At 42.6% G+C, this 72,089-nt stretch overlaps 1 long non-coding RNA gene across 2 annotated transcripts; it reads right to left on the bottom strand.

Annotated features, from left to right (window-relative positions):
• Window positions 1–38,668: 38,668 nt before the first annotated feature.
• Window positions 38,669–69,278, bottom strand: LOC131192366 (uncharacterized). Of its 2 annotated transcripts, XR_009153721.1 has the most exons (4): window positions 69,178–69,278; window positions 60,104–60,215; window positions 42,288–42,441; window positions 38,669–38,845 (listed from the first exon to the last, which is right to left on the bottom strand). It is a non-coding gene; the product is annotated as an uncharacterized LOC131192366 (long non-coding RNA). The 2 variants fall into 2 exon arrangements; XR_009153722.1 differs by lacking the exon at window positions 42,288–42,441.
• Window positions 69,279–72,089: the final 2,811 nt, after the last annotated feature.

Here is a 72,089-nt window from a genome sequence, read left to right as displayed (position 1 = left end):
AGAAAAGCAAGGTTACAGTTTCAAAACCCTCTGTTAATGAAGTGTTATTGTAATTAACTCAAAGAACATTTATCATGGTATCTTATCTATCCCAAATCATCTCAAGATTTAAGAGTAATTTTTCCTGGATCAAATATCCACATTTGTTGCTTAATACCATCGCTTATCAGTTGTTCTCTGGTTAAATATAATAAATTCAGTCTCCCCAATTGGTCAATCTTCCCAACAAAGTCCAGATGAAAATGGTTTCTGATTAACTCTGATAAATCCACTCCCCAACCTTCTTCAATCCCCTTCTCAGGCTTTTACTGTTGTAAAGGAATGCAGGCTTGAACTTCAGAAAGGTAATGGAACTCAGTTCTAAGTCTGTATAGTCCATATTTCTTTCCAATGGGTTTGCAACCTTCAAATCACATTCCTTTTGTGAATCTAATTTATCCAGAGCTACATGTATCTGAATATTTTTCACAGCCATCATCATTTCATCAAACTTTTTAAAAAAACTTTCAACAAAAATTGCAAATGGTCTTTTTCCAGATATCAGCCATTCTTGCTTGTCTGTAATCTAATACATTATTGCACTGCATAACTTATCCAGGAAACAAAGAACACTGAAGCAAACTGAAGAAATATATCAAAAAAAAAAAACCAAGGAAGAAATTTTCTTGGTGTTTTGATCCAAGACTAAAAGAAAAAAAATTAAAAAAATAAGTTCCAAATATTTTTCAAATTAATAAAATGCAAAATCCCTCCAGTGAGAGTCCAATATTAATGTAAATCAAATGAAATGACTTTTATCATCCAAGAACATGCCATGTTTCCTAAAGTAAAAGTATTGAAAACAACATAAATCAAAAGGGAAAAGGGAAAAGAACAGCTAGAGCCCAGCAGGTAGTTTAAATAAATTGTCATAAACTGGTCAACTTTTAAAAATAAAAAGCAGAATAAAACAAAAGATTCAAAAAGTGAAGTTAAAACTCATGTGTGCTTAAAAAACTGAACTACCAAAAGGAATGTGGGTGACTGTGTGACTTTCCAATCACGCCCACAGAGAAATAAATCTTCAAGACTCCTCTTCCCAGGTGGGTCCATGGGAGACTGAAAGTCATCTATGTGCTCCTATTTAAATCCAGGAAGCAGCATTAACAGAGAACCAGCTTTGGTAGCAAAAACAGCAGAATGCCGTCAAAAGAGGGGGGGTGGAATCTGACCATTCAGCAGCTATATATTTGTTTGCAAGTGTGGAAGGGTAAAAAATTAATCACTTTAATTATTTTATTTATTTTTTATTTGATTTTATTTGATTTTTATACCGCCCTTCTCCTGAAGGATTCAGGGCGGTTTACAGCCAACATAAAACAATTTTATAAACAGAATTTAAAAAATCTTTAAAATCTTATTCAATTTGGCCAACCCCATTTAAAACTATAATAAGAAATGATAAAACCCAATTAAAAATCGTAGTGTATTAGGCCAGCCCTGCGCGGTGAAATTACACAGAGAATCAATAGATTATCATAGAATAGAATAGAATTTTATTGGCCAAGTGTGATTGGACACACAAGGAATTTGTCTTGGTGCATATGCTCTCAGTGTACATAAAAGAAAAGATACATTCATCAAGGTACAACATTTACAACACAATTGATGGTCAATATATCAATATAAATCATAAAGATTGCCAGCAACAAGTTATAGTCATACAGTCATAAGTGGAAAGAGATTGGTGATGGGAACTATGAAACGATTAATAGTAGTGCAGATTCAGTAAATAGTCTGACAGTGTTGAGGAAATTATTTGTTTAGCAGAGTGATGACCTTCGGGAAAAAACTGTTCTTGTGTCTAGTTGTTCTGTTGTGCAGTGCTCTATAGCGTCGCTTTGAGGGTAGGAGTTGAAACAGTTTATGTCCAGGATGCGAGGGATCTGCAAATATTTTCACGGCCCTCTTCTTGATTCGTGCAGTATACAGGTCCTCAATGGAAGGCAGGTTGGTAGCAATTATTTTTCCTTCAGTTCTAATTATCCTCTGAAGTCTGTGTTTTTCTTGTTGGGTTGCAGAACTGAACCAGACAGTTATAGAGGTGCAGATGACAGACTCAATAATTCCTCTGTAGAACTGAATCAGCAGCTCCTTGGACAGTTTGAGCTTACTGAGTTGGCGCAGAAAGAACATTCTTTGTTGTCCTTTTTTAATGATGTTTTTGATGTTGGCTGTCCATTTTAGATCTTGCGATATGATAGAACCTAGAAATTTGAAGGTTTCTACTGTTGATACTGTGTTGTCAAGTATTGTGAGAGGTGGAAGTATGGAAGGGTTTCTCCTAAAGTCTACCACCATTTCTACGGTTTTGAGTGTGTTCAGTTCCAGATTGGTTTGGTTGCACCACAAGGCTAGTCGTTCGACCTCTCGTCTATATGCGGATTCGTCATTGTCTCGAATCATGATGACGATGTTCTTGGGAATGAAAGAAAGTAATACATACCATTCTCATAAATCTTTGTGCTTGAATTTTTAGAAGATGTAAAAAAAAATGAACAATTGTTCTCTCTGGAAGTGGTTATTTCTGTTGTTCCAGTTTCTTTTACTTCTAACAGCCTGCCTAGTGTTCTTACATTGGTGTAAGGACTCCGCACTCCCTGCTCAATCTGACAGGGTTCCTTGTGTTTGTTTTAAAACTTTAAAATATTACTCCTCTTGCATCTTTGTAGTCTGGGTTTAACCCTTGTCAATCAACCATTGGAGCCAGAGCACAGGAATCCCAATTTTAAAAGCAAGTTTAAAAGATTAATAGATTATTAGAACAATAAAACATAATATAAAGACAGTAAAAAGCCTGTAGGGGTTTTCAATTAAGATTCCATTCATGGCAGAAATGACACACAAACGCACCCATCCCCATTCTGCTTTGCAGTCTTCTGATCCCAAATTTCAAAAGATACAGGAAAAAAAATAGTCAATGCCAGGGCCAAAATCAAGTGAAGAGCATCACGTGTACACTTTGATCTGAAGCTACTTTGTTCAGCAAGTCTTTGAAGCAGATGCATTAATAAATATGGAGTGTGGAAGTGAAGCAGATAGAAGAGGCACATAATGAAGTCCCAGTTCCATAGCTAAACATATACCACTGCAGGTGTTACAAACCAAACTTCTCCATCTTGCTGTTTGTCCCAAAGATGCTTTTTTTCAAGAGGCAATTGAACTTTTTGGCTTTTCTTTGAAGACGTTTCGCTTCTCATCCAAGAAGCTTCTTCAGCTCTGACTGGCCGGTGGGGTCAGAGCTGAAGAAACTTCTTGGATGAGAAGCGAAATGTCTTTGAAGAAAAAGCAGAAAGTCCAGTTGCCCTTGAAAAAAGCACCTTTGCGACAACCAGGACCTAGATGACTGAGAATCTCCATAGACATTTTGCTGTTTGGTTAACAGCGAACATCAGTTCATAATGCAGAAGGCCTGCAGTTTGCAGTCTTCAGGGTTTAAGATATGGTAGCTAATTCCCCATCCCAATTCCACGTCTGCCAGAACCTCATCTTGTCCTTCTCAAAATGCTTGCTTTTGACTCCCCTCTTTTGCCTTCAACTTCACCATCCTCTCTGATTCTTCTGTGAATTTTCTCCATGTGCATTCCAGGCTATGTTTTTCCGTGCCTGAATCTGTTGCCTCAGCCTTCTGTTTCCCCATTGATCTGTCTCAGATTTCCTTATGTTATATAGCACTAGGTCAACAGAGAGTTTGCCAGATCTTTTCCATTTTCCTGGAAGGTAGCAGATCATAAGGGTTAGATGCATCATGATAGTTGCCTTCAGATGCAGAAAGACATACCTCAATCATATAATGTTAAATCTCTTTATATTAAAGTTGGAAGCTGGCCTTATAAATTTTCATCCTTAATATAATAAACTTCCTATTTCAAAGCCAGATAATATGCCACACTCTTTGCTGAGCTATTACCACCATTGAAGTAAGTGTGTATGCATGTTTGGTTAGTGTAACTCACTCTTAAAAGGTTCCTCATGTCAGCTAATAATAGAGGGCATTTTTAAAAAAATAACCATCTTGATGTAACCCTTTGATGTGAAATCAGTATAATAGCCTAATTATCTCTCATTTGCAGAAGGTATGTTGAATTTACATTTTCTTTCAAAAAGGGAAGGGGGTGGAAATCACGCCTGTTCTTTGAAAAAGTGTGAAGGTTCAAAGAGTAGGACAGGTTTATGGTTTTACAGATTATCTGAACTTTAACACAGTCTATTCGTAATGCAGATCAAAGTGGCATTATTTTTCCCTGAGTCACTGTATGTGTTTTGGAACCTACTTCTATTATACAAGACAATTTCCCAGGAAGATTTACCAGATGCAGATTGGGGGTGGGGTGGGGAACCTGAGGTTTGGAGGAAATTTTTTTTCTGGATCAAATGCCTCTGAATTGAAAAGAACAGACTGTAAGCGGAACTTTTGCATAAATCAGACTCTTAATTTTGGTAAGAGACTTTGCAGATCTCATATTTTTTTTAAACAGACTTGTTAAAATAGTGGTCTTTGCCTTAAAATAATGTCACTAGTATTATAAGAGTATATCATACACTATTAAGTCTTATGCGTTAATCATTTACATAATTATTTCACATCGTCACACATGTTGTGCAAATGCATAATTGTACATTCTACAAGCTCCATATCATTTTAATTTTCATATTAGGACTCTTTTTATGATCAAGTCAGACAGTACACCCTGTTCATCAACGTTTTTGAAAGTCTTTTCAGGTAGATGCATGCTTCAAGTCATAAACTCAGGTTTACAAAAAACTAAAGCTTGAATTTTATACTGTCGCTCTGCCTATTTAACTTATATGCAGAGCACATCATGAGAAAGGCAGGGCTAGATGAATCAAAAGTTGGAATTAAGGTTGCCAGGAGAAATATCAACAACCTCAGATATGCAGATGATACCACTCTAATGGCAGAAAGCAGAGAGAGCTAAAGAGACTCTTGATACCAGTGAAGAAGGAGAGTGCAAAAGTTGGCTTGAAACTCAACATTAAGAAAACTAAGATCATGGCATCTGGCCCCCTCAATTCCTGGCAAATAGATGGGGAAGAAATGGAGGTAGTGACAGATTTTATTTTCCTGGGCTCCAAGATCACCGCAGATGGAAACTGCAGCCAAGAAATTAAAAGACGCTTGCTCCTGGGGAAGAAAGCTATGGCAAATCTAGACAGCATACTAAAAAGCGGAGACATAACCCTGCCAACAAAAGTGGGTATAGTCAAGGCTTGGTTTTCCCAGTTGCAATGCATGGCTGTGGAAGGCTGAGCTCCAAAGAATTGAGGCCTTTGAACTCTGGTGCTGGAGAAGACTCCTGCGAGTCCCTTGGACTGCAAGACGATCAAACCAGTCAGTCCTAGAGGAGATCAATCCTGACTGCTCTTAAGAAGGCCAGATCCTGAAGATGAAACTCAAATACTTTGGCCACCTAATGAGAAGGAAGGACTCACTGGAAAAGCACCTAATGCTGGGAAAGATTGAGGGCAAAAGAAAAAGGGAACGACAGAGAATGAGGTGGCTGGATGAGTCACTGAAGCAGTAAGCATGAGCTTAGATGGACTCCGGGGCATAGTGGACGACAGGAAGGCCTGGAGGAATGTTGTCCAGGGGTCACAATGGGTTGGACACGACTTCACAACTAACAACAGTAACAAAGCTTGAATAACAGAATAACAGAGTTGGAAGGGACCTTGAAGTTCTTCTAGTTCAATTCCCTGCTCAGGCAGGAGACCTTATACCATTTCAGACAAATGGCTGCCCAATCTCTTCTTAAAAACCTCCAGTGTTGGAGCATTCACAACTTCTGGAGGCAAGTCATTCTCCTGATTAATTGTTCTCACCGTCAGGAAATTTCTCCTTAGTTCTCAGCTTGCTTTAAAGATGCACTGTATTAGAATCAAATAATCATATTGTGAATCCCTCTTTTCATGAGCATACTAAGATAGTTTATACTATTTCAATGGTATTCTTAAAGTTTCTGTTCAGTGAAATAGGGCGCAGGGAATAAAATGCATGACATTTCTGTGCATCCTCTGCAAGCTAATTATAGAGTCTTGCCCAATATTGTATTTTTTTGGAAGGCCCTTCTTCTGATACTCCAAGGTATCAGAGTTATATAGCAGGGGAATGTTGTCAGATACATGAATGAATGTATTTCACTCCCTACCAAACTCCTATGCACTGACCAACTGTCTCAGAACATATGCCTGTTATTATAATTAGAAATAAACAAGGTTTCATCCTCCCACTCAATGTCATAGTAAATCACCTTTTAAGATCCTTATACATCCAGCATCAAATGCATTATTAAGCCAAATCCCAAGCCATTGACTCTATTCCATGATCTTGCTGTAAGACCTTTTAATTTAAAAATATGATGATATTTATTTATCAGTAAAGAGAAATATGCATGTATGTAATGATTGAACCAGTTCTAACCGAATGCAAGCACAGTAATTTGCTCATAAATGGCACCACATTATCCAATCCTCAAAGCAGAAGTTCTTCCCCACGAATGCATACTCAGAATAAGACCGTAGTTTGAAGTTACAAGTACACCAAAAAAGTGTCTTACGACTGTTTTTCACACTTACAACCGTTGCGGTGTTCTCATGGTTACCTGATCAAAATTTGGATGCTTGACAACTGACTCATATTTATAAGAGTTGCAATGTCCTGGGCTCATGTGATTGCCTTTTGTGACATTCTGACAAGCAAAACCAATGGGGAAGCTAGATTAATTTAACAACCGTATTACTAATTTAACAGCTGTAGTGATTGCAGTCCTCGTTGATGACAGATTAAACATGTGCCAGTAGCATGTTGCAGCTGCTTAAAAGGGAAATAGTATTTTGGGATGTATTAAAAGGAACATAGGGATATTCATCCTCTTAAAGTATCCCAAGGTTACATTAATTGTTCCACTCAGTTCTGCCCTGATCCAGCCCCATTTATATTATATTATCTGTCCACCCAGTGAAACCGCCTGTTACAGATTTCTCCTTCTCTAGATAGCTTCAAATAGGCGAACGAGTATCTATCAGAGATGCTTTAAAAGATTATGCTTTGATAGTAACCAAGATAACCTCTAAAGTCCTTTCCAGCTCATTAATTTTATACAATTTAAACAGGATGATGCCACTGAAATGGAAGTGGAACAGAATCCGTTCAGCTCCATTGATGTTATCAAGAAAACTGACCTTAATTCTGTAAAATTGATAAAACAAAACTTTACAACCTTTCAAAACTCTGCGGTAGATTACCATGTCTGAATTTGAATTTTGAATTCAACTGAATTCCTTAAATTTAAGTTTTGGCCTTGAATTTAAGCTTTGAGAACTGACTTTAAAATTTGGCTTTCATTAGAGAAAAATACAGACAAAGTGAAAATGTATGAAACTTTTTTGCAAGTCACTTACCAGTTGGCCCTGCTGTGTGTTCATTGACATACACTATTAAATATTGATGGTTGCCTTATCAAACATTGTTATCACTTGCATCTCTAAATATTCCAATACATGTCAAACATTCACAGATAATTGTGAAGCAATTATTCAAGCAATTGTTTGAAAACCTGCTACAGTGCTGCTAATTTGCTTTCAAATGCTGACTGCTTTGACATGCTACCTTTTACATATACCGTATTTTTCAGAGTGTAAGACGCACCTTTTTTCTCCAAAAAAAGAGGATGAAAATCTGGGTGTGTCTTATACTTCGAATGTAACCCTGCCCAGCTTCAGGTTTCAGAGGCTGAAAAAAGCATCAGAAACAGAGCTTCAGAAAAAAAGCCTCCAAACAGAGCTTCAGAAAAGAAGCCTCCAAACAGAGCTTCAGAAAAAAAGCCCTCAAAGAGAGCTTCAGAAAAGAAGCCCCCAAACAGAGATTCAGTGGGTTTTTTTCTGAAGCTGTTTCAGAGGCTTTCAGAGGCAGAAAAAACAAAGGAAAAAAAAAGCACGGCACAGAGCTCACAACCAAGGAACCTGTCGTTAAAATTCACCTCTGGGAACAGCTGATTCGGGGGTATTCTGCGAGGCCAATCCATCTGCCAATCAGCTTTTTTCTTATTTTCCTCCACAAAAATTAAGGTGTGTCTTATACTCTCCTGCGTCTTATACTTTGAAAAATGTGGTATTTCTATATATAGAAAAGAGGAATTATATTTGATAATATGGTATATTTGTATCTTTAGGTAGAGATAAAATAGATGAATATAGGTCAACAGTAACGAGAAGCAATCTAATCCTTACTCTTTTTAGCAAATGAGACCTATATTTCATTCTAAGCACATTGAAGGTTCGATGAAGATGAAGATAAATCACTTCCTTCCCCACATAACAGCAGCTATTCGGTTTCTGTGAACTAGGATGGGGAACTGAGATGGATTGGAGAAAGCATGGCTTCCCACTGTGTTGCTAGATTTTATGAGACGTTTCTTTGCAAATGGTACATGCATGCTCTTGTATTCGGGTATGAACTGGGTTGAAGAGGGTTTTCCATCACCCGTTTGCCACACAGGAGGCGCTTACAAGCTCTTAACAAGTTTGCCTACACTTCTGATTCACTCCTGACTCACCTATTCAATCTGCCAAGAACATTCAGTCTTCTCTGCAGTGAAAGAGCAAATCCAGTGATTTACACAACAAGATTAACTGAGAATAAAGGTAGGGTAGTGTGTTTGTGCCAGACTAGCCTGCCAGGTTATTAAAACACCTCTGCCTAGCAATGGCTATCTTTTTTTTTTCTCCACTTGGAAAAACAGCAAAGTTCAAAGGGGGTAGAAAGAGGAGCTGAAGGAAGATTAGAATGTACTGGCAGATCACCATTTGCGGCTGAACTTTCCCATGGTTTATCACAATTCCAAAACATTTGGGAACATCTTTATGAAACATAATCAGTCTTAACAGTGCTTATTGTTCCATTACTTCAAAAGCAGTTAAATATTGTTAACTCTTTTCTGTATGTTTTCCTTACATTGGTTAGAGGTACCCCTTGTTGTTCCAAGAAATATCAGTTAAATTCATCATTATTTTGGAATAGAACCATGACTATGAATTAAACATACCTTTTAGAAGGCAAAGAAAAATAAATGGTTGTTTCTATCCATGCTGATTTCTTTGTTAAAGATTTGACCAATCCACAAGCTAAACACATCCAATCCCCTCTATTTCTTAATCTAAATTTTTAGGACTACCATACCCAAACTGGGGCTATGTTTGCTTATGTCCAAAACATTGTACTTCTTTTTGTTTGCAATGCGCTTAAAGTTCAGTGTATTTTTACATTTATGAATGAATTAGAGAGGAACATTGGCTGGTAATTATATCCTTAAACTGAATGTTATAATTAATTAAGACATTTAAATCCAACTCTCAGCGCTGGTATGATAGGTTTTCCCACACAACTGGGACACTTCGACTAGATAATCCTTGTGAAATTCTTTCATACTATGTAATTTGGTGATTCTATTATTCTATCACCCTATTCTATTTTAGGGGTGCAATGGCTAGCCATTATGCTGGGCTTAATGCTACCAGAAGGTTGGCAGTTCGATCATGAGTGCTGCGCAATGGGGTGAGTTCCCATTACTTGCCCCAGCTTCCACCAACCTAGCAGTTCATAAGCATTCAAATGCAAGTAGGTAAATAGGTACTATTTTGATGGGAAAGTAACAGTGTTCTGTGTGTCTTAGTGTATAGTCATGTCAGCCATATGACCACCAACCATTTTCCGGCAACGCTGGCTCCCTTGGCTAGGAAATGGAGATGAACACTGCCCCGTAGAGTTGGACATAACTGGGCAGGAGAAATCTTTACCTTTTTATTATTCTATTTTTTAAAAATTAGGTTCCAAAGAATAGGAAATAATTATTATTTAATTAAAAATGAATTCATAATACCGTATTTCATTTCTATGCTGCTGCTTACATCTACTTCTTTGAATGAATGCTAAAATGTTGCTTGCTCCTGGATTATATTTGCTCCTTTGATTGCTATTTGCATTGTAGTAGAAAAGTATAGGAAAAATTAGCAAAAGCACTAGCATTAGACAAGCCCCACAGAGGGCTTGTCTGCCTGAGTAGCGATATGATATGATATATGATACCACATGATATTATATATCACAGAAGATAAAATATCCATAAGAGCTCAGCTTACTGTTTAGAATGCTCTTTTGTGTTTGGTGTTTTGAGATTTGTTTGTTTGTTTGTTTGTTGTTTGTTTATTTATTTGAGTTTGAAACAGCTATAGACCATGTCCATTCAGACCAAACGTACCAGCCTTTTGAATCAGAAAGTTTGATGTGAAAATGTTTGAAAAGTACATAAAACATTATATAAAGTTTTTCAGCCTATTACATGCATGTTACTTTCTAATAACCAGAGGATTGAAAAGTGAGAAGAAAATGGGTAATTAATATTCATACAGTTCAGGAAAAATGATTCTGCTTTCCTGAAACTTCCCTAAATTGTCAAATAAAAAAAGATTTTTGTTCAAAAAAAAAAGTCTGTCTATTCCCTTTTTAGAATTCTGTTGATTTAAATGAACCCATGCTAGAAATAGTTTTATGTATGATTTATATAACAGTGTTGGTAATATCTATTGCCACACGACAGATCATCAATCAATAGACCTATGGAATGAACATGTAGCATTATAACTTAATAATTTAATGTCCCTGGCCAATGAGTTACCTAACCTAATTAAAGGTAAATATATTGCTGAGGGCTAATTTAATCAGGGTATAAATAAAAGGTGTCACATTATTTGAGTTAAACTGCTGTCATTGCAGAAGTTATATTGCAGAGTTCCTTGGCATTCAGAGACTCCCCATGGACTGGTAGCAAGACACGGTCCTTTTGCAGATTTTCAAATCTCCACAAGCTGGGTTTTTTTAGGACTTCAAGATACCTGGATGAGAAGAATGTTAATTTAATCTAAACCCTCATCTTTCCATTTCTTTTCAATACATCCTATTCAATGTTTCTATTTTTGAATCAACTGAAGTAAACCGTTCGGTATCAGGGAGTATGTTGGAAATCACAAAATGCTGAAATAATTTTGGGAATGGATTTTAACTGTTTACAAGTATTGCTTAGAATGAAATGTATTGATCTATCAGATCATTTCAAATACTGGACCATATTTTTGATGGAATCTCTTCCATGTTTAATCTGAGAATTCGACCCCTTTTAACACTCTAAAATCTATGCCCACCTCTGTCTGCACTGTCTGAATGTACTTCCATATGCTTTAGCATTGAGAAAAAGCCACCAGTGAGGATATGAAAGAGCCAGAAAGAGCGTTTGTAAGTCAGCTGCCTGTTTAGTCAGTAGCCTGGGATTCCCTTAGAACACATCAGATGAGTGAAACCTATCTCAAGATGGCCCTGGTGGGACATAGCTGATTTGTCCAGACAAATTAATTGCTTCATTTCTTAAAAGAAAGCTCACCTCCATATGGCAAGGCTGCATCAGCCCTGTCAAATCTTCTTAACCCCTTCGTAATCTTCTTGAGGGAACTGTTTCAAGACTTCCAAATTCAGGCTTTAATGCAGATTAAATGGATATATATAGTTTATAGACAGATATAGCTATACAAACATAGATACCTAGACAGAGATTTGCCCACACACATACTTAACAAGCTGTGACTAGGAAATACGAAAGTCCTGTCCCAACCCATCCTTTCTTCTTGAGTCATAGCAAGGTCCATAATTAGAGCTAGGGAACCCAAGGATCATTCTAAATTTGGGTTTCGAGGATTATGCCGCTATTTTCAATGGACCAGCAACCAGTGTTTTAGGCTAATCTGTTTAGAGCTTTATGCAAATCAACACAAGCAATTTATAAATATGCTGCCATTACACTTACTTAAGAAGGAGGGGAAAAACCCTGTCCTGAAAAGATGCTTTGAAGTACGGGAACTGTGAGCCTTTTTATTCCCCAGCTTTCTTTTTTTCACTTCCTGTTTATACCATACACTTTTTCCTGCGACAGGATACTTCAAGTCCCATGAGATCTAATTAATATTCATCCATAAAGCATTCCACATTTACCTGGGAAAATAAACTCATTGTGACAGAGATTCCAGAAACATTTCTGTGTACTTATGGGGATTTTTCTGTCTTCATTGAATGCCAAGAAAAATACAAACTTTAACTCATAGTTTCTAAAAAGGCTTTTCATGGGTTAAGATGCTTCCAAGCTGAATTGTCATAAATATGAACCAGTTGTCAAGCCTTTGAATTTCGATCACGTGATCATGGATGTGCTGCAACAGTCGTAAGTTTGAAAAATGGTCATAAGTCACTTTTTTCAGTGCCCTTGTAACTTTGAATGGTCACTAAATGAACTGTTGTCAGTCGAGAACTACCTGTACTATACTTATCCTAAACAGTTTGGCACTGTGTATTCAATGAACACAGAGGCTAAAACAGCACAGTACTATTATGTGAGTAACATGAATGTGTTTAGTAAAACCATTCATAATGCAAATGACCCAATACACACATCAAAAGAAAAGGCACCTTGGACTAAAGAGGATTATTTGAACCATCTGAAAGGACCATCCTTGTCAATATGAGCAAAGAAATTCATTCCAGGCCTTTTAAAGTGGGTTGGCAAAGTTGGAGGAGGAAATTGGCATGCTACTTCCCAAACCCATAGTTAAATATTAAGACCTCCAAATGTTTTGAAGCAGCTTGCAGGATTAAATAATGCAAACATTCATAGGCTACATGAAAATGTGATTAGTTTAAAAATGTATCTGCAATGAAACCAAACTAAAATGCTTGGGGAATAAATGCTTGTGGTCTCAGTGAAGACACTTCAGGTTTCATCTAGCAAAGCCCAGTTTCAGTCCTCAGCATCTCAAGGAAAGGATAGAAGGAATTCTTCCTAAAAAAAAATAGTAATTTCTGTAGTCACATTTACTATATTAGGCTGGGTAGAGCAATTGGTCTGATTTACTACAGGTAGTCCAGTGGTGAAATCCAATTTTTTTTACTACCAGTTCTGTGGGTGTGACTTGGTTGGTGTGGTATGGCTTGGTGGGCATGGCTTGGTGGACGTAGCAGGGGAAGGATACTGCAAAATATCCATTCCCAACCCACTCCAGGGGAAGAACACTGCAAAATCCCCACTCCTGAGGGAACAATATTGTAAAATCTCCATTCCCACTCCACTCTGGGGCCAGCCAGATGTGGCATTTGCCTGTTCTCTCAACTACTCAAAATTTCTGCTACCAGTTCTCTGAACTGTTCAAAATTTCCGCTACCGGTTCTGCAGAACCTGTCCGAACCTGCTGGATTTCACCCCTGTCCTCGACTTACGACCACAATTGAGCTCAAAAGTTCTGTTGCTAAGTGAGACATTTGTTAAGTCAGTTTTGCCCCATTTTAGGACCTTTTCTTGCCATAGTTGTTAAGTGAATCACCGCAGTCATTAAGTTAGGGACATGGTTGTTAAGTGAATCTGGCTTCCTTCATTGACTTTGCTTGTGAGAAGGCCATAAAAGGGGATCACAGGACCTCAGGACATTGGTAACCGTCATAAATGTGAGTTAGTTGTGAAGCATCTAAATTTTGATCACCCAACCATGGGGATGCTGGAATGGTCCTAAGTGTGAAAAATGGTCATAAGTCACTTTTTTCAGTGCCATTGTAACTTTGAACGGTCGCTAAACAAACTGTTGTAAGTCAAGGACTACCTGTATAAGTCTAGTTCTTAAATACATATCTAGAAATAAGCACACAAACGTTTGTACACAGGTTCTACTCCTTCTTCTGACAAAGTGAACTTTACTGAGGACACAAAAACTTCAGTGCAGGCAACAGACTATTTCTTTTTATAAATGTAACGAAGCACAAACCCCACAAAGAAACAACATCCGAGAAGCAATATTTGTGCCCTGCTATCTGTAGTTTAATGTTCTTAGACCAGACAGCTTTTGCAATATTTTTGTTTTGTGAAGAACATTTGGAAAAAAAGTATTCTGTATGATGACTTGTGCTCTTAGAAGAAGACAAAATATAAGCTAACAAATATCTAAGAAATAATTGTCTATGTGGCCCTAAGTACGGATTCCTAAAGGCATTACTCATTTCAGAATTTAGTTGTTATGAAACATGTTTTCTGTCTTGCTTTTAATTGAATTAAACATACTGTACAGCTATTTATAAAAATGATATGTTTGGGCCTGGAAAATAATAGCTGCTGAATTGCAGAAACCAATAACACATAGTTTTATTAATGGAGGAATGTTAGCCTTAATTGAAACCTCGGGGAGCATTTGAGATAGAAAGAATGTAAAGAACTGAGCTGAGGAATTTCATTAAAGGATTCAACCACAACATAACAGGATACCGTTTTCTTCTGAATTGTTTACAAGGTTAACTGAAGAGGAGCGTTAACCAGAGAAATGGAGGGAAAGGTGAAAGGCTTCCTTTGTGATTCACCCACCCTCATAAACACTGACAAACACATTCACCTTTGTTATTTTCCTCCAACTTTGGTCAGGAAATGCATTTAAACAAGTTTCCTTATCAGCCTTTAGTGCTATATAGTTAGCAATGTACAGAACATTGGAGAGTTCCATGTTTCAAGAGCCATAACATAAAGTAAATAATAAAAACGTGTATTAGGTTTGGCTTCCACATGTTAGTCTAATGATTGGTTATCACAAACTATGCTGGATTATCCTTGGAAACTGGTCATTGTTTTTTCTCTATATGGCCTAACTACTTGAGGAGTAACTTGTCCCCATATGTTTCCACCAATCCAGGAAGGTCAATCTAAGTAGGTATGCTTCTAGTTCCTTCACTCAGACAATGTCATTTTGGTATGACCCAGGAAGTGTCAAACTGCTTGGTGAGGAAGAAAGTGTTTGCAAAAATCTGTGAATAGGTCTGTTTACCAAAAACAAAAACAGAAAATGAAGACAAAAGAAGCATCATGTATATAATATTCATGTGCTAATTGTGTAATTGCATAGTAAGTTTCTAATTATGCAGATTAAAAAAAATAATTGTTTCTGGAAGCTGAAATGCAAAGTTTATTTGTTAATTTATTTGTTTTTTTTAATATTTCATATTTCTTAACCGCCCATCTCCCTCCAAAAAATTGAACCCCTTATAAGTTTTCTTGTTGTTTATTAAATGACCACTTTCCTGGAGTGCTAAATATATATACAGGAATGACCAAATGGAAGATTTTGAGTCAGCCACTAGGCCAATTTAGCACCTCAGCTTTCAGTTTTCAGTATGTTTATTCCAAGACTAGATGCAAGAGAAGATTAGTGTTTAGAATTTTGGAAATCCAGAAGCTATGTCTAAAAGCTATTAAAAGCTTTATTCTTAAACCTTCGGATAACAGAGGATTCTAATTATTCTGGCTTAAGTTTGCCATCAAATTAGAATTCAGCAGAATTCAGTTTGTCAAATACAGGTCCAAGTAGGTGGTCTTAGGCAATGATGTATATTTTACTAATTGTTTAAAAAAGAATAATTCAGACCACCTACTTGTCAATGGTTAGCAATGGTTAACTCTGGGTTAAGGCACTCTATGTGAAAGCACAATCCTGGAGTGATGGCAGTGCTATTCTTGTATTAGCCATGGTAACACAGTGATTAGAATGCAGTAAAGTAAAGATAAAAGTTCCCCTCGCACATACGTGCTAGTCGTTGCCGACTCTAGGGGGAGGTGCTCATCTCCGTTTCAAAGCCAAAGAGCCAGTGTTGTCGAAAGACGTTTCTGTGGTCATGTGGCCGGCATGACTCAACGCGGTCCCTATTTTTTCTACTTGCATTTTTACGTGCTTTCGAAACTGCTAGGTTGGCAGAAGCTGGGACAAGTAACGGGAGCTCACCCCGTTGCACAGCAGCACTAGGGATTCGAACCGCTGAGCTGCTGACCTTTCGATCGACAAGCTCAACATCCTAGCCCCTGAGCCACCACGTCCCACTGCCAGCATTTTGACAGTTCGACTCTCATCTGCTCAAGGTGCCTTCCATCCTTCTGAGGTCAATAAAATGAGGATCCAGATTGTTGGGGACAATATGCTGACTCTGTAAAACTGCTTAGAGGGGGCTGAAGAGCACTGTGAAGTGGTATATAAGTCTAAGTGCTGTTGCTATTAGTAAAAACTCACAAGTACTCATTCAGCACCATTACAAAACCACTATCAACAACAGCAACAATTTAGTCAAGCAGACAAAACAAATACTAAATTAAAAGTGAACCTAAAAAACAGAATTGTTTGTAGCCGCAATGAATAAGCCTGAATGGCCTGGAAAACCTACTAAAAATAAGGTTAGAAAACATAGTTGTGTACATTTTGAAAAAAGGAGCAATAAAAATAAACATGGGCTACTAACAAAAAGCCAATTTAATAAAATTTAGAAGTACCTGATTGGAACTGCCAGCATCTGGACGACCCCTAAGTGGCATTAAAGCAGGGGTGAAATCCAGCAGGTTCTGACAGGTTCTGGAGAACCGGTAGTGGAAATTTTGAGCAGTTTGGAGAACCGGCAAATACCACCTCTGGCTGGCCCCAGAGTGGGGTGGGAATGAAGATTTTGCAATATCCTTCCCCCAGGAATGGGGAGGGAATGGGGATTTTGCAGTATCCTTCCCCTGCCACGCCCACCAAGCCATACCACTCCCACCAAGCCACACCCACAAAACCAGTAGTAAAAAAATTTGGATTTCACCACTGCATTAAAGTCTTTGAGTTCTGTCTCTCTTGGCTGTCATATAGCGGCCATCCAGATATCTGCATCTGGTAAAGCTGAAAAAAGACACAAGAAGAATGCAAATCAAGCATGCAAAGGTTATCACAGGAAAAAACCAGCTGACATGCTGTATAACTTTTCTAGCACTGCATGCGTTTCTCTCCAGTCTACCTCAATGTTTGTGCCATTCGTCTCTCTATTTCATGTGCCAGCCTCACATGTTACCTAAGCACCAATTTACAATCATTCACCTGTTACTAATCCCCATTGTATTTTATGGAAATGTTTTCTGGGGGTGGGGGTGGACATCATACCAGATTGTCCTACTAACAAGTTGACTTGCCTTCTGCTGAGGAGAGAGCACATTTAGGGGGAAAGATTCCAGGGTTTCAGCCCTATATCTGCATTGCATTACTCAGTGTTGAATTTCTGGCATCTGGGAAAACAGCTATTTCATGGCTGAAGATGTGTGAGCATGCAGACACTAATTCACTAATTTGGGTAGCAAAAATGAAGAAATCGATTAAATAAATTGTTCACTTCGTGTTGCGTCTCTTTGATTAATGAATGGGCACCGCTTTTGATAGGATCGCTTGCTTGGAAATGTCTAGTATAATTATCAGAGTCGATTTTAACAGCAGCAGGGTCATTTTTCCTGGTTCGGCACTGGGAGCAATTGTACACAGCAGCAAATGTCACCAAGAGAATAGACTCCGATTATTGCCATGCCATGCCTGGCTTTCCATTCCACTTCAATTCTCCACTATTGTTCGGAAGGGTTTTAATTCAGGGGTGAAATCCAGCAGGTTCTGACAGGTTCTGGAGAACCGGCAGCGGAAATTTTGAGTAGTTCAGAGAACTGGCAAATACCACCTCTGGCTGGGCCCAGAGTGGGGTGGGAATGGAGATTTTGCAGTATCCTTCCCCTGGAGTGGGGTGGGAATGAGATTTTGCAGTATCCTTCCCCTGCCGTGCCCACTAAGCCATACCACGTCCACCAAGCCATGCCCACAGAACCGGTAGTAAAAGAATTTGGATTTCACCACTGGTTTAATTTTATTATTAATTATCTTAAATTGTATTTGGTTTTCATAAACAGAAGGCATGTCTACCTCCCCACCTCTCTCAGGAAGGTCTCTGCAGTCCTCAAAAGGGCCTGCTACTGAAGGTAAGAGTCAAGTTTTTCTTCTGCAATTGGGATCTAAAATAAGGATTGATGCTAGCATAAGAAAGGTAATAGGGCAAGGCATCAATCCTGATACAATTCTTGAATGTGGTAGTGTTAGTGGAAGACCAAAAGCCATGTTTTCAAATGCTTCACAGGAATCAGCATGGCAACAATATAATTTTATTTACAATCCTCCTTTTTTTGCGGTATCAGGTTCTGTAGTGATTTGCATTTTACAGTTTGTACTTTATCCTGTTATCACGTTTAGTCTTTCTATGACTTAGGTGTTTTTGATATGATTAGAACCAACAGGTTAGTTTTGCTGACTGATATTTGTGCCAATATATCAGAACGAGGCGACTGAGTAAGGGAAAATTCAGCTCTCTGCGTCAATTTAAAACTTTGTGGTATAGGATTGTAGCCAGTTTTCCATAAGGCTAACATTGACTTTCAGGAATCAGATATGAAACACAAGATTAATCATCTTGATTTCTTTAAGGGGTACAAATTTTAACAAGGCTTTTGCACAAATTTTGACTATATTTATCATTTCTCCCAAACTTGCCAACATTGCATCTTAAAGCTGTATATGTACTATTTTAACTCTTGTTAAAAATACTGGGACTTCCGCACAGCATTGTATTGTCAAGATGCACATGCATTTATGGGAAAAGGAAAAGAAATAATCCCAATAGAAAGAGTTAGACTTCCTTCCTTACCACCAATCTCTTCTCTGGCAAATGTTCTTGACTTAACAAAAGAGTCAGAGAAAATGTCCATATGCTTGGGGTGGAGTCTGATCTGGTTATCAAAGTGCAAAGGTATTGGCATGGGTGAAATGGAAGGTTTAATTTGGAAAATTCTTCACTGTTAAACGGTTGGATTTTTTTTTCTTAACGTCACTTGTCAAAGTTCTTTGGAACAAATATTCCAAACAATAAACATTGACTTGTGTTATTGTACAAAGTGCATGATATTGTCTGAATTTCAAAGGTGCATGTGAACAAGCCACATAATTACCCTTTCTATATGTGATTCTTTCCTTGTTTCTCATGAAGCCCTTTAAATACACACACACACACACACACACACACACACACACACACACACACACACTGTATATTTACCTTGCTGCACTCAGACTTATTCCCTCCCTACAGGGTAATCCTCGCCTCATGACCATTTATTCAATCAGGGATTGACTGGGAGCTGTCCAGAGTTGGTATTAAGATGGTATTAAAATATATAAATGTTTTAAATAAGTCATTTCTTGAAAGCTGAAGTATGAACTTGTATCAGTTTTTTTAAGAATTCACAGAAATGTGAATACCTTTTAAAAACATGAATCTGATATAATTGATTTGAACATCATTGTTATTTATGGGCTGTGAGTTGTTTTTTCTTCATGACATGCGCTGTGTGAAGTCACTTTGTGTGAGAAGGGTGGCTATATAAATTTGACAAAATAAATAAAATATGTGAGGGCAAGAGGGGATTTCTTTTTTTCTGATCACTTTTTTAAATTGGGAAAAAATATATTGCCATAGCATATACTCTGAAAATATGCACTCGTTCCAATATTACTGATAGGCAGCAGAATTGAGGCTTGCCACATTACTTGATCATCTTTGATACAAGTAGTTGTTTGCAAATAAAGACATTCAAAGTGCTCCTGTGAAAATGTAGTAAAGGGAAGAACTAAAAATTACTTTGAGAATTTCCAATTAAGGTCTCTTAACATGGGTAGTTGCTGTGTGCTACATGCCCACTCTAGCTCACCTAACATCACTCTCAAGAGTCTTGCTCTTAATCAAACGCTTCCGTTCTGGGAATGCTAAGTGACTGCATGGTTGCTCCTGCTTAATTAGGCTACAGTGTTGAAATATTCATGTCTCGACTCCTGCTTGAGAATTGAAGAGGTAGTTTTCATACTATTTTGGTGTAAAGCTTCTCCGTGCAAATTGACACTGTTTTATCCTGAGTTAGCCCCTGTGTTTTTCTAACCCATGGCTAAAGAAATCCATGCTGTTTCATATATTGATTGATTTTGAGCCATCAAGTTGTAGATGACTCCTGGAAACTGCACAGATAGATTTGCTTTATGACAATCTAACCTGGTCTTTCAAGTCTTCCAATGATACACTCACTGAGTCTATCCAACTTACTGTTGGTCATCTATCTTCTTCTTTCTTTCCTTCCATCTTTCCCAGAATTAAAGACTTCCCCAAAAAGCTACATCTTCATATAATATGTCTGAAATATGATCATTTGACCCTAGTCATTAGTGTCATGAGTGAGAACTCTGGGTTGATTTGTTCACTGATCCATTTGTTTGTTTTCTTGGCTGTATTCTCAGGAATCTTCTCCAACACAAAGTTCAGAAGTGTCAATAATTGTCCTGCTTCTAACTCCTAGCATTTCCCAGAGCTACTCAGAGTAAGTATGCCATGCCAGCTGAAAAGACTCAAACCCCCCTTTCTGTCCTATTTTGTAACTTAATTACATTGCCACTTTGTCTCTCCTTTGCAGAACATCCTAGGAGTATGTTCATTGAATTTATGCCTGGTGAATTCCTACAAATCATCTTTGTGAAGATTCTGAACCCTTTCATTACATGACTGTTTTGTTGATCGTGCATCTTGAGACCTCACCTTCATTGGCTGCACTCTGTACAAGAAGCTTTAAAATTTGGAGTGCACACCTTTGAGTACAGGGCTTCAGAATGTGGAACAGAACATCTTTCTTAAGAAAACAGAGCAGAGAAGAAAATAGAAAATAGCACTGAGTAATAAAGCTGTATTATTAAACCTACTGAAGTAGATCGAAAGGTAAAACTTTCTTACAAATTATTTTTTATTAATTATTGCATGTGTATGATTAAAGAAAAGCCATCTGACAAACTAAGAATTTTAATTTGGTATAATACAATCTTTTCCAGATACGTTGGCCATTTTAACTGTACTGTTGTGTCTGCGGCCCCTGAGCCGGGCTCCCTGCCAGAAAGTGACTTGGAAAGTGAGGGGGAAGGGCCATCAGGACTTACCTTGGGAGCACTGGCTTCCCTGGCTCAGCTCCAGGAGCCAGAGGCAGGCCAGATGGAGGAAATAACGAGGCCTCCATCCCCTGACTCTTTACCCCCCAGGCCATGCCTCCAGACCCAGCTGATGGCAATCAGGCCTGGCTGGACCCTAGGTTTCGTAGGCAGGAGAGGCAGGAACAACAGAAGCAGGGGTGGGGCAGGCCTAGGAAGTGCTGAGTCATGGAGCCACACCCCACAGGATATAAAAGCAGCAAGGGCTGCTATGCCTCTTCATAGCAGGCAAATCAACTGCTTAACTAGAGCTGAAGTACTGTTTGTTGACTCATCGGCATCAAGGGAGATAACAGAGACACTTGGCAGACGCTCGCTAGTTTGCTGCCAGAGCTGATAGTGCCGGCTAATTAAGTCATCGCTCGGACGGAGGCAAGGGGGACAGAACATGTAAATTCCGGAGGTGAAAGGCTATCAAACTGGAGAAGAACAATAGATAGTTGTCTAGATAACCCATGATCTGTTGGCTCATCATTTCAGAGATCCATGCACATACACACACACACACACACACACACAGAGAGAGAGAGAGAGAGAGAGCTTCAAGTCAGCTTTTGGCTTCTGATGATTGCCTGGACAAATCCTTGCAGTTTTTTCAGCAAGGTTTTCAGAAGTAGTTTGCCCTTGCTTTCTTCCCAGAGCTAAGAGAGAGAGACTAGTGCTCTAAGGCCACCAGCTGGTTTTGTGCCTTGGGCAAGACGAGAATTCAGTCTCCTGGTTTCTAGCCTGGTGCTTCAACCACTAGCACCAACAAAGCTCTAACTGAATTGAAAATAGAGTATCCATAAACTGTTTGATTTGGGGTCCTTTTTCACAGTATCTTTGAATGCATAGAACCTAATACAGAAACTAAGCTGTCTCAGTTCAGACTATAGACACCTCTTTGAGGAAAGAGTCAAACTATATTCAGGGTGAATATGCCAAATTTGGCAATTGTTTTTTTTGGTTAAATTATTTTTCAATATCAATTGAAGTGCAATAGCTAGGAATTTATTGAAATATTTGAAATTATCTCATAAGGACGGAGTTTTTTTTAAGAAGTCTGCTTTGTGGAAGACTTTAAGTATGTTTTAAATGTGTCATGGATCTTGGCACTTCTTCCTTCGGGAAAGTAAGAGAAAGAGAAACAGAACCTTATCATGAAATATTAACAGAGTTTAAATAATTTACATTCTATGACTGAAATATGATCTCCTTTCTCCCATTGTACATGGTTTATCCTATTGCCATCCATGCTGCAAATTTGCCTATCTGTGTAATTAATTTTCTTCTCTGTTTCTTTTCTTTAGGCAAATCCCTTCTAAGAAAACTATGTGGATATACAGTATCATTTATCTCCTAGTGATTTATAGTATCTTTATAGCATTACCTGGCCATCATTGTTGCATCCTGTTCTCATTACCATTATTTTGGCACAATTATGGTTTGATGACTCTAAAAGACACTATAAGTCACTAGTGGGGAAATATCCATAATCATCAGGTATTGGCTTGATTGGAGGTTTTACTTTTACCTTTTTGTTTTCTCATAAGAGGAAATAATCTCTTGAGATTTATCCATGATGGACTGAAAAATTGTCTCACAATAAATAAGAGCTACTGAAGTATCTATGTATTGCGCATTGCACTTGATGTAAACCACTGAGTGCTACAACAAAGCAGTAACTTTGATTGCACTACACACAATAGTAACCACGATCCTTTTGTGTTGTTAGTTCAATTTGTAGTCAATGAGCAATCACAGCAAATCTGTATGTTCCTCGTATCTCCAATCCTTGCTAGCTTTTTCTCAAAGCGGAGAGACTGTGTATTGCACAATATCTGAATTTGCCTGCTATTGCTCTGTTCTTCTCTTTCTCCTTTCTTCCCTCTTTCTCAAACTTCTTTAGCTATCCATATTATTTCAGGAATTTTATCTGATAAAAGCAGAATTTTTAGGAGGGGGGAATAAAGGAGCATACAACTTAGTCTAGATTGGAAGCATATCAGAGATTTCTTGCTTTCTCTATGAAATAAAAGGGGCTATTCTATCTGTTTGTTAAAAATATTATTTAAAAGATTAAGATCCTTCAAGAAAACATTCTGTGTGTGTTATCCAGGGCCAAAGTCAGATGTGTGCTAAGAATGGCACATAGGATTCATGCTGGATTTAGCTTGGGGATGGCATGAGGTGAGTCTCTGAATTCTTTCAAAGTCGTTGTAACTGAAGGTTGGAGGCAGCAGCAAAAGCCAGAGCTGAATAATTTTTGGGCAACTGAGAAGGAGGATCTGTTTGGCAACCAGTGCTTAGCCCAAATCAGGACTGCTCTGTAGAGCTGTCTAAACCAGACTGCCAGTTGATGATGGTGGAACAGCATCAGTTGATTTCTTGCACTAGCAGTATATTTATTTATTTATTTTATTTATTATTTAAATTTGTATACCGCCCTTCTCCCGAAGGACTCAGGGCGGTTCACAGCCAGGTAAAAAATACACAATACACTATAAATACGATTAAAATACAATTAAAAAACTTATTAAATTGGCCACAATTAAAAATTTAAGATAAAAACCCATTAAAAACCCATAGACTTAAAAAACTAACCCAGTCCAGCGCAGATGAATGAGTTTTAAGCTCGCGGCGAAAGGTTCGGAGGTCCGGAAGTTGACGGAGTCCTCGGGGGAGTTCGTTCCAGAGGGCGGGAGCCCCCACAGAGAAGGCCCTTCCCCTGGGCGTCGCCAGACGACACTGTCGCGCTGACGGCACCCTGAGGAGTCCCTCTGTGAGAGCGCACGGGTCGGTGAGAGGTATTCGCAGCAGCAGGCGGTCCCGTAAATAACCCGGCCCTATGCCATGGAGCGCTTTAAAGACGTTCACCAACACCTTGAAGCGCACCCGGAAGGCCACAGGTAGCCAGTGCAGCCTGCGCAGGATAGGTGTCACTCGGGAGCCACGAGGGGCTCCCTCTATCACCCGCGCAGCTGCATTCTGGACTAACTGTAGCCTCCGGATGCCCCTCAAGGGGAGCCCCATGTAGAGAGCATTGCAGTAGTCCAGACGAGACGTCACAAGGGCGTGAGTGACTGTGCACAAGGCATCCCGGTTCAGAAAGGGCGAACTGGCGCACCAGGCGAACCTGGTGGAAAGCTCTCCTGGAGACGGCCGTCAAATGGTCTTCAAAAGACAGCCGCTCATCCAGGAGAACGCCCAAGTTGCGCACCCTCTCCATCGGGCCAATGACTCGCTCCCAACAGTCAGCCGTGGACTCAGCTGACTGTACCGGGATGCCGCATCCACAGCCACTCCGCCTTGGAGGGATTGAGCTTGAGCCTGTTTCTCCCCATCCAGACCCGCACGGCTTCCAAACACCGGGACAGCACTGATAGCTTCATTGGGGTGGCCCGTGTGAAAAGTACAGCTGGGTGTCATCAGCGACAGCTGGTACCTCACACCGAAGCCACTGATGATCTCACCCAGCGGCTTCATATAGATGTTGAACAGAAGGCGAGAGAATCGACCCCGCGGCACCCCACAAGTGAGGCGCCGCGGGTCGACCTCTGCCCCCGTCAACACCGTCTGCGACGGTCGGAGAGATAGGAGGAGAACCACCGATAAACGGTGCCTCTCACTCCCAATCCTCCAACCGCGCAGCAGGATACCATGGTCGATGGTATCAAAGCCGCTGAGAGGTCTAATAGGACCAGGGCAGAGGAACAACCCTCATCCCTGGCCCTCCAGAGATCATCCACCAACGCGACCAAAGCCGCTCAGTGCTGTAACCGGCCGGAAGCCGGACTGAACGGGTCCAGATAGACAGTTTCCTCCAGGTGCAGGGGAAACTGATATGCCACCATACTCTCTACAACCTTCGCCGCGAAGCGAAGGTTGGAGACCGGACGATAATTATCTAAAACAGCCAGGTCCAGGGAAGGCTTCTTGAGGAGGGGCCTCACCACCGCCTCTTTCAAGGCGGCCGGAAAGACTCCCTTCAACAAGGAAGTGCTCAGAATCCCTGAGCCAGCCTCGTGCCACCACCTGAGTGGCCAGCACCAGCCAGGAGGGGCACGGGTCCAGTAAACACGTGGTGGCATTCAATCTACCCAGCAACCTGTCCATGTCCTCGGGAGTCACAGGGTCAAACTCATCCCAGACAACATCATCAAGACCGCCCTCAGATGCCCCGTCCGAATCGCCACAATTTTGGTCCAGACCGTCCCTAAGCTGAACGATTTTATCGTATAGATAACCGTTAAACTCCTCAGCACGTCCCTGCAACGGGTCATCCCGCCCCTGGTGAAGGAGGGAGCGGTCACCCAAACAGGGCAGCTGGGCGGTTATCTGCCGACGCAATGAGGGAGGAGGCGAGCAACGCCCGCCTCAGTGCCACTAGGAAGGTCCTAGTATAAGATCTAACTAGTGTCCGATCAGCCTCTGAACGGCTGGACCTCCAGGAACTCTCTAGGCGTCTTCTCCGGCGTTTCATCCCCCTCAGCTCCTCGGAGAACCAAGGAGCCGGTTGGGATCTGCGCCGGGTCAGAGGCCGCAGAGGCACGACATGGTCTAAAGCCCCAGCCGCAGCCCGTTGCCAGGCTGCGGCTAGTTCCTCTGCCGTGCCGTGAGCCAGACCCTCAGGAAGTGGCCCAAGCTCCGTCCGAAACCTCTCTGGGTCCATCAGGCGCCTGGGACGGTACCAACGTAATGGTTCCATCTCCCTGCGGTGTTGGGTAGCGGTCAGAAAGTCCAGGCGAAGGAGAGAGTGATCTGACCATGACAAAGGTTCTGTGACTATATCTCTCAAGTCCAGATCCTTCAACCACTGACCAGAGATGAAAATCAGGTCCAGTGTGCCTCCCCCGATGTGAGTGGGGCCATCCACTACTTGAGTCAGGTCCAAGGCCGTCATGGAGGCCAAGAACTCCCGAGCTACTGTCGATGATGAGCCGGCAGATGGCAAGTTAAAGTCCCCCATGACTAAAAGTCTGGGGGTCTCCACTGCCACCCCGGCAAGCACCTCCAGGAGCTCGGGCAGGGCGGCTGTCATGCAGCAAGGAGCCAGGTACGCGACCAGCAAGCCCATCTGACATCTATGACCCCACCTCACAAAGAGGGATTCACACCCGGCAATCTGAGGTACAGTGGTCTCCCTCGGCTCTAGACTCTCTTTAATAACAACCGCCACCCCTCCACCCCTACCCTGGGCCCTCGGCTGATGGAATGCACGGAAACCTGGTGGGCACATCTCGACCAGGGGCACACCCCCTTCAGTGCCCAACCAGGTCTCCGTAACGCCTATAATATCCGCGGCACCCCCCTGAATCAGATCATGTATTAGGGGGGCCTTATTGGCCACGGACCGTGCGTTGCATAACATCAGACGAAGGCCCAGGCTCTGAGGGTCTTGACCATCCGGGGAACGGGAAAAGTCAGGGGGATCGGGGCACGCGATCGCCTGCATACATCGAACGCGTGACCCCCTACGTCGATACGATCCCCCCCTTCTGCCATATCTGCCCCTCCCACTTACCGTGCAAATAGACTCACCCTCACACAAAGGAACACCCCCCCCATAACCTCCGAACCCATTTGATAGTCGCCACGAGCATGTGCTGGAACTGGTTTCCCTCCCGACGGGCTACCCCCATCACCCGCCCTAACCCTCCCACCCCTTAAAAATACCCTGTCTAAAAACCCCCAAAGGCTCTTTCTTCTCGCATGCCACCTCTGTGGGTCCCAAGACCCGTCATTGAGGCCGGCCCTTGGTAGCGACGTGGGCCATTCCTGCGAGGCGGGGGCACCTCGCAGGCGCAAGAGTTCATGTACAGTATAGCGCATAGAAAAGCGTATATGGCATTGAGCTGAAGATACTACTGGTCAACTGATGAAGATAATTCTGCACTGGTGGCAGTGATGGGGCTAGCTATATTTTTCCTCCAGATGATGCTGGCTGGACAAGTTTCTTTTCCACTGAGTAGCAGTGATGGTGACCCAGAGATTCCTGCCTCTCTGCATGTGTTGGACATGTTTTGAGGGTCAGAAACTGCAAGTGCGCTTCCAGTATCTTGGATCAGCACAGCCCAGGGAAAAGTTCCCTGTGGCACAGTCAGTTACCAAAGATAAAATGCCTGACCTATACCTATACCTAATGGAGAGCAAATTGTTAAAATTCTCAAAACCTTTCAGACCATGGTAACCTCACAGTTTCTGAATAGTGTAGAAATTTGGGAGTAACAATAGCAATAGCACTTAGACCAGTGGTGGGTTTCAAAAAATTTTTACTACTGGTTCTGTAGGTGTGGCTTGGTGGGCATGGCATGGCTTAGTGGGTGTGGCTTGCTGGGCATGGCAGGGGAAGGATACTGTAAAATCTCCATTCCCTAACCAATCCAGGAGAAGGTTACTGCAAAATCTCCATTTCCTCCCGATCAGCTGGGACTCGGGAGGCAGAGAATAGATGGGGGCAGGGCCAGTCAGAATTTTTACTAATGGTTCTCCGAACTACTCAAAATTTCCGCTACCGGTTCTCCAAAACTGGTCAGAACTTGCTGAAACCCACCTCTGACTTAGACTTATATAACGCTTCACAGTGCTTTACAGCCCTCTCTAAGCTGTTTGCAGAATGAGAATATTGCCCCCAACAATCTGGGTCCTCATTTTACTGACCTTGGAAGGATGGAAGGCTAAGTCAACCTTGAACCATGGCTCTGTAGAACACTTAAGTGGTAGCCCAACTGAAGATATGCCAACCTATATTCCTGGATTGAATATGTTGAGCCCCCTTTAGAATACCGCAACTGCCTACCTAAGGTTTGCCCTCCTCTGCCTATGTCCAGCTGTCACTGGCAAAGTTGGCAGACTACTCAAGGATCATGTCATTCTAACCTGCCACTAGTTTTACTGGGAAGGAAAGTGGCAGGCTAATATGTCATGTTATGCGATGTTAAGGAATTTCTTGCCTTAGGCTGGGGGTGTGGTGAGAACGGATGGCACGATGTAACAGATCTGTAGAAAGTAACAATAGGAAACCAACTGTGACGCTCATTTTTAAATGCTTGCAATTTGTCACCTGGCATTCTCACTTTAAGAAAAGCAAATCCTTTTCTCATCATCTACCCACACGCATGTGCCTCTCAGAAAGATGTTTATTATTCTGAGTTTCAGAGCATTCCACCCACCCCCCAATGTATTTGGAAGGTACGTTTCCTAAAGTTCTATAGAACAGACTGTTTGTCCCTTTGAACAGGACAAGTGAGGGGAGCATATACAAACTGGCCTTCACAATGCCTTCTATTATCCAATTAGTGGAAGAAATGTAGAGGCTGAACACATAATTTACTTGCTGACAAACACAAGTGTTCTCATCTGCTGCCAGCTGGCTATGGTATTTTTACCCTTTTGTCCATCAAAGTAAGGGAGAGTCGTGCTTTGGCTAAAACTGAGGTGTCTGTCTCAGTGTTGCCTTTGTACCGTTAAGAGATTGTGATAAGGCTGCTGTTTGCTTTATGATTTAAGAGGATTTCTATATATTTCTCTCTATACTTTTTTGTTAACTCAGGTGATTTTATTCTGACCTTACAACATATATTTTGTAATATATTTATTATATTATTGATTCAGTAATTATAACTATTGCCCAGATACACAGAAGAGGTTTTTTTCTTTCAGTACATGTAATCTTCAGTACATGTAAATCCTCAATTTACGATCACAATTTACATTGTTAAGTGAGACATCTGTTAAGCATTGCCCCATTTTACGACCTTTCCTGCCACAGTTGTTAAGTGAATCACTGCAAGTGATAAGCTAGTAACCTGGTTGTTAAGAGAATCTGGCTTCCCCATTGACTTTGCTTGTCAGAAATTGCAAAAGAAGATCACATGACCTTGGGATACAGCAATGGTCATAAGTATGAATCAATTGCCAAGCATCTGAATTTTGATCACATGATCAAGGGGATGCTTCAAAGGTCGTAACTGTGGAAAATGGCCGTAAGTCACTTTTTTCAGTGCCGTTGTAACTTTGAACGGTCACTAAATGAACTGTTCTAAGTCAAGGACTAGCTGTACAATATATAGTTCAGTAACACAACATGTATGCAAGGAAAATGGTCTGCAGAGAATCTTTTCTGATTAGAACTGGTACGAGCTCAGCTTCATCTACAGAATTATACTTTATGCCTCCATACGTTACTCTAGAATCATTGATCTGATCTCGTGTCAATCCTAGTGTTAAAGGAATACTTCAGTGGTGGGATTATACCAGTTTGGACCGGTTCGGGTGAACTGTTAGCTCCGACTTTCAGCTGTGAGTGAACGAAGCGGTTCTCTCTTTCTTTGAAGTGGGTCCACCCACCCACCCACCCCTGCGTTATACTCACTTATATTTCTGCTTCCAAAGCCCAGCTGATCGGGGCAGCAGAGTGGATTGCTGCTCCTCAGCTGTTTTCCTTGCTCTCAGCAACACAGAAGTTCAATTTTCTGCAAACGGTGCACACGCGCAAAGCACGCTCTCAGCGAACTTGTTGTTAAACCGGTAGGATCCCACCACTGGAGTACTTGTACAACATTTTCTCTGCGCAGTACAGCTCCCCATTATATGGACCACCTTGATTTATTTCTTTTTAAACTTATGGAGGACCAGTAGAACAAAAGTATCTCTTGTACTACATCTCTAGAACAGATTGTATGTGATTTACGAATCACTATGAATCTCTATGAAACTCAAGCTTTCCAGAGAGTAACGAGAAAGATAGGAAGCAGGATGAAAGGAAATTATATACCTAGGCTTGTGGGCAGGTGATTCGGAAGTACAATGGAATTAAGTGGGATTGGCTTCCAGAAAGTATACATGGGACTGCAGCCCAAGAAAACCAAATAAACCAACAGCTACTGAATCTAGGTCAAATCACTCAACAGTGTTTTCGGTATAGACTTTATTAAAATGAGCTGGCCATGAAGGGAAGCAAAGAGCTATGCTCTTTGTCTATTATGTAACTCGTCCAATTTTTAAGCAAAATGCCAGCAGATTATAGAATAAAATGGTCAAAGAAAGTCTCTGTCAGTTCTTTCCTGTTATCTGTCCCCTCCCCTTGCTTCCCTCGAATCCTTTGTGTTGACAGGATTCTTTGTCACATTTTCTTCAGGGTTCATTTGTAGTTTTCTGTGAAAAAAAAATTAAGAGTCCTTGACCTTTTGTCCACGGCACTGTACTTGAATATCCTCCTGCGCATAATTATGCAAAAGAGCTCTGCGTCCATGGGGTTTGTGTGCCTGTTTCTTCCCCTTCTTCTTCGCTTGGGAATTCTTGGAGTCATTGAACTTACGGTGACATAAAATGTGGTTACTAAATAACAGAGATGAAAAAAATAGCACCCTCTTAGAATGAAGAGAATATGATCACATCTCCTCTCAAACGGCAAGGGAAAAATATATGAATGAAGCTATATAATATAATATAATATAATATAATATAATATAATATAATATAATATAATATAATATAATATAATATAATATAATATAATATAATATAATATAATATAATATAATATAATATAATATAATATAATATAATATAATATAATATAACAACAGAGTTGGAAGGGACCTTGGAGGCCTTCTAGTCCAACCCCCTGCCCAGACAGGAAACTCTACACCATCTCAGTCAGATGGTTATCCAACATTTTCTTAAAAATTTCCAGTGTTGGAGCATTCACAACTTCTGAAGGCAAGTCATTCCATTTATTAATTGTTCTAACTGTCAGGAAATTTCTCCTTAGTTCTAAGTTGCTTCTTTCCTTGATCAGTTTCCACCCATTGCTTCTTGTTCTACCCTCAGGTGCTTTGGAGAACAGCCCGACTCCCTCTTCTTTGTGGCAACCCCTGAGATATTGGAACACTGCTATCATGTCTCCCCTAGTCCTTCTTTTTATTAAACTAGACATACCCAGTTCCTGCAACCGTTCTTCATATGTTTTAGCCTCCAGTCCCCTAATCATCTTTGTTGCTCTTCTCTGCACTCTTTCTAGAGTCTCAACATTTTTTTTACATCGTGGCGACCAAAGCCGGGTGCAATATTCCAAGTGTGGCCTTACCAAGGCATTATAAAGTGGCACTAACACTTCACGTGATCTTGATTCTATCCCTCTGTTTATGCAGCCCAGAACTGTGTTGGCTTTTTTAGCAGCTGCTGCACACTGCTGGCTCATATCTAAATGGTTATCCACTAGGACTCCAAGATCCCTCTCACAGGTACTACTATTGAGCAAGGTACCACATATACGGTACCTGTGCATTTTGGGTTTTTTGCCTAAATGTAGAACCTTACTTTTTTCACTGTTGAATTTCATTTTGTTAGATAGCGCCCAATGTTCAAGTCTGTCAAGATCTTTCTGTAACTTGAGCCTATCTTCTGGAGTGTTGGCTATTCCTGCCAGCTTAGTGTCATCTGCAAATTTGATGAGTTCCCCATCTATCCCTTCATGACCTTCATGGTCATGGACTGGAACATCGCTTTGTCCCCTACTCTGACTTTTGTTATGGCCTGCCAACACACCGCAACCGTCATCAGCGGTTCACCTCTCTTTGAGCCACTCTTTCCATCAGCGACGGAGAGGTGGTTGGCCTGGACAATTTTAACAGCAGCAGAGCGGCATGTGGGGCCATATTGGGCCCAGAGGTATAATTCTGCCGACTTAGGTGTGGAGGCATGGACGGCGTAAGGGCACTGCAGCGTCGGTTCAACTATCACACCGCACGGGTCTTTCTCCCGTGATGGTGCGTTGCCGGGAACTCGAGGGAGATCTTTTTATTCTTGTGATCCCACGGACTCCTACGGACTACGACCCACATGGCTGATTATCTAATGTTGGGTCCTGGCGATCGATGGATACGACGGTAACATCTTGGCGGCTAAGGATGGACATTTTTCCCCGACTTTATGGACTATCTCTCCATGAGATATTCATTTGCCGAACTACTACGACTGCGAGGTTCCCCCGCCTCGCAGGAATGGCCCTCCAAGCTATCGAGGGCTTACCTTAACGAAGGGTCTTGGGACCCAGAGAGGTGGCATGCGGCCAAGAAGAATTTGTGGGGTTTTTTAAATAGTTTTTTAAATAAGGGTTTTTTAAGGGGGGGGAGGGACTTGACGGGTGGGGGCAAGAACCCGTCGGGGAGGGATCCAGCCCCTGTGCTAGTTCGCGACACTATTCCATCTTGTCTGAAGGCGGGGGGGAGGACGTTCCAGGTTTAGAGGGTTGTTTGATCTGTACGGTAAGTGGGAGAGGCAGTTATGGCGGGGGGGGCCGTACCGAGTTGTGGGAGCACGTGTTCGATGTCTGAGAGCAATCGCGTGCTCCGGCCCCTCAGTCCCTACCCGTTCCTCGGGTGGCCATGATCCTCAGAGCTTGGATCTTCGGCTGATGTTATGTAATGCACGGTCCGTGGTTAATAAGGCTCCCCTGATCTGCGATCTTATTCAGGGGGAGTCCGCGGACCTTATGGGCATTACGGAAACCTGGTTGGGCCCAGAGGGGGGGGTCCCCCTTGTTGAGATGTGCCCTCCAGGTTTCCGAGCATTTCATCAGCCGAGGGTCCAAGGTAGGGGTGGGGGGGTGGCGGTTGTTATTAAGGAGGATCTAGAGCCGAGGGAGACCACTGTTCCTCAGATTGCAGGTTGTGAATCCCTCTATGTGCGGTGGGGCCATAGGAATCAGTTGGGCTTGGTGATCGCGTACCTGGCTCCTTGCTGCGTGACCACAGCCCTGCCTGAGCTGTTGGAGGTACTTGCTGCTGTGGCGGTTGAGACCCCCAGACTTATAGTCATGGGGGATTTTAACCTGCCATCAGTCGGCTTGTCATCGACGGCAGCTCGGGAGTTCCTGGCTTCCATGACGGCCTTGGACCTGATTCGAGTAAATGATGGCCCTACGCACACGGGGGGAGGCTCGCTGGATCTGATTTATATCTCTGGACAGTGGTTAAATGATCTGGTGTTAGATGATTTAGTAACAGAACCAATGTCATGGTCGGATCATTTTCTCCTTCGCCTAGACTTCCGAACCGCCATTCACCACCGCAGGGAGACGGAACCTATACGGTGGTTCCGTCCCAGGTGCCTGATGGACCCTGAGAGGTTCCTGACGGAGCTTGGGCCATTCCCTGAGGAACTGGCCCATGGCACGACTGAGGAACTGGCCGTGGCCTGGGAACAGGCCGCGGCCGGGGCCTTGGACCGTGTCGCGCCTTTGCGGCCTCTGACCCGGCGTAGATCTCGTCCGGCCCCTTGGTTCTCCGAGGGGCTGAGGGAGATGAAACCGGAGAAGACGCCTGGAGAGCACCTGGAGGTCCAGTCGCTCGAAGCTGATCGGACACTAGTTAGGTCCTATTCTAGGACCTACCTAGTGGCAATGAGGAAGCGAGGCCCTACGCCCACCCTCATTGCGCCGGCAGATAACCGCCCGCCGCCCCAGCTGGGTGACCCGCCTCTCCTACATCAGGAGGTGCGGATGACCCTTGCAGGACGAGCCGAGGAGTTTAGTGGTTATCTATACGATAAAATCGCTCAGCTGAGGGACGGTCTGGACCGAATTTGGGATGATCCAAGCGAGGGAGAGGAGGCACGTCTTGTTGAGCACATTTGGGATGAGTTTGACCCTGTGGCTCCAGAGGACGTGGACAGGTTGTTGGGGAGGCTTCACGGCACGACATGTTTACTGGACCCGTGCCCTTCCTGGCTGGTACTGGCCACTCAGGCGGTGACACGAGGCTGGCTCAGAGGATTATCAACGCTTCTTTGTTGGAAGGGTTTTCCTGCCGCCTTGAAAGAGGCGGTGGTGAGACCCCCCCTTAAGAAGCCCTCCTGGACCCAGCTATTTTGGGTAATTATCGTCCAGTCTCCAACCTTCGCTTTGTTGCGAAGGTTGTAGAGAGTGCCGTGGCGCGACAGCTACCCCAATACCTGGATGAAGATGTCTATCTAGACCCGTTCCAGTCCGGCTTCCGACCCGGATACAGCACGGAGACAGCTTTGGTCGCATTGGTGGATGATCTCTGGAGGGCCAGGGACAGGGGTTATTCCTCTGCCCTGGTCCTATTAGATCTCTCAGGCGCTCGATACCATCGACCATGGTATCTTGCTGCGCCGGTTGGGGGGATTGGGAGTGGGAGGCACCGTATATCGGTGGTTCTCCTCCTATCTCTCCGACCGGTCGCAGACGGTGTTGACAGGGGGGCAGAGGTCGACCGCGAGGTGCCTCACTTGTGGGGTCCCTCAGGGGTCGATTCTCTCGCCCCTGCTGTTCAACATCTACATGAAGCCATTGGGTGAGATCATCAGTGGTTTCGGGGTGAGATACCAGCAGTACGCTGATGACACCCAGCTGTACTTTTCCACCCCGGGCCACCCCAATGAAGTTGTTGAAGTGCTGTCCCGGTGTTTGGAAGCCGTACGGGTCTGGATGGGGAGAAACAGGCTCAAGCTTAATCCCTCCAAGACGGAGTGGCTGTGGATGCCGGCATCCCGATTCAGTCAGCTGCAGCCGCAGCTGGCTGTTGGAGGCGAGTTATTGGCCGCAAAGGATAGGGTGCGCAACTTAGGTGTCCTCCTGGATGATCGGCTGTCGTTTGAAGACCATTTGACGGCCTTCTCCAGGAGGGCCTTCCACCAGGTTTGCCTGGTTCGGCAGTTGCACCCCTTCCTTGATCGGGATGCCTTATTTATTTATTATTTATTTATTGATTTGATTTGATTTTTATACCGCCCTTCTCCCGAAGGACTCAGGGCGGTGTACAGGCATAATAAAACCGACAATACAATATACAAGTTTAAAATACGATTTAAAAAACTTATTTAAATTAGCCCAGTAATTAAAATTTACCATATTAAAAAACCCCGTTTAAAATTAATAAAATTCAACATTAAAATCCCAGTTTAAGCCAGCCCCGCGCGGATAAAAAGATGAGTCTTGAGTTCGCGACGAAATGTCCGAAGGTCAGGTATTTGGCGTAAACCCGGGGGAAGCTCGTTCCAGAGTGTGGGAGCCCCCACAGAGAAGGCCCTTCCCCTGGGGGCCGCCAGCCGACATTGTTTGGCGGATGGCACCCTGAGAAGTCCCTCTCTATGGGAGCGTACGGGTCGGTGGGAGGCGTGTGGTAACAGCAGGCGGTCCCGTAAGTACCCAGGTCCTAAGCCATGGAGCGATTTAAAGGTCATAACCAGCACCTTAAAGTGCACCCGGAAGGCCACAGGCAGCCAGTGCAGTCTGCGCAGGAGCGGTGTTACATGGGAGCTACGTAGCTCCTCTATAACCCGCGCAGCTGCATTCTGGACTAACTGAAGCCTCCGAGTGCACTTCAAGGGAGCCCCATGTAGAGAGCATTACAGTAATCCAAGCGAGAGGTAACGAGCGATGAGTGACTGTGCATAAGGCATCCCGATCAAGGAAGGGGCGAACTGCCGAACCAGGCGAACCTGGTGGAAGGCCCTCCTGAGACGGCCGTCAAATGATCTTCAAACGACAGCCGATCATCCAGGAGGACACCCAAGTTGCGCACCCTATCCTTTGGGGCCAGTAACTGCCTCCAACAGCCAGCCGCGGCTGCAGCTGACTGAATCGGGTGCCGGCATCCACAGCCACTCCGCCTTGGAGGGATTAAGCTTGAGCCTGTTTCTCCCCATCCAGACCCGTCGGCTTCCAAACACCGGGACAGCACTTCAACAACTTCATTGGGGTGGTCCGGGTGGAAAAGTACAGCTGGGTGTCATCAGCGTACTGCTGGTATCTCACCCGAAACCACTGATGATCTCACCCAACGGTTTCATGTAGATGTTGAACAGCAGGGCGAGAGAATCGACCCCTGTGGGACCCCACAAGTGAGGCCCCTCGCGGCCCACCTCTGCCCCCTGTCAACACTGCCTGCACCGGTCGGAGAGATAGGAGGAGAACCACCGATATACGGTGCCTCCCACTCCCAATCCCCCAACCGCGCAGCAGGATACCATGATCGATGGTATCGAATGCCGCTGAGAGGTCTAATAGGACCAGGGCAGAGGTATATCCCCTGTCCCTGGCCCTCCAGAGGTCATCCACCAACGCGACCAAAGCTGTCTCCGTGCTGTATCCGGGTCGGAAGCCAGGCTGGAACGGGTCTAGATAGACATCTTCATCCAGGTGTTGGGGCAGCTGTCGCCACGGCATTTTCTACAACCTTCGCAACAAAGCGAAGGTTGGAGACTGGACGATAATTACCCAAAATAGCTGGGTCCAAAGAGGGCTTCTTAAGGAGGGGTCTCACCACCGCCTCTTTCAAGGCGGCAGGGAAAACCCCATCCAACAAAGAAGCATTGATAATCCTCGAGCCAGCCTCGTGTCACCGCCTGAGTGGCCAGTACCAGCCAGGAAGGGCACGGGTCCAGTAAACATGTCGTGCCGTGAAGCCTCCCCAACAACCTGTCCACGCCCTCGGAGCCACAGGGTCAAACTCATCCCAAATGTGCTCAACAAGACGTGCCTCCTCTCCCTCGCTTGGATCATCCCAAATTCGGTCCAGACCGTCCCTCAGCTGAGCGATTTTATCGTATAGATAACCACTAAACTCCTCGGCTCGTCCCTGCAAAGGGTCATCCCGCACCTCCTGATGTAGGAGAGAGCGGGTCACCCGAAACAGGGCGGCCGGGCGGTTATCTGCCGACGCAATGAGGGTGGAGGCGTAGGAGCGCCTCGCTTCCCTCATTGCCACTAGGTAGGTCCTAGAATAGGTCCTAACTAGTGTCCGATCAGCTTCGGAGCGACTGGACCTCCAGGTGCTCTCTAGGCGTCTTCTCCGGCGTTTCATCTCCCTCAGCCCCTCGGAGAACCAAGGGGCCGGACGAGATCTACGCCGGGTCAGAGGCCGCAAAGGCGCGACACTGTCCAGGGCCCCGACCGCGGCCCGCTCCCAGGCCACGACCAGTTCCTCAGTCGTGCCGTGGGCACAGTCACTCATGCGCTCGTTACCTCTCGCTTGGATTACTGTAATGCTCTCTACATGGGGCTCCCCTTGAAGTGCGCTCGGAGGCTTCAGTTAGTCCAGAATGCAGCTGCGCGGGTGATAGAGGGAGCTACACGTAGCTCCCATGTAACACCGCTCCTGCGCAGACTGCACTGGCTGCCTGTGGCCTTCCGAGTGCACTTTAAGGTGTTGGTTATGACCTTTAAATCGCTCCATGGCTTAGGACCTGGGTACTTACGGGACCGCCTGCTGCTACCACACGCCTCCCACCGACCCGTACGCTCCCATAGAGAGGGACTTCTCAGGGTGCTGTCCGCCAAACAATGCCGGCTGGCGGCCCGCAGGGGAAGGGCCTTCTCTGTGGGGGCGCCCACACTCTGGAACGAGCTTCCCCCGGGTTTACGTCAAATACCTGACCTTCGGACATTCCGTCGCGAACTGAAGACATATCGCTTTATCCGCGCGGGGCTGGCTTAAATTGGATTTTTAATGTGAAATTTTATTAATTTTTAAACGGGGTTTTTAGTTTACGGTAATTTTAATTTCAGGCTAATTAAATAAGTTTTTAAAATGGGATTTTAATCTGTATATTGTATTGTTGGTTTTATCTTGCCTGTACACCGCCCTGAGTCCTTCGGGAGAAGGGCGGTATAAAAATCAAATAAATAAATAAAATAAAAATAAAATATCCCCTCGTCCATGTCATTGATGAAGATGTTGAAGAGTACTGGGCCTAAAACAGAGCCTATATTCAGAAGCTCCTCCATTTGAGAAATTACTTATCAAAATCTGCATTCAGCAAGTCAAAGCATGGAATAAATCTTTTTTTTTCCCCTTTTGAGACATGTATGCAACGTATTTTCTGTCCCTGCTTGAGATATATCCAGGTATTCTAAGATCTTTTGGGATTTCCTGTGGCCAATTAAAAATAGTAATAGTAGAGAACAAGAAACATTCTAATCTTCCAGGAAAGAGAATAAAACAGAAAGATATTCTCCTTCATTGGAATCTTCTGATTAAAAAAAAAACCCACAGATCATTATGCTTCTCATACCAGCCCAATGCTACCTCTCTGATAGTGTATTATTTTTGTTTTATCTTGAGCGATGGCTGAGCTTGTCTGCTGGAGAGCTAACAGCCCGAGTTCAAGACCTGAGCTCCGTGCAACAGGGTGAGCTCCCTTTACTTGTCTTAGCTCCTACCCACCTAGCAGTTTGAAAGCATGTAAATGCAAGTAGATAAATAGGTACCACTTAGGTGGGAAGGGAACAGCATTCTGTGTGTCTTTGGTGCATAGCCATGCTAGTCACATGACCACAGAACAGAGGTGGTATTCAGCAGGTTCTGACCAGTTCTGGAAAACCAGTAGTGGAAAATTCGAGTACTTCAGAGAACCGGTAAATGACTAGCCCCACCCTCATTTATTCTCTGCCTCCCGAGTCCCAGCTGATTGGGAGGAAATGAGGATTTTGCAGTAACCTTCCCCTGGAGTGGGGAAGGAATGGAAATTTTACAGTATGCCATGTCCACCAAGCCATGCCACACCCAGCAAGCAACACCCACAGAACCAGTAGTAAAAGTTTTTGAATCCCACCACTGCCACAAAAGCATTTTTGGACAATGCTAGCTTCCTCAGCTAGGAAACAGAGAGTCAGACACAACTGATGGGAAACTTTTATCTTTTTTTGTTTCAACGGGAAAAAAAGCTGGAGTTGGAAAAATGGGAAACATTCAAGATAAAGATGATATCATCTGCACCTCCAAATTCTGTGTTTAGGTAGAATAATTATACAACAGAAGCCTCATGGGGAAGTTTCTCTGCCATTTCAAGAATTGAAAAATGTCATCTGTGGGGGGAAAATCAGAATTAGTGGTAAAATAGTAATAAACCTAACAATTATGCAGGATACCATTTTTGCCTGTAGGAAAACATGTTTGTATAAACATGTTTGTATTTAGACCACTCTATTTTTATTGACCTTAACTCATCTGCTAAATGTGAAGAAGGGTATTTTATCTAAGGGGCAAGTTTTGAGAATGAACAGGATACTAGATATTTATCACTGAATACACTGATTAAAAAAAAGATGTATGCAAAATGAAAAATAGCAATTGTACATAGACTTATATACTGCTTCATAGAACTTTATAGCAGCGGCCCCCAACCTTTTGGGCACCAGGGACCGGTTCTGTTATTTACCATATAAGGGTATGCTATAGTTTTCACTCAGGTCCTCCCAAAAGGCGGGAAAGTACTTGAATCTCATTGGTTAAGCTGTCTGGCAGCCCTCTATAAAAGAGGACACTGCCAGACTAGCACTCTGTTGGGTTGTACTGGTCTACTAATAAAGAGCTGTTGTTACTGAAAGAGCTGTGTCTGTCTCTTCCATCATCGGATCCAACAGGTTCCATGGAGAGAGTTTTTTCCGCAGACCAGAGGGGGTGTTGTTTCACATGTTACCTGCCTCCCGCAGATATGGCTTTGTTTGTTTACATGGCCCAGTTTCTGGCATATCGCAGCCCAGTACCAGACCATGGACCAGGGGTTGGGAACCCCTGATTTATAGTACTCTCGAAGCAGTTTACAGAGTCAGCATATTGCCCACAACAATCTGGGTCCTCATTTTACCAACCTTGGAAGGATGGAGTCAAGGCTGCATCAACCTTGAGCCGGTCAGGATTGGACTCCAGGCTGTGGGCAGAGTGTGCCTGTAATACCACATTTTAACCACTGTTCCACCATGGCTGTGGTGTACAGTGTACACATTTTAAATGTTCTGAGCTCAAAGAAAACGATTTTGTGATCAAAATAGCTGTTCTGGCCATAACGTATATTCTAAGCTTGAAACGGGGAGGTTTCTAATTCAGAACACTTTTGGAATGATCAAAACATGATCAGACTACTGACCTATGAATAAGACATTCTGAATTTGGGTTCAAAGCAATTGTGCAAGACGCAGCTGCTTAACAACTTTCTGATGATCCCAAATAAAGCATCTAAAAAGGATATTACCCTCTGATGTGATATAATCCCACAAAACCTTTGATCAACCAGCTTCACAATATATATATGCAAAAGTACACACACACACACAACTTAAAGACTTTATTACAAAATAATTAATAAGAAAGCTTGAGAACCATTTACTTCTCAGAATGCATACTGGTCAGTCCTGAAATATTTATCTCTGAGTTTGCTGAATGCAATCCAAAACTGTGGGACAGGACATTTCAATTTATACATACAGGTGATAGATTGCATGTTTCAAAGTTTTTCTGTTGAGACTTTGTATCAAGGTTCCCACCTTGCAACAGCTTTACACATAAACCTTCATTTAAAACAGAAATGAGGATTTCTCCCTCTGAAACCTATTCAAAAAATAGATGTATCTGAAAGGTTGTTAGGTATCTAAAATTGGTAGGGTTTTAATATGGCATTGAAACCCAGCTATGGGCCTATTATTTGATCTTGTTAAATATATTAACTGGCCATAAGAATGGTATGGTTCAAAATATGCTTTCTTCAAACTGCACATTCTTCTACTACTTCAAACCTCTCCCCTTCCCCATTAAAACCCAATTTACTTTAAGCTATTGTTTATTTTAGTTTATTTAGTTTAGTTTATTTAGATTTTTAAACCGCCCTTCTCCCGAAGGACTCAGGGCGGTTCACAGCCGTAATAAAAAAACAATACAACATACATAGTAAAAACAATTTTAAAAATCTTATTAAACATCAGGCCAGATTAAAACTATTAAGAACATAAAAACTCCAAATTAAATCAAAATATTAAAACTGCTAAAAATTTATTTAAAAATTTCTATGCCAGTCCTGCACGAATAAATAAGTAGGTTACAAGGAATCAGAGATTAATTTGTTTTCCTTTATGGAGATGGGGCCATGTAACATATTTAAATCTCAGCCAGATTCTGCTCACCAGCAGTGGAGCACAAGAAGCATAAGATTACAACCATATAGCTTGTAAAACTTTTACAGAAACACAATCTTTCCATTCCCACCATGTGAGCATATTGTGTTCTTTCTGACCTATTTTGCATGCCTAGAGGGTGTATGACTTTATACTAGGAAGCGATAATCTCCTCTTAATACATGATTCAATCATTCAAGCCTACACTCTCGTGACCTGCCTAGTCTAATGCAGCTGACCAAATGTGAATGGCAGTTTTGTCAGATGCTATTCATTGAATAGGAACACAACAAAAGTCCTGTTGGATCAAATCCAAGGCCTTGTTTAGTCCAATGTTCTGTTTCTACAGCGGCCCCTAGATGCCAATGGGAAACACATAAGAACAGGAGAATGCAAAGGCTTGCCTGTAGTTGCTTCCCAACTGATGTTATATAGGACAGCTATAGGACAGTAAATCACCATTAAGAACCACCTTACAATGAATGTGTTATACTCCCTGTAAAGTCAGAAACATTAATGACTATTATTACAATTTCTAGTAGGAAACTCCATAATTTAGCTATAGAGTTATGAGAACTTGCATGCAAAATCGAGATGGCCTTTAGAGGGCAGCAAAAAGTTGAAAATTTCTGTATCTCTCTGTTGCTATCTAGTGGCCATCAGAATTCTTGCAGGCCAAATCTGGTAAGGTAAAGGTAAAGTTCCCCTCGCACATATGTGCTAGTTGTTCCCAACTCTAGGGGGCAATGCTCATCTCCGTTTCAAAGCCGAAGAGACAACGCTGTCCAAAGATGACTCTGTGGTCATGTGGCCGGAATGACTAAACACCAAAAGGCGCACGTAACACTGTTACCTTCCCACCAAAGGGGGTCCCTATTTTTCTACTTGTATTTTTTATGTGCTTTCGAACTGCTAGGTTGGCAGAAGCTGGGATAAGCAATGGGAGCTCACCCCATTACGTGGCACTAGGGATTCGAAACGCTGAACTGCCGACCTTTCGATTGACAAGCTCAGCATCTTAGCCACTGAGCCACCACATCCCAAATCTGGTAGCCTTATTTAATTATAAGGTTTGCGATAAGATGGCTTCTTTTAGCTTTGTGATTCTTGTAACATTTAATTTCTTAAATTCACATAAAATTGGTATTAATAATTTCTTGCAACATTTTAAAATTGGTATTACTCTGACCATTTTCCATTGCTCTTGTAGAGAACTCAGTATTAGATACTTATTGTTAGAAATCATGAATTTAACCTATGCTTTTTTTCAGACCTTCTGAGTGGGTACCCTCTCTAGACCAACTGATACCATTTCAACCTATTGCTGTCAGTTTGCCCCCGATGCCTAATATTTCATCACCTCTTAATGCCTCAATTCTTCAGATTTCCTCTGGAAAAAAATTGCATTCAACCCTGGGCAGCCCACTGTGTTTTCTGCTGGGACATCAAATGCAAATACTTTCTTCATCCAGTAGTCCTGTTGCCTTTTGGGTGACTTCTTGGTTCTGGTATCTCTAAATAACATTTCATGTTAGTCTGTATTTTACTGATGTGCTCCTTGGTATTTTAAAACCTACATGAATATCTTTTGCAAAAATGTTTAGTGAATGAATCCCTTTCAAAATCCTTCATCCCAATGGTAAAATCCAATTTTTTTTACTATTAGTTTTGTGGGCATGGCTTGATGGGCATGGTGTGGCTTGGTGGGCGTGGCAGAGGAAGGATATTGTGAAATCTTCATTCCCACCCCACTCCGGGGCCAGCCAGAGGTGGTATTTGCCAGTTCTCCAAACTGCTCAAAATTTCCACTACTGGCTCTCCAGCACCTGTCGGAACCTGCTAGAGTTCATCCCTGCTTCATCCTCTAAACCAGGGATGTCAAACTGACAGCCTGTGGGCCAGATGCCCAGGCCACGTCCACTCAGCTCTGTGAATGGGAAAAACGTCACAAAAGGTCATGTGACAACAATGTGACACCACAAGTTTGACACCCTGCTCTAAACAGAAAATCAGAAATAGGTAAATTGACCACCTTCCAGAATTACTGTTTTCTTTCTGGAAGCTAAATAGTCAGTAGGGCCACCAGCTTAATTAACAACTTCTTGTACTTTTCTAGGAGAAAGAATGAAGTTAGTATCCAAAGGGATCTCTTGTTTTCCTGATTGCTTTGACAAAGCCAAACGCTATAATTTGTGGTAATTTTTCAAGGACATTGGACAGATTTTTATATTCCAACTCACCTAATGGATTGTTGAAGCCATTTCAGCCATCTGGCTTCTAATTTATTGATGAAAACCTTGATTTGATTTATTTACTGAATCTCCTTGCCTACATTGCTTTTCTACCTGGGGAGGGGGGTAGATTGCTACGAAATGCAGAAGATCTACTGGTGAAAATGGAAGCATGTGGAATTGTCAGCTTTATTCACAATAAGCCTTGCTTTTCCTCTCATTCAATGGCAGCAGAAATTAGGTCATATGGTAACCTAATATGGAAGGCAGTCTAAAGGCCAGTAAGTCATTCATTTATGTCATTTACACCATTGCTGCATTCAGAGCATGGTTCTTGGACTCTTTTTTTCCTATTTACTTAGCACACCCTTCTGTCCAATTACACTATAATTTCAGAACTGGAACAATTATTTAAATTGTTTTCCGGCCATGCTCTTTTCTGAAAATAGTTATCCTCTGCTATTTTCTTTCTATCTCCTATTTCATTTCGGGTTATTATCAATGATTTTTCTCTGTGTCATTTTAGTTGACTAAAATATAAAATTAACCAAACAGTTGAGTTTTACAGGGAATCACAACAATGTACCTCTTCAGGTTTAATGTTTCAGTGATGGTCCAATCAAGGGTTTCTAATTCTTATTAAGCTGGAAACTAGATGTAAGTGTAATCTTCCTCAACATTTCTTTTTAGGAATGTTGCCAAATACAGCAAGCTCAAGGTATTTCATGAGTACTTGAGAATGTTCTTTGAATCATTGTCTTTTTTTTCCTTGAAACTCAGTGATGTGCTGGTTCAATATTTCTATCTAGCAGCTGATATTTTGCAATGTGGTTGATGTACAATGGTGCCCAAAGATTTACGTATTTGTTTATATTTAAAGAATATAATATATTCATATATTTATATTTTTATGTTAATTTATGTTTTAAATATATAAAATAGGGCAGTCCCTGAGTTGCAACAGTTCATTTAGGACAGGGGTAGTCAACCTTTTAATACCTACCGGCCACTTTTGTATCTCTATTAGTAGTAAAATTTTCTAACCGCCCACCGGTTCCACAGTAATACGCCGTGTATCATCGTCTGCGCATGCCTCTTGTGCATCGTAGATTGGGTTTGTGGGAGGGCTCCAGCTACCAGCTCTGCTTTTCTGTTACAGCTGGGTGGTGTGGGGGGAGATGCGCGAACTATTCTGGGACGAGGCTCTTTTGTTTGCGGTCGCACTATAGCGCTATTTAGTTTCACTTACGTAACGTCAACTAAACTTATGTGCGGGTGATACAAATAGTATATTTTCAGAAATTTAAATTGTCACAGAGAATTTTATGAAAACCTAATGAAAATGTTTTTAAATAATGCTATGAAATTTTTTTAAAAAGTCAATTAAATTTTTAAAAAAGGAAAGTACTTCAGTATCAGACAAAACCCCTACCGCCCACCATGAAAGCTGGAACGCCCACTAGTGGGCGGTAGGGACCAGGTTGACTACCACTGATTTAGGAACTGTTCGAAGTTACAAAGGCACTGAAAAAAGTGACTTATAATCATTTTTCACACTTACGACCATTGTGGCATCCCATGGTCATGTGATCTAAATTCAGATGCTTGGTAACTGACTCGTATTTATGACAACTGCAGTATCCCAGGGTCATGTCATCACCTTGTGACAAGCAAAGTCAATGGAGCAGCCACTTAACAACCATGTTAGTACCTTAACTGTGGCAAGAAAGGTTGTAAAATAGGGCAAAATTCACTTAACAACTGTCTCGCTTAGCAACTGAAATTTTTGGCTCCATTGTGGTGATAAGGACTTACCTGTAGTTAATATTTAACAGCACTGATAGCAGATCATATAGCAGTATCTTGCAGTGTTTTTCAAACATTTACCTTTGGAGAACTCCTTCCATTCATCCTAAACAATCCTTGCATGTTTGCTATTATATGCATAATGTAGCTCCAGTCCAATAGTACAAACTCTGCCCTCACCAGACACTGTTGGGGTTCTCATTAATAAAGAAATAAAATTATTACATCCATTATTTTCCTATAGCAAAGAGAAGATTTTGGTTCTTCTCACAGGGAAAAAAAAATACTATAAAACATAATTTACTTGTGAAGCCAATCCGTCTCATAAAAAAAAAAAAGATAACAAAAAAGCCTAAATGATTTGTGTAGAAGATCTGAGGTACAAATTTGACATTCAAAATGCAAAATCGATTTTAAAAAGCTCCAAACACAAATCAAATGGCAATTATGGAAAAAATTGGTTGCAGGGCCAAAGCCATGTACCAGGAAATAACCTTAAATTAATACATATAAGATTGCTATACGGTAGTGTTCTCCTGTGTTAATTTTAGCTGTCCTTGAAGCAGCTTTACCATAGCTTATTTTTCTTTTCTTGTTCTTCTTGTCCTGAGTGCTAAATATAGTAGTCTTCTTATATTAATTGTATTATCCCTGAGAGACCTTGTCCCTCTCTGTTTCACCAGAGGGATGAATGGTGTCAGTTTCCATTATGAAAATCTGGTAGCTTCAGAGCAATGATTATTTCCTTGCAGGTTTCTAAGTCTACAAGTGTTTCACAATATTCTTAAATTAAACAATTAGGAAAAACTGGAACAGAATTCTTTTTCCAAAACCAACCATTTAAAGCTCTTATAGTTTGCCAGGTCCATATATGTTTGCACGTTATGATGTTAGCCACAGCAATTAGCATCAAATCAACTTATAATAAGCGTAATACCAACCTGGATGTTCTTCCATTTTGTTGGCAAAAGGTTTCCTGATGGGAATCTTTATTTATTTTTCAAAACGTGATTATAAATAACAGTGAAATTCAGGATAACTAAATGGCAAGCAATGTTATAGCAGATACATCGTGTACCATAGCATATACTGTGCTTTTGTACAAATCATGTGAATTTCAATGACATCATGTAAGCTTTCAGTTATGTATAAGCTATTAAAAATAATTCTAGAGCTGAGAGTGATTTGATAAGGCTTTTTTCTTAGACTACATGCTTCACAAAATTTAAGTCAGCTTAGCTGATTCAAATACCATAATAATGTGCTGTGATCAGTCAGAATACTGTTTTTGAATGTCTGATAGTTGTGAAACTTTTAATTTATGAGGCCGATATATCAGAATGTAACATATTGTACTTCCTTATTTAATGTATTTATATACTGTTTCATTTGCTAAAGTATCTCAAGATGGTTTGCAATTAAAAAACAGTAATAAAGTATGTAATGAAACAAGATTTGAACAGTATAAGACAACTATAAAAAATAATATTCAGGTAAACCTATTCATTTAAAAAGTGGGGGAAAGGCCTGGGAAAACAGCCAAGTTTTCAACAGATGCCTCTTAAAGACTGTTGCAGAGTATTAGAACAGAACAGAACAGAACAGAATAGAATTTTTTATTGGCCAAGTGTGATTGAACACACAAGGAATTTGTCTTGGTGCAATTAACAATGTTATTAAGATGTTCTTCTGTTTGCAACTATGATATGGCATTCAATAGTCCTCAAGAACTATTGTCAGCTTTGGAAGCCATATTAGGCCAGAAGCTTCCGTGCTGCCACTTTCTCATGTATGGGAAAGTAGGAGGGGGGATTTAGTAGAGGGGTTGTCTTTAGACATAATAATATTCTTCCTGTTGGTCAAGGTCAGGCCGATCCTACATCTGGAGAAGGAGTGGTCGGAGTGATGTCTCAAGATGGGACGGTTGGCGATTGGAGCATGTGATTGATGGAGGAGTGAGGGGATGGTTTGGGGGGTTTTGATTTACTGAGGGAAAACCTGGACCACTCAGATTCGGGTTTTCCCAGTTGTGCCAGTTACCTATCCTAGTAAATAGAACTTTGAAAGATGCTTGCTTCGGAGTTTTTACTTGGAGTTGGGGGTTTTTCCTGGAACGCTGACACCTATAGAGGATCTCCCCCAAAGATCTGACTGACTGGCCAGGTCTAATAACTGTGACGATACACTGACTACTATCCTAGTGCCATGTTATTTAGAGTCTTATGATCATCCCAAATCTTGAATTCTAGTCAGTACCCTGGATGCAATGTTCTGCATTACTTGAACTTTCCAGAATGTCTTCAAGGGCATCCTCCCCCTATAGAATACATTCTAGTAATCTAAATGTAAGTTTACCAACCTGTGAATTGCTGTAGGTAGACTATCCTTTCCAGCAAAGGGCATAGTTGATATTCCAGATGAAAGTGGCAATACATATTTCCAGCTATGGAGATCACTTGGATCTCCACTACTACTGATGATTTTAAAAGTTCCTGCAAATCATCTGCCTGTTTTTCTGAGTCTACATAACACCATTTGGAATGAGTAGTTCTCCAATACTCAAAACTCTTCTTCTCTCCCCAGGATTTAAGCTTAATTTATTGGTGCTCATGTACCCGAGCATGGTCTTTCCTAATTCAAATGTTATGAAGAAGTGACATCCACTCCCAAAGCCCTGATGAGCCACCTGTCAGGGTTCTGAGTAATGCACCCATTGAAAGCAGAACTCCAAGGCAGATAGAATCCTCTAAGAACATGTTTATTGGATACATCATAACAGCACAGCTGGTGAAAACCAACTCTGAAAGTTCCCGAGGTTTTCATCTAATTAAAAAAATAAAAACTTCTCCCCACCCCAGTGTCATCAGTCACATTGTCCAATGAATATACTCTCCCACTTCACCAGCCACCTGTTATGATGACCTTGGTTCCCACAGGAAAACTTTTTATTTTGACTGTAAGCTGGGCTATCTACTACCTTCCCCCTCCCCTTCTTTCTCAGGCTTCATGGCAACTGTGAGGCAGCACAAGATGGCTTCAGCCAGGTTCGCTTCAGAGTTGACACAAGCAACTCCATGGTTTCATATAGAAGCTTGTTAGCATTGGGGACAAAATGATAGTTTTGGCAGCCAACCATGCCTGTGGGAACAACACAGTGTCCCTAACTCTCAGCTTACAGAGACAGTCCAAAAACACCTTAGTCAACAGTAACAGAAACTGCTGAGAGATCAAGCAGGATCAACAACGTCTGTGTTTTCCAACTGGTGGATGACCATGGCTCATTTTGTCCCAATTGAAAGTGCTCAGAGTAACTGATGTCATCCAAGCTCTGCAGTTATACAAGTGCAACCTTCAAAACCAAAATAAGGGATGTTATTTGACAAAATCCTTTGGATTCAGGGACCTCAGTAGAATTCTGCTTCCTTCACATTTGGTGGCATCACTCTCTGTGTTTATTTGATCGATTCCCTCCCCCTCTCTTTGGCTAGCTCAGATAAACTAAAATGAACAGGGATTGTCATGTTGGTTTATTCAGAGTAACAAGTAAAGAATTATTCCATAACTATTTTCTTTTTCGCCTTAAAGTGGGCAGCATTGGGAGCTCTGAAGCAGATGGTAATAAAACCTTCACCACTCTAAAGAGCTTTGCTGGATGGCTGTTTGAGGATGCAATGGAAGCCACAAACTATTCTACAAGGTTCACTGCCACACAGTAGGTGCAATTATATGCACTGAGTTAGGTCCAATTGGCCTCTTGGCACGTCTTACACTACTTGCACTCTAGTTGTTCCCTGACTTTTTCATTCCATCCACAGAAAACCAAGGACAAGCCTAGACTGCACACTGCCAGAAGAATACATTTGTGAGCAATTGTGTCATTAGTCCTTTCAGTTTTACCCCAGAGGTCAACAGCAGCCTTGACAAGCTCATTGTCTCCAGCTTCTGGAAATTTGCCCAGAAATTCAAGTGCTCCATAGAGTTTTGCCTCCCTCCTTAACTCCTTTCTTTGTTCTGATTCTTTCCTGACTTCCTGGTTTGGGCAAACCATTAGATGGCTATTGTTTTACCCAAACTACAAACAATGGCTTGTGTTTGCGAGAGCAGGCAGAAAACAATGTTCCTATAAAAACTTTTCCAAAATTTAGCTGGTTATTCAAGGTGAACTGTTTTGCTGAGTGAGATCCTGTCTATTTCTCATCTAAAATATAGTAAAATGTGACTTGGAGGTGGGTGGAAACTGGAAATTACCTGAACATTCATTATTCCACCCATGTTTGGGTAACGATTCCAGTGATGAAATTAAGGTTTTACTATGAAACGGCAGCAAAATCATAGCAAGCAGGTGTGGTGGCAAAATGTAAATGACCCTATTGGGATTCTGAGAAGGAAGTAGAACATGCAAATGCAAGACAAGATTCAAGATTCAGAAATTCAAGTCTAACTACCAAGTCACACCCTGCTTCTTACAAGGTGCTATATAATCCTAGGCATTGTGGCACCTCTCAAAGATGTATAATCTTTTTTTTAAAAAGTATAACAGGATATTTCCCCTGAATTTTTATTATGATAACAGTACAGAACTAAGAAGCGTCTTTCATTTCCTGTAATTTTCTGTAGTGTCTCTCTGTGGCATGGCTTATACTACAATTTCTACATAAATTAAGAAAAATTTACATAAAGTTTGTTGGGCATGACTTTTTAAAAAAAAAAGAAAGAAAGAAAGAGCTCCTAATTCTCAAGAAAATTGAGTTAAGAAAACTTGGGAATTTAGCAGACTGGCATTCAAGTGCTTAGCTCTTATCCAGCTTAATATCAGAAAAGTACATTCCACAAATTTAGGACATCTGCACCAATTCACTTAAGTGATACACTTTAGATTCAGCAGTCTTAACCATGGGCATTTTAAAATAATACAAGTAATGGGTCTGTGTCCAGTTTGTTAATTATCATTTCCCACTCAGGCTGTTAAACATAGAAGAATCCCACCCATGTAAAAGACACAACTGAAAGTCAGTGTGTAATTTTGTGAAAGACTATATGCTTGTGATGCGATGGCTCAAACCCTCTCTGTGTGCATGCTAGCAGTCCCCCCAGCCCAGTTCTACCACACATGCGTGCACACCTCCCACCAGCCAGCTGGTCTTTGGGTCTCTGTTGCGCATACACGAGGAGCGGGGCACATGCAGGGGACATGTGTGCACATGCAAAGAGGGGCAGGGTGCCTGTGCAGTGGGGGGCAGTTGGTGCAGGAGGCTTTCCAGGCCAAAAATGGATCATGGGGGGTGCTGAGCCCCCGTGACACGTTTTGGCTTCCAGGTTGGTGCAGGCAGCTTTCCAGGCCCAAAACGGGGTGCAGGGGAGCCTCATGCGGGCCCCGGTGCCCCATTTTGGGCCTGGAAAGCCTCCTGCACCAACCTGGTAGCCAAAACGGGGGGCAGGGGGGCAGGATGCATGCACAGGGGGGAGCATGTGCGGGGATGCACGCACATGTATGGGAAATGCATGCGTGGGGGTGCACGCATTGAATTTTGGGAGTTCGGGTGCAAGCGTATGCATTTGCGTGCACACTTTGGGCACTCGGCACCAAAAAGGTTAACCATCAGTGGTATATGCTCATTTTCATTTATTTTATATCCCATCCTTATTATTATACCTCCCTTCTCTTGCTATTTTCGCCAACAATCCTATGAGGTGAGTTGAGCTGGGAGAGAATAATTGGCCCAAGATCACCCAGCCAGCTTTCATGCGTAAGTCAAGACTAAAACTAACAGTCTCCTGGTTTGTAGGCAAGCACCTTAATCACCAAGGCAGTGGTTCTCAATCTTTTCTTTACCATGGATCAGTGGTGGGTTGCTCTCACTTCAGTCCGGTTCTATAGAACCAGTAGAAAACCGGTGGGAGGCTCCGCCCACCCGCCACAACGTCATCATGGGTGATCTGCACATGAGCAGACGCTTCTGCGCATGCGCGCAGTCCCGTTGCGAACCGGTAGTAAAGGTAAGTAGAGCTCACCCCTGCCATGGATCCCTTTAAATACATTTTGTGACCTGGGACCATGGCCAGGGACCAGCAAGACTTAACTCAAGATTCAAATCATAATATTTCTTCAAGCCTTCATGGATCCCTTGTGATAACATTCCCCTCCCCCCCTCCCCCCCCGGGCTCTGCAACCACAGGTTGAGAACCACTGCACTAGACAAAACTTGCCTGGATATGCTTATAGTCTCTATTCATCTGGGACAGTTCACATCTTCTTTAGTCTCTTCTCAACAACAATACTTTTGCTGCATCTTGTTAGAAAAGCTAAGTGTGCAGAGTAGATGCCCTGCCTCTGACTGCTAAATCTCCAGATGAGCAATTGACTTTTCTGTAATATGTCCTATACAAACTAGTACTACTATTCGGGATCTTGTGGTTTTACATTCTTTGGGTAATCACTGCTTAACTCACATTTGTTCCACCTATACAATAACAGTCTTCAGGATTCTCGCTCTACAAGGAAGCAAGCCTATTTTAAGACAAAGGTGAAAAGTTTTAGCAGATGGGCCCAATGTGACCCATCAGTCTGGCTCACCTGTCTTCTTGGCATTCAGTGAGGTTTTATCTGCCCCAAATTTTTTGTTTTATCCACTCACATTTTGAGTCCTATTTGCATTTGCCCAGCAGAAGAACCTGAAAATATCACTTTATCTCAGTTGTGTCATGCTTTCCCCACTAGAATAGAATAGAATAGAATAGAATTTTATTGGCCAAGTGTGATTGGACACACAAGGAATTTGTCTTGGTGCATATGCTCTCAGTGTACATAAAAGAAAAGATACTACAGGACCGGCACCTAAAAATGGAATGTTTGTGTTACGTTCGGGAAGTAACGAGGCTGGAGACCAGGGTAGTGACAACAGCTCTTTAATATAGGGTGAACCCAGCAACCTGGCTGGGGAAAAACCTCTCCTTATATACTGTTCAACCGGCGGCTTCAACCAATCAGCAACGTGCTTGTTTCCCGCCAAAACATTTAAAGATACATAACACTCCTCCCCTCCCAGAAAACACTTTACCTATATTTACATATTATTTACATGTTATTTTTCGACGTAGTCACGCAAATAACCTGGGCGTCTCCTGATTCTTTCGGACCTGCGCGGTTCAGTCCTTGGGAGTGGGTTGAGCTGGTCGGAGGGGCTGTTTGCTCCTCCCAGCTCTTTCTCTAGGCCATCCGGCCCTGGATTACTTGCAGACTCTTTTTCTAGGCCATCCGGCCTTGGATTACTTGCAGAGTCGTCCCTGCTGTTACCAAATGGAAAACCTGATGGCGTCGCTGGACCTCCGGGGACTCAGCTAAGTCTTGCGCCTCTCCCGGGTTAAGGTCAGCTGTGGGTTCAACTAATGTGTGGTCAGGGTCTGTCTCATTTAGCTCGGATTGTTCGGCTATTCGTTTTCGTATTTGATCGATGTGTCGCCTCCATACTCGGTTGTCTTTTAACTCAACTAAGTATGACTTTGGACCAGTTGCTTTTATGATTTGCCCTGCTAACCAACTTGGGCCGTCCCCATAGTTGCGGGCCCACACTCGGTCGCCTATGCCCATTTCTCTAGTTTTTTCCAGTTCCCCCTTGTAACCCTCTGGTGTGTAATGGGGATTTAAACGGTCAAGTGGGCACCGGAGTTTCCGTCCCATCAATAATTCGGCTGGGCTTCTGCCTGTAGCAGTGCTGGGGGTTCTATGCTGGACGGCCAGAAAGAAGTCTATCTTTGTTTGCCAGTCGCCTGGCTTGAGTCTGGACAATGCCTCCTTAGCGCTCCGGACGGAACGCTCTGCAAGGCCATTCGATGCAGGGTGGAAGGGCGCAGAGAGGGCATGTCGGATGCCCTCATCTGCCAAGTATTCCTCAAACTGGGTTGCCGTGAATTGCGGGCTGTTATCGGATACTAGCGTGTCAGGCAACCCGTGGGTTGCGAATAGGTGCCGCAGGGCTGTGATTACTGCCTCGGCTGTCATGGATCTCATGAGAATGATCTCCAACCATTTAGAGAAAGCGTCGACTACCACTAAGAAGGTTTGGCCGTGGAAAGGGCCGGCGAAATCAATGTGGATTCTTGACCAGGGCCCTTGGGATTTTTCCCATTCCCTAACCGGGGCCGTTGGGGGTAGCGGTCTGGATTCCTGGCAGGCCAGGCATTTCCCTACCCTCTCAGCAATTTCTGAGTCCATTAATGGCCACCAAACATAGCTTCTTGCTAGCCCCTTCATCCTTACGATCCCTGGGTGACCCTCGTGTAGAAGGTCCAATACCTTTCCCCTCAATTTCTCCGGGATCACCACTCGATCTCCCCATAGCAGGCACCCCCCTTGAGCCGACAGTTCCCCACGTTTTTTTACAAATTCCTTAAAACGCTCGCCCGGCGCAGCGGGCCACCCTCTTTGTACCCAACCGAGTACAGTCCTCAAAATAATGTCCCGGTATGATGCCCGAGCCACCTCCTTAGATGTGACTGGGCCAGAGTCCAAAGAGTCAATTAGCAGGATGGGCGTCCCCGGAGTGGGGTCTTCGATCGCCCCTGGTAGTGGGCATCTGCTTAAAGCGTCCGCATGCCCCACTTCTTTTCCGGGTCGATGCTGCAGCTTGTAGGAATAAGCGGCTAAGAAGATAGTCCATCGGGTCAATCGTGGCGAAAGTGCCACAGGCGTTGGGCGGTCGCCAGCCAGTATCCCTAACAGCGGTCTATGGTCAGTAACAATTTCAAAGTCTCTGCCAAAAACGTATTCGTGAAACTTTTTTACCCCTGACACGATCGCTAGCGCTTCCTTATCCAACTGGCTATAGTTCCTCTCTGTTGAGGACATCGTTCTGGAGTAGAAGGCTATTGGGGCTTCTGTGCCGTTTGGAAGTCTGTGGCTGAGCACAGCCCCCACCCCGTAAGGGGAGGCATCGCAAACCAGTAATAATGGCAATGAGCTATGATACTGGATCAGTAGGCTATCGCTCGAGAGTAGGTTTTTTACTGCTTCGAAAGCCCTAGCTTCCGACTTTCCCCAAGACCAAACAGTATTCTTTCCCAGAAGCTTATGCAGCGGCTCAGCAACGGTCGCCTTGTTTTTTAAAAAGACCGCGTAAAAATTCACTAGCCCCAGGAATGCCTGTAGCTCTGTTTTGTTTTTGGGCGCTGGAGCCTTTCTTATTGCCTTGACTTTGCTCTCAGTGGGGTGAATTCCTTTCTTGTCTATTCTGTAGCCCAAGAACTCGACGGATTCTACCCCTATCTGGCATTTGTTCACTTTAACCTTTAGTCCGGCTGACCGGAAAATGCCCAGAACTTTCCTCAAACGCTCCCCCAATTCCTCTAAATTTTCGGCTGATATCAATACATCATCGAAGTAGGGGACTACCCCTGGGAGCCCTTGCAGAAGTCGTTCCATTAAATTTTGGAACAGCCCCGGTGCCACACTCACCCCAAATTGTAATCGGGTACACTTGAAAGCACCTCTGTGAGTTACAATCGCTTGGGCTTCGCTGTGTTGGCGCCTACGGGCAGTTGTTGATAGGCTTGAGCCAAGTCTAACTTTGCAAAGACTTGCCCTTGCCCCAACGAGTGCAGCAAGTGTTGCACCACGGGAACCGGGTAAGCGCTTTTCTGTAAGGCTTTGTTTAACGTCGCCTTGTAGTCAGCGCAGATTCTAACTGACCCATCTGGTTTTACTGGGGTGATGATTGGTGTCTCCCACTTCGCGTGATCGACTGGCACCAGAATCCCTGATTTATGAGCTTATCTATCTCCTTGTCAATCTTAGGTTTAAGGGCAAAGGGACTCTCCTTGCCTTTAACCTAATGGGGCTACCTGGGGTCTAAGTTGAAGGAAATAGGGGTCCCTTGTACTTGCCCAGGCAGTCCTTGAAGACATCTTCGAACTCGCTCATGAGTGTGTCTTTAGGTTACAGTCACTTCTGTAGATGCCAGTCACTCCCATGCCCAATGCACGGAACCAGTCTAGTCCCAACAAACCAGGCAGGGTCCCTTCGACGATCGTGATGGGCAGGGTCTTCTTGTGTGGTCCGTACTCGACTCGGACAGAGGTGGTTCCTCGAACAGGGATGCGATTCCCTTGGTAGTCGTGTACCCGTAGCCGTTGTGTTTGCAGGTGGCGCTCGCGACTGATGGCAAGGCTTTGCAAAGTGTCCCAGGACATGATGGTGATCGCTGACCCGTGTCCACTTCTAGTCGGCACGGCACTCCTTCTATTTTGGGCTTGGTGAAGATTTTCTTCTCCACCGGGTTGTGGCGCGCCTATGATCACAGTCGCTTGATTCGAGTTCGCGCTTTTTGTTTGAGCCAATCACGGGTCGCCTTGCCGATCCGCGCCTGATTGGCCGATTTGAATTTTCGGCGGGAAGGTTGGGGAGCTCGACAGACTTGAGCTAGGTGCCCTTCTTCTCGCACCGACATGTAGCGCCCTTGAACTTGCAGTGTTGGCGCTGGTGTTGACCTCCGCAACTTCCGTGATTCGTCCCGGTCTTCTTTGCCGCTTCTCGGTTCGACAAACCCTTCCTCATCCTCACCGCCGGATTCGGTCTGGATCTCTTCTTGGTGCACCGGGGTTGACTTTGTGCTCGCCGTGTGTGAGTGGCTTTTGCAGGGTCTCCGCCGCTTGGGTGGACATTTCATGCGCTCTGGCTTCGCCCAGGCGCTTTGCCAGCGTTAGATTGCTTTTCGATAGCAGCCGCCCGCAAACGCATGTCTCTGACCCCACGGATGAGTTGCTCAGCAGCGCCTCGTCCAGGTCTCGGTACCCACAGTCTTTGGAGGCTTTCGCAGGGCGGCCATGTAGTCGCTGATGGATTCGCCTCAGCTGTCGGCGCCTCCAAATTCGAAACGCCGCACGTATTTGGACGGCGTGGGCGCGAAATGGTTTCTTAGCAGGGTTTGCAGAGTTTGCCACGATACCGATTGTACCGGCGTTGGCTCTGCCAGGGCTTCCGCGATGTCGATGACCTCGGACCGCAGTGGCTCAAGAAATATGCCCTTTGCGGTTGTCTGGAACTCCTTGCAGTTCGCTTGTTTAGAAGCTTTCGAAACGGGTCATGTACGTTCCCCATTTCTCTCTGGCCGGGTCAAACGGCGCGGGCGGAGTGTAGCTGGCCATCTCCGCGTTTCTGCCCTGGGTTTGCTGGGTTCGGTTCTTCCGTGCTTCAGCTCGCTTCTGGTGCTCCTTAGCCTCGAAATCCCATCCTCGTCGCCAGTGTTACGTTCGGGAAGTAACGAGGCTGGAGACCAGGGTAGTGACAACAGCTCTTTAATATAGGGTGAACCCAGCAACCTGGCTGGGGAAAAACCTCTCCTTATATACTGTTCAACCGGCGGCTTCAACCAATCAGCAACGTGTTTGTTTCCCGCCAAAACATTTAAAGATACATAACAGTTTGAATATCTGTAACTCTTCCTGGGCCAACTGCCTAAGCTCTCCAGTTTGGTTCAGTCCTGACTAGACATGGCAAGTCTAAAAATGATCCCTTGAAATAACACTCAGGCCCTCTTGGCCCTCTTGGCAAGGCTTCTGAACAGAGTTAAAACTGACCTCTATTACCAGGAGGGTGGTGGTAGGGAAATGTGAATGTAAAAAGAGTTTATTGGCCTTGAAATGGATGGCTGATGCTTACTGATGCACAGAAGACAGCCTTTTGCCACCAGAGTGAACTCAACCATGGCAGTAGATTTACATGACAGGAAGGACATTTAGCTTTAAAAAACAGTACAAGTTTTTAGGGAAGGGAGCCACAAACCTTTTTCATTGGAGTTTTGAAAGACAAAACAAGTACACCTCCCACCATCAGAATTCTAAGAAGATGCACATCTGATAGGCAAAAGATCCTTTTCAAGGCTAGGTATTAGGAACACAGGAAGGCTTCTCAATAATATTCAATCAGAATTCAGCTGAAAGGGACCTTGGAGGTCTTCTAGTCTAACCCCCTGCTCAAGCAGGAGACCCTGGCCTATACCATGTCAGAGAAGGGGCTATCCAATATCTTCTTAAAAATCTGCAATGATGAAGCACCCACAATTTCTGAAGGCAAACTGTTCCACTGGTTAATTGTCCTCACTGTTTAAGTTTCTCCTTAATTCCAAGTTGCTTCTCTCCTTGATTAGTTTTCATCTGTTGTTTCTTGTCTTGCCCTCCGATGCTTTGGAAAATAAGTTGACCCTCTCTTCTTTGTGGGAGTCCAGTGGTGGGATTCAAAAAATTTTTACTACCAATTCTGTGGGCGTGGCTTGGTGGGCATGGCAGGGGAAGGATACTACAAAATCTCCATTCCCACTCCACTCCACGGGAAGGATACTGTAAAATCTCCATTTCCACCCCACTCCAGGGGAAGGATACTGTAAAATCTCCATTCCCTCCCCACCACACTAACCTGCTTTCCAGCGCCAGTTCAGAGCAAAAAAAGAAGACCCAGCTGTCAGATGGGACTCAATCAGCTGGGGCTTGGGAGGCAGAGAATAAATGGGGGCGGGGTTAGTCAGAGGTGGTATTTGCCGGTTCTCCGAATTACTCAAAATCTCCACTACCAGTTCTCCAGAACTGGTCAGAACCTGCTGAATACCACCTCTGTGGCAGTCCCTCAAATACAGGAATACTGCTATCATGTCACCCCTAGTCCTTCTTTTCTCTAGACTAGCCGTACCCAGTTCCTGCAATCATTCTTCATATTTTAATCTTTTTTCTTATTCTCTTTTTCTTGTTTTAGTCTTTTTTATGTTTTTTCTCTTTCACTAATTAAATGGTCTTTCTTCCTCTTTCCTCTGTACAAAATCTGCTCTTGAGTGTTCAGAACCTTCCAAAACAGTTATAGGAACATTTGCAACAGTTGGAGAAAAAGAAGGGAAAATCCCAATATCTTGCATATGTGGGAGTGCAAAGACTGACTAACCAAAGGTGGTGTTCCGCAGGTTCTGACCAGTTCTGGAGAACTGGTAGCGGAACTTTTGAGTAGTTCGGAGAACCGGTAAATACCGCCTCTGACTGGCCCTGCCCCCATCTAGTCTCTGCCTCCTGAGTCCCAGCTGATTGGGAGGAAATGGGGATCTTACAGTATCCTTCCCCTGGAGTGGGTAGGGAATGGAGATTTTACAGTATCCTTCCCCTGCCACGCCCACCAAACCATGCCACTTCTACCAAGCCACGCCCGCAGAACCAGTAGTAAAAAAAATTGAATCCCACCACTGTGACTAACCTAGTGAGAACAACAAAAGTGCAAGGGGAAACACACAATGGTAATGAAGCAAATACTGTAAAAGGGGGGAAAGAAAACAACAGTGGTGGCATTGGGAAAGTTTAGAGCTGTAAAGGTGAGGAAAAAGATGGTAGAAAATTGGAAACTAGTGGAAAAGTAATTATCTAGTGCTCCTTAGACTGGGATTCAGTGTTGTTTGTCAGATGGATCTAAGGAAGCTTGGGTTAGGAGCAGGGGTGAAATGCTCCTGGATTGGACCAGATTGCACGATCCGGTAGCGATCATGGCTGGTAGTTCGGCGATCTGGTAGTGATGGTGGAGCAAAGCTCCACCCACCCACCCGGGTGTCATTACTTCCTGGTTTTAACCAGGAAGTAATGTGTTTTTTACCTTCTGTGCATGCGCAGAAGGTCTGCATGTGCATGTGACGTGTGCGCGCAAGCAAAGCAAGCACTTCCGAACCAGTAAGGAAGATAAGTAGATTTCACCCCTGGTTAGGGGACTTACTTTGGGGAAGAGGTGGGACATTAAACCATGAGGATGGCCAATGAAATGTGTAATTCTGCCTTGGATAGATGAAACCTCTGAAGTCATGCATGTGATGCCTCTGGTATGAAATCTTAAATCAAAACCTCAGCCGTCAGTTGTCATATAACCTTATCAAAGCATAGCTTGTCCTTTACAAAAAGCACACGCAGGAAAGGATCTCGTTTTAATTCCATAAGAGGCTGATCTCTCCGCTGCTTATTCATAAATATGTCTCTTTGTTCTTTTTAAATATTTCACAAATCTCATTATGTAAAAGAACATTTGCTGCATTATGTTTATCCATTTGTATGATCTGATAGTCATAAGACCCAATGCATGACCATTTAGCAGGAACACTGTTACACCTTACTGTGCATAAAATTCTCCTGCTGTTCTTGCCAGCAAACACCCACTGGGAAGGAAGCCAGATTTCTCTCTTTACCAACTGTCACCTCTTTGATCCCCTATTTTCCTGGCTCTGCTGAATGAGATTGTAAAGCCTTTTCCTTTCCATTGCTATTACGGATCACGAGACTGCGGTCTTTAACCCAGGAACTGTAGTTCTCTTCCAGGGTTATAAAATCTCTCTCATAAGCACATCCTCCTTGCTCTCCATATGGATTTCTATCCTGTCTGTTTGGGGCAGAGATGAAGCTGCAGCAGGGAACAGCATTTATCTGTCTTCCTCCCATATACAATACCAGAGGTGGTATGCAGCAGGTTCTGGCCAGTTCTGGAGAACCGGTAGTGGAAATTTTGAGTAGTTCGGAGAACCGGTAAATACCACCTCTGAATGGCCCCGCCCCCATTTATTCTCTGCCTGCCGAGTCCCAGCTGATCAGGAGGAAATGGGGATTTTGCAGTAACCTTCCTCCGGAGTGGGGAGGGAATGGAGATTTTACAGTATCATTCCCTTGCCACACCCACCACGCCCACCAAGCCACACCCACAGAACCGGTAGTAAAAAAAAATGAATCCCAGCACTATACTCATACCAGGGGTGGGTTCTACTTACTTTTACTACCAGTTCGCAATGGCGCCACATGTGCAGATCCTTCATGATGACGTCCGGGCGGGTGGGTGGAGCCTCCTGCTGCTGTTACTACCTGTTCACAAGAACCGGACAGAACCGGGAGCAACCCACCACTGACCCATACCCATTTTTTTTCAATTCTTTTATTGTGATTTATAAGAACAAATAGTAGTTCCATACAAATAGTATGGAACTTTTATGAAAGGAATACACCTTTTATAAAAGAGGGAAAAGGCAATACAGGAGAGCCCAGTGGCAGAATGCTTTCATGATGGACACCAATACTCCAGCCAGATCAACATTACAGAGGAATGTTATTAAAGCACCAGTACTGCAATTGATCGCTTATTCACCTTCAGTCTTCATACATTCACTAGTCTTGAATTTGTCCAATAGGGCACACGCACATTTTTCATAGGTCACCATTATTTAATCTGATGTTGATTCCAGTTGACTCTGCTGTTCCTGAAAACAATCAGCAAAATTCCATACATTTCCCAGTTAGAAAGCAATAGGCATGACATTAGAGGACAAACACTGCAGCACACATAGACGCAAGGCAAGAATCTTTGTGCTCACTGATTTCAGCTAGTATGCAAAGTTGCTGGGAACCTCCTGGATTGAAAACCCCATTGTAGGATAGATATATCTTAGATCTACACCCAGTGGTGAAATTCAGTTTTTTTTTACTACTGGTTCTGTGGGCGTGGCTTGGTGGGTGTGGCAGGGGAAGGATACTGCAAAATCTCCATTCCCACCCCACTCTGGGACCAGTCAGAGGTGGTTTTCGCTGATTTTCTGAACTACTCAAAATTTCCGCTACTGGTTCTCCAGAACCTGTCAGAACCTGCTGGATTTCACCCCTGTCTACACCCCCTTCTAGCATCTTCTAGAACAGGGGTCTCCAACCTTGACAACTTTAAGACTTGTGGACTTCAACTCCCAGACTTCCTCAACCAGCTTTGCTTTTTTTTGCTTTTTGCTTTTCTGGGAGTTGAAGTCCACAAGTCTTAAAGTTGCCAAGGTTGGAGACCCCTGTTCTAGAAATCATATGTCCTATTTTAGTTCTTGTATTAGTATGCTTCAGAGAGCTTTGCCAGATGGAAATATATATCCTCAACCAATGCTTTAAATGCTCTTCAATTCAGAGGCTACTTGAAGTTGTAAACTGAAGTCTTTCTTTAGTTTCCCCCAGGTATAAAATCATAGAGATTATTGGGAGGGCAATCATAGAGGATTATGGGAAGTCTTGTGATGCTGGGTATATCTGTAAAAGCAAAGTTTGTTCTAGGGAAAAGAGCAGTGTTTTTTTCAATTATAGCACAAAACCTAATGATCCGTAGCTGATTACGGACTAGCAGGCCTGCTCATGCTAACATATACTAAGCAGAAGTGAATGAAGGTTGATAGGCCCATATTTCCTTTTTCCAAAGCCTTTGGCATTGAAGCCAGGTGCAAAAAGTTCAATTGCTGCAGATTACTTACAAGAAACAGAGTGCAAGTGGGTGATTTTACAATCTCTCCTTTATCCAGAGAAGCCTGGCCAGCCAGAAAACACACCACCTGACTGCTGATCTTACCACTGTGTAAGGCAGTGGTAGTCAACCTGGTCCCTACCGCCCACTAGTGGGCGTTCCAGCTTTCAAGGTGGGCGGTAGGGGTTTTGTCAGATACTGAAGCACTTTCCTTTTTTTTTTAATTTAATTTACTTTTTAAAAATTGTTATAGCATTATTTAAAAACATTTTCATTAGGTTTTCATAAAATTCTCCATGACAATTTAAATTTCTGAAAATATACTATTTGGATCACCCGCGCATAAGTTTAGTTCACGTTACGTAAGTGAAACTAAATGGCGCTATAGTGCAACCGCAAACCTCATACCAGAATAGCTCGCGCATCTCTCCCCACACCACCTAGCTGTAACAGACAAGCAGAGCTGATAACCAGCACCCCCCCAACCCCAATCCATGTTGCACAAGAGGCATGTGCAGATGACGATACACGGCGCATTACTGTGGAACTGGTGGGCGGTTAGAAAATTTTACTACTAACAGAGATACAAAAGTGGGCGGTAAGTATAAAAAGGTTGACTACCCCTGGTGTAAGGTACCTTCACTACCTTGGAGATGTTTGGTTCACTATGAAACTTCACCAGAAGGTGTTTGTGTGATATTTTATTAATACATGATCTATATCAGTGCTGGTAAACCTTTTTGGCACTGAGTGCCAAAACAAGAGCGGGCGTGCACACACGGGGGGGGGGGAGTGCAGGAATCGGAAGAGCAGAGCTCCCCGGTGCGCATGAGCAGGAGCACCAGAAACGTGAACAGCAGTTCCCTGTGAGCACATGTATGCCAGGAAGCTGAGCTACCCATTTTTGGCATGTACATGCGTACCGGTTACCTGGTCTTCCAGTTTCTGGCCCACATGCGCATGCAAAGACTAGCTGGCCAGCATGCATGCGCATGCGGGAAACCAGAAGCTCAGCTTCCCGGTGCACACATGCGCACCAGGGAGCTGCTCTTCCAGTTTCCGGCGCTCCTGCATGCGCAAAAATTGCCTAGCCGGCGCACATGTGCACGCCAGAACCCAGAAGACCAACGGGTGATGGCTGGCGTGCCATAGGTTCACCATCACGGATTGATATTGATAGATTCCCCCTTTCTCTGCTTTGTTGCTGTTTCTGTTAACATGGGTATTTATGTTTTTTATAGTTTTTCATTGTTTTTCTGATTTTTTTTATTATGTATTCTTTTCTATTTAAATAAATAAATAAATGTTTTAATGAAAAAAGGAAGTCAAGCTACCATGATATTTAGCTTAGTAAATTTTATGAAATCACTATTGATTTCAGCAAACCATAGTTAAGAAAAATGTGGCTTGGCATTTTATCAGGGGTGAAATCCAGCAGGTTCTGACAGGTTGTGGAGAACAGGTAGTGGAAATTTTGCGTAGTTCAGAGAACTGGCAAATACCAACTCTGGCAAATACCACTGGCAAATACCACCTCGCAGAGTGGGATGGGAATGGAGATTTTGCAATCTCCTTCCCACAGGAATGAGGAGGGTATGAGGATTTTGCAGTATCCTTCCCCTGCCACGCCCACCTAGCCACACCACACCCACCAAGCCACGCCCACAGAACTGGTAGTAAAAAAAAATTGGATTTCACCACTGCATTTTATGTAAACCTAGCAGGTATTTGTAGCCAAACTCAATAATACTTTTAAGACTGACTTAAATGTCATGATATGACTTGGATTCATTTTTTTCCATAATGATGACATTCCTGATCCATTTTTTTTCATATATTCTGAATCTGACATTTATTGTAAGGCAGAGTAGCTTTTACAGTGGCTTAATTAAAGATACCTACTGCTGTTCAGGAGAAGACAAGTGGAAGCTTATTTGTAGCAAAAGGGAATTGTAGCAAAAGGGATCATCAAGCCCAGGAATCCATGTGTTCTGATTCCAATTTACAAAAACTCTAGCAGGTTATTTATTTGGTGTTTTTTTTCCAAAAAGTCCTCTACATCTCAGCAGTAGAAGACACATTTTACAGTAAGAGCTCTGTGTATGCGTGGGTGTTATAAAAATATCAAATCTTTGATAAGTGTATAGCCTGCATGGAAGCACATTAGAATAAGAACTTCATATACATTTTCAAAGAACTTTCTCTTCCAGCACAAAAACATTTTTTTACAGGCAGATACCTGTTTGCAGAGGTGGCAGCATCTAATGGACTTTGTCCGATATTGGATGAAAGATTGTGAAGGCATCTTAGCATTCTAGGCAAGACTGGGAAACACAGAACATAGGATCATTGGTTTGGAAAGGACCCCAGAATCTTAGTCCCGTGATGGCAAACCTATGGCATGCGTGCCAGAGGTGGCACGCCGAGCCCTCTCTGTGGGCACGCATGCTGTCACCAACTGCTCTTCTGGTTTCCAGCATGCCAGCTGGTCTTCATGCGCACTGGAGCACTGGAAAACTGCCAGAAAAACAGGCAGAAAACAGGCCATTTTGGGGCCATTTTCAGACCATTTTCTGGGCCGTTTTCTGGCTGTTTTTTGGACCATTTTCAGACTGTTTTGGGGCAATAAAAGGCCCGAAAAAACCGGCCTGAAAACGACCTGAAAAACAGCCAAAACCAGGCATGCATGCGCCAGCCAGCTGGTCTTCGCGTTTTCAGTGCTCCAGCTTGCGCACATGCACACAGATCCATGCGCATTTTGGTTTGGGCACTTGGTACTGAAAAGGTTCACCATCACTGTCTTAGTCCAACCTCCTGCTCAAGGCAGGAGTTTCTAAATGAATAAATATTTCCCGGATTGTACAGTGACTGAGATTAAATTGATTTTGAACTTAATAACAGCAGCAAGGCTTTTGATTGGACAATATTGGAAGAAAAAAGAGTTACCTACAATAGAAGAATGGATGTTGAAAGTTAGTAACTTGGCTGAGATGGCTAAAATCTCAGCCTTTTTGAAAGACAATACGCAGGAAAAATATTTAACTGAATGGAAAAAAAATGGATTGATTATTTACAAAATAGATATCAGATTAAGAGATATCAGATTGCCTTTGAATAATTAGGATGTATTATTTTATATAATGGGGGGGTTAGGAAATGAAAAGATTTGGATGAGGTTAATTGGATTAGAAGGGAAAATTTTATTCTATGTTTGGTTTATGTATAACAATACCTTGTGATTGACCCGGGAAGCTGGGGGTGGGTGGGTGATGAAGGGAGGGGGGAAGGGGGGTTTTGCGAGGGGGAGGGGGGGTAAAGGGTGAAAAATGTTTTTGTTTGTTAAAACTTTTTCAATAAAAAAAAAAAGAATAAATATTTCCCATAAAGTCAATAGCGACCTACTTCTATAGTCATCAGAACTGAATTTCAATTCCAGGGAGTTTTTAACTTCACTTTGTTTTAAGTAGTTCCATCTGATTTGAGAACATGACACGTGGACCTTTTTCTTTTTTCTTTTTAATTTTTAGCCAGCTGCTAAACTTTAAACCTCCCCTTTGTCTCAAAGGCATATTTTCTTTGCTTATATTTTACTTTATAACTTTTAAGTTGTAATAAACCAAGTCTACTGTGCCTGGGGTCACTCTGCTCTTTCTGGGATACTGGACCTTTACTCCACAGGCCTCTGATATCGCCATCGGTTACAGCAAGCAAGATTAGAGAAGCTGTTCACTGAACCTCTTGAAGGTTACCACCATTGAAAGGCTGGTAACACTAAAGATGAATTAGTGACCTGGTTTGCTATTAGGAACTTGTTGGGCAACAGCAGGTTCTATAGATGGCTACATATTAATCCTGCTGATTTGCACTGGTGCTTGATTTCACTCACGTCTGCTCTACTGTACCTTTGCACATTATCTTACAAGTAATACAGCCAGTCAGGGCCATATCATTAACAGAGAGATAACAGATACTGTAACAGAGAATAGAAGCCAGATCTAAATAGAGGCAAATTAGGAGGTTATCATATGCATCAGAGGTGGGTTTCAGCAGGTTCTGACCAGTTCTAGAGAACTGGTAGTGGAAATTTTGAGTAGTTCGGAGAACTGGTAATAAAAATTCTGACTGGCCCCTCCCCCATCTATTCTCTGCCTCCCAGGTCCCAGCTGATCAGGAGGAAATGGGGATTTTGCAGTATCCTTCCCCTGTCACGCCTACCAAACCACGCACACCAAGCCATGCCATGCCCACCAAGCCACACCCACAGAACAGGTAGTAAAAAAAAAATGAAACCCACCACTGACATGCATTCACAAATTATTAACGTACATCATATATAATAATAATAATAATAATAATAATAATAATAATAATAATAATAATAATAATAATAATAATAATAATAATAATAATAATGTTTTAATTTGTATATCGCCCTTCTCCCGACTCAGGGCGGTGAACAGGCAAATAAAATACAGACAGAAATACATCATAATTAAAACAACCCTTAAAAAAACTGATTCAAATTTGCCAATAATTTAAAATAACCTTACACCCCATAAAATTACAAAAATTTAAAACCCATCAAAATTCCATTAAAATTTAAAATTTAGAATTTAAAATCAGGCCAATCCAGCCATACGAAATAAATAGATTTTAAGTTCGCGGCGAAAGGTCCTAAGGTCAGGTAGTTGTCGAAGCCCGAGGGGAAGCTCATTCCACAGGGTAGGAGCCCCCACAGAGAAGGCCCTCCCCCTGGGGGCCGCCAGTCGACACTGTTTGGCTGACGGCACCCTGAGGAGTCCCTCTCTGTGGGAACGCACTGGACGCTGGGAGATAGAAGCCGGCAGTAGACGGTCCCGTAAGTAACCCGGTCCTAAGCCATGGAGTGCTTTAAAGGTGGTAACCAATACCTTGAAGCGCACCCGGAAAACAACAGGTAGCCAGTGCAGTCTGTGCAGGATAGGTGTTACATGGGAGCTCCGAACTGCTCCCTCAATAACCCGCGCAGCCGCATTCTGGACTAGCTGAAGTCTCCGGGTGCTCTTCAAGGGGAGCCCCATGAAGAGAGCATTGCAATAGTCCAGATGATATATACCTATCCTGATAGCTTGTTGGAAGTAAGATGGGGGTTATTGCTAAAGAAAATGTACATTTGTTATCGCTTTGGAGTTGCTAATGTAAAATCTACCTTCCTGGATTGGATTACTGTATGCCCATATCCCTGGAATTTTAGACATAAGGAAGAAAACTGCCTGTCTCAAGTTATTAAAATATATATTATCTATGGATATTTAGGTTTTATGTAGCTATCATGGAATTGCCTTTTAGCAAACAATGTGAAACAAATACTATGTTAAATCAGGAAGACAAATTCAGAAGCAGTACCACACTGACCATCTAGGGCAGCGGTTCTCAACCTGTGGGTCGGGACCCCGTTGGGGGTCGAATGACGATTTGCCAGGGGTCGCCTAAGACCATCGGAAATATGGGAAGTATACTTGTGAGTTGAAGAATCGCGCTCCAATGGTTGACTTGACAAGCCAGCTGCAGGCTCTTCAAATCGCTAGCCGAATTCGGCTTCAGGCGTGATCAATTAAAAAAGAGAGAAATCTTTGCTCTGATGTCTCCCTCTCAAGCTAGCTGCAATCACTCCCAATCTGGCTTCAGGCGCGATAAACTTAATAGGGGAGGAGTCTCCGTTTTAATGCCTCAGATCGCTAGTCAATACGGCTTCAGGTGCAATAAATTCAAAACGAAAATAATTTTATGGTTGGGGTTGCCACATCATGGGGAATTGTATTAAAGGGGTCGCCACATCATGGGGAATTATATTAAAGGGGGCGCAGCACTATAAAGGTTGAGAACCACTGATCTAGGGAGATTGTCAGTCATCCAGGTCATAATTGTCCCAAAGGTGCTTTTTCAAATGGTAACTGGACTTTGTTTTTCCTTGAAGACATTTTGCTTCTCATCCAAGAAGAAGCTTCTTCAAGATAAGGAAATGTCACAAAAAACCCTAATAAATACATTTGTATTGTTCCAGAAGATAAGGCTTCCTCCACAAGATTAAAAAAATACAAAAAATGAAAACGTGAAAGCCTTGATACAGTAATTGGCTGCTCATTAAGTGGGAGTGGATTTTGTTCTTATTAGTCATTTCTAAATTACTGCTAAACCTTAAAAGAATTTCCTCCATTGGCCACAGATTTGAACTAGATGATATCTGAGATTCCTCCTAGTTCTTCCGGTTTATAATTTTATATCTAATACCTGTTGTTCCAAGATATTCATAGGTAACATCTGCATTCAAAGAGCAGAACAACTCTGTTGAGATTGTGCATCCAGAATCATATGCAAAAGTATCCATATTATCTATGTTCTTTTTCAGATTTTTCCCCCTAAAAGTCACATGTCATAGAATTGTTAAAAATTAGCAGCACATACTACAAATCATTATAAAATGCCGAGAAGCAACCCATTGGACTAAAATAGTACAGACAATAATCAGAAATTCTGCTTTCAGGAAACAGGCTTTCCTATGACAGGAAGCGAAAGAGAGACTGCTGGAGACAACAGGCCCCAAAGCCTCCAATTGCCAAAAAAGACAACATGGCTGTACTGGCACATCCCCACAGCAGGAAATCTCTGAATGATGCATTCAATCTGCACAGCAATTTAACATGTCATTTGCTTCCTGAGCACTGATACTCGGAGTCATTTTTTATCCATTTTTGCTCCCTTAATCTCAGGGAGCCCATCATCCCCTACAGAAGCAAGGAAGTGAAGGTCAAACAGTTATTGGAATTCTACTCTGAAAAATATCTGTAGCTCATTTTCCTGAATTTTCAAAACTCTTCTGTGTGCAGTTTGAAGCTCTGACCTTCAGTCTCTGTTTTAATGTGCCATTTATTCAAGCACACTGGGGCCGTGCTCACCATGTGATGCCAAATGTAACGTCTGTAAAAGTAACTCAGAGAGAGACAAGAAAAATGTGGGGTTTTGGTGAAGAAGATGGGGGGGGGATAGGGGGCCGTATCGATCTGAATTGTCTATGAATCAATTGAAATGGATCTTACTAGAATAGCAGTTGTGGGTAATGACAGGAACTATGTTCACACGGTACATATTGATCTGCATGAATGTGGAGTGAGACAAGCGTATTCCACACTAGACTCCCAGGTATTCATTAAAAATCCTGGAGCCTTTAATTTGAAGGCTATACTGTAGAATTGTCATCAAATCAATCGCTGGATGCCCCACAACCTTCCTTTTTTTAAAAAAAAAGTTTTTTATTTTTATTTTTCATCAACATATTTAAATGTACAGTCTTTTATCCATCATTAATCATTAGTCATTCATCTTACCTTTTAATGTTCATTTGTTAATTGTTTGGGCCTGCTCTTTTACCAATTCCTCTCCTTTGTTTTAGCACAACCTTTCCTTTTTCTCTTCCCTTCTCTTCCTTCTTCTATCTCTTTCTACTTTCCTCATTCCTCCTGTCATTCCCTTTTCTACTTCTTCTCCTCTTTCCCCACTCTTCTCTTCTTCCTCCCTTTCTAACCCTCTCTCCTACTCTTCTTTCCCCTTCCTTCTTCCTCTCCTTTTCCCTCTCTTCTTTCCTTCTCTCTCCCTACTCCCCTCCTTCCCTCTCTCTACTCCTCTCTCCTTTTCCACTCCCTTGTTGTTTCCATTTTCAGTTACCATCTACGATGGTATTCAAGAAGCCCTGATTTCTATTTACATACATCTTCATTTCAAATTATTTCTTGCTTTATAATTACATCTCTTTTATCATTCCTGTACATTATTGATCAATCCGTGCATCATCTGGGTACATTTTTCATCATTTCTTAATACATACATTTATTTTTCCTCTTTCATTTAATTTTAACTTAATACAATATATTCTTCCCAAAATTCTTATTTTTACCATATTTATTATCTATACTCACTTTCTATCCATTGATAAAATTTCCCCCATATGTTATAGTACTCTGACACTTCTTTTCCTCACAACCTTCCTATGATAAGTTGTAGGTCATGCAGGAAAGATGTTCTTAATCACTATGAATAACCAGGGTGGGCCACTCTCTACTCAAATCACAATTCTGTTATGTCTGATTTTATTGGATAAGCATTCTTCCTTAATTGGTACCTGACGGAAGAGTTCCTTATCAGATGAGAGGAGCTGGAACTCTCTACTATTAGAGGGAACCTCAGAACTTGTTCCAAATTACCTCCCACATCTACAGCTGTGATCACTATTACAGCGCGAGGGAGGGCGGGAGATTGGCACCATACCTTTTCAATTACAACATCACACAGGTGTTTATTTTCAGGAATATGTCCATAGGACTATGTTTCTCTTTTCCGAAATGTGATTTTGCAATTGTATGCAACCAACTGCCTTAATGAAGTATAAGATTGTAGAATGCCTTGTTACATTCCACATATATTATGGGCCTAAAAAAATCTTTCCACAATCACAGATGGCGATTCACAATCACAACACACAGATGGTGTATACCATCTGCAATACTGGGAGGCTGTAAACAGCCCTGCAGTCTTTTTGCCTAACCAGTTCTTTAAAAAAAATATTTCTCCTTCTTCCTGGAGGGTGATGGGAAAAGTTACTGCATGTGCAAGTTGGCCAGTTCCCAGTTGCTTGAGTCAAATATAAGCAAACTGCTTTTACTTATTTTAGGGGGGAAGGGGGGGACACTCAATCTCTGATTATGTTTCTAAGTGAAATCTCCCTTAATTTGTGAGATTTGTTTCAAACCTTCCAGGACTCCACATTACCACTGTACCAGTTTGCCTTCCTGAAAACATCAGGCACAAAGATTTCTGAAGTTTGGATTTATAAAAGAGTGGGAGTGAGAAGGTGGGTGGGAAATCACCAAACATGTTAGAACAAAAATATGGCTAGTAACCTAGCTAAGAAGAGTCACTGAATTAAAGCTAAAGAATTTGAAATACAAATCAGGCTTAAGCCAATTTATTCATTCTTTTGTGCTCTCCATTCCAGACATGGCTGTTTGTATGTCATGGTAAAAATTCAACATGGCAGCCACAACAAAGTTCCATCTGGTTTGTTTTTTTTTATGTGCACAGGGAGAGTTCGGTTAGTTTATTGTTTTTCAGCTGTTTTTTCTCCACTTATATTAAAGTGCAATTCTAAATTTATACTTGTCTATGTAAAATATGTTCAAACATGATTCTACACAGAAAAAGTTACACAAACTCAAGCTCTAACCATTTGACTGAAGTAAATCCCAGAAAATCCAGTGAGTGACTATTCCGATATACATCAATGTTTTTCAACCTTGACAACTTTTAAGATGTGCGACTTCAGCCCTCATAGCTGGGAAACACTAGGAGTTGAAGTCCACACATTTTAAAGTTGCCAAGATTGAAAAATACAAGTATATAGTGCTGCACTGCAAAGAAAGGCAGGCAATTGCTGAAAACTTTATCAAAAAAAGAGAAAGAAAGAGAATAAAGCACTTATTTTGTGCGCTGAAAACAATGCAGGAATTATTTTGAATTGAAATAGAAAGCAACAAAACTAAAACCAAATAAATCATCCACAGCTGGAGAATGCCTGGATTGATTAGGTTTAGTTAATTAGAGCCATAGTGATGTAAGGGTTCAAAGCAGTAGTAAAAATCCATTTTTTTTTACTACCGGTTCTGTGGGCGTGGCTTGATGGGCATGGTGTGGCTTGATGGGCATGGCAGGGGAAGGATACTGAAAAATCCCCATTTCCACAACATACAGGGGAAGGATACTACAAAATCCCCATTCCCTCCCCACTCCTGGGGGAAGGATATTGCAAAATCTCCACTCCCACCCCACTCTGGGGCCAGCCAGTGGTGGTATTTGCTGGTTCTCCAAACAGTTCAAAATTTCCGCTACTGGTTCTCCAGAACCTGTCAGAATCCCTGATTAGAAAGCAATATTGCAAACTAACTCTGCCCACAGCCAGGAGTTTGATCCTGACCAGCTCAATGTTGACTCAGCCTTCCATTCTTCTGAGACTGGTAAAATGAGTATTCAGATTGTTGGGAGCAATATGCTAACATTTGTAAAGCACTCAGAGAGTGCTGTAAAGCACTATGGAGCAGTATTTAAATCTAAGTACTATTGTTATTGTATCAAGACTGGGTTTTTTTGTGGGTGGGTGGGGCTGAACTTCAAATCTTTCTATCTTTTTACTGAGAAAGAAATTATCTGGCCATCATGATGGAAATGAAACACATCTAAGAACACTGAGCCATCCTAGCTGGGTGTCCACTTCATGATGCAAAAGCTATTTGTCATGCTGAAAGAAAGGTCAGGGATCTGTTTCCTGAACTTGTTTGGCACACAATTTTCCAATGAAAGTATTTCTCATTTTCTTTCCATTAACCACACTCAATTCCAATCATAATGAGTTTCAGGTGAATTATACCACTCAGTGTCTATTGATTTATGCTGCTAACATAAAAATACAGAATAATCCCCCTCACCAAGATTACAGATAATGGATTGGATTCAATTATGCTTAATGTGAATCTAATAAAATCAATATGATTTGTGTGATTAAAATTCCCACTGATTTTAAGAAGCCTTCTCCTTTGAATAAGCTTTTCTGTTTACTGGGTGCTGATGTTCATAATGGCAAGCAATTTTCCTCCTATAACCTGGTTGAAAGGTATTGGGTCCAAATTTAGCTGTGCTTAGTCTGGATCCACACTGATGATAAATCTCTATAACGATGCAATTAATCAAAGTAGCAAGACTCTTATTTTCTATCAAATTGTTCATAATACCTTGGGTACAGGAAAGCTCATGGTGACACACTGCATCCCTCTATCAATCA

The sequence above is a fragment of the Ahaetulla prasina genome, chromosome 1 (genome assembly GCF_028640845.1).
Source record: "Ahaetulla prasina isolate Xishuangbanna chromosome 1, ASM2864084v1, whole genome shotgun sequence".
Classification (NCBI taxonomy): domain Eukaryota; kingdom Metazoa; phylum Chordata; class Lepidosauria; order Squamata; family Colubridae; genus Ahaetulla; species Ahaetulla prasina.
The sequence above is the reverse complement of the archived record's forward strand: the minus strand, read 5'-3'. Positions and strand labels throughout refer to the sequence as shown.